General features: G+C 40.4%; 1 protein-coding gene across 1 annotated transcript; it reads right to left on the bottom strand.

Moving 5' to 3' along the window:
• Positions 1-48,247: 48,247 nt before the first annotated feature.
• Cd86 (CD86 molecule) lies at positions 48,248-70,306 on the bottom strand. Its single transcript, XM_048345828.1, has 5 exons — positions 70,108-70,306; positions 60,819-60,877; positions 50,938-51,276; positions 48,604-48,909; positions 48,248-48,309 (listed from the first exon to the last, which is right to left on the bottom strand). Exons 1-5 carry the CDS (start codon positions 70,161-70,163, stop codon positions 48,248-48,250), a joined length of 822 nt encoding a protein of 273 aa, XP_048201785.1. The 5' UTR covers positions 70,164-70,306.
• Between the last annotated feature and the right edge of the window lie 1,783 nt (positions 70,307-72,089).

Raw genomic sequence — 72,089 nt, 5'->3', positions numbered from 1 at the left:
GTCAAGTGAAAGTTGACTGGTAATTGCATGAGGCAATTTTCATTTTGAAGAGTTCCCAGAAAGTTCACTTAGTCTCCTCAACACTGCACAGGCTTTGGGCACGGGCGTGGCAGACCCGGATCCTCCTGGGGAAGAGCTTTGATGCTGTGGTCCAGAACATCAGCAGGAGGAGCTCAACTGCCTCTCCCCCCCCCCCCCCCCCCCCCCCCGCTGTCCCAACTACCTCCTCTTCCTACACACCCTGTCCCACAGAGCGTCTCTGATGCACAGGGTCAAGTCCACGTTTGATACGTAGCTGAAACTTAAGGCTTGAAATACTCTAAAAGCTTATGTCGAGTTACAGAACACTGAGAAAGGCTGACAGTTCTTTAAACCATCAACTTTTACGGCGATGAAGAAAACAATGCTTTTTGTCCTAAGGACTGAGTAACTAATGTGCAGTAGGGGAAAAGAATTACAATCATTCAAGGCCTAACCCTTTCTTTCCACATGAGAAACAAAGAAACAAAAAAAAAAAATTCAGGAGACATGTCTGGTAGGAAATATGGGAGAAGGGAGTCCAATTCCTCTGTTTTCCTCTTTGGTAGTGATTCTGCTTGTGTGTGTGAAAGACCTGTTGACAGAAGAATGGCTAAAAATAGTTTCTTCTCTGCTATATCAGATCACCTTTGCTCCCATCATCTCTGCTAAGCCATCACTGAGTGGGGAGGAAGACAGGTCCACCTGGTTCCCAGGGGGAAAATCAATTATAGATGAGATACAAATAAAAGCAAATTAATTCAGGTTACTTAACCTAAGAAATCTTTCTTCTTCCTGATTTTTCAATGCAAGGGAAGATTTAGCTCAGTCAAAGCACACAGGCCACTTAAACACTTAACCATAGAGCAGACCTTGTATAAAAGCACTTTCCTGTATGCCTTACTGGAGGTACACTACCCTATTTTTACACCCAAGGTTCCAGAGATGTAAAGTCCACTGTGTGTGTGTGTGTCTGTACATGCGTGCGTGCTCACACACGTGTGCAAACATGCCAGTACTGGGGCTTGAACACAGGGTCTGAGGGTTGTCCCTTAGCTTTTTCACTCAAGAATATCACTACTACTTGAACCACAGATCCACTTCTGGCTTTTTGCTAGTATAATTGGAGATGAGTCTCATTGACTTTCCTGCCTTGGCTAGCTTCGAACCACAACCCTCAGGTCTCAGCCTCCTGAGTAGCCAGGACTATAGGCATGAGCCAGGAGACCTGATTGTGAGGTCAATTTTTAAGGAAACTAGATTATAAATGGTAGAAACTGACCTTAGGTTTCCTGATTCTGCATTTGGCCATCATGCATTTGGCCCTGTCTGACTACAGTGTCTGCTCATTTCTGTGGCTTCAAGTAGTAACACAGTTGTTGCAGCAACTGATTCCAATATCATGCACTTGGTCAGCACTTTGCAGTACCCACCTTTGGTGAAAACAGTCAGAAAGCTTCCACCAGCCTTTCAACAAACACTGTCATATATCCCACATCTGGATGGGCTATTCCTTATGAATGGATGAATGGTTTCCAAGATGGTATTGCACTCTACAGTGGGGATCACCTGACTCCTCTTATTCCCACTGACTTCAATAAGTTCATTTGAGCATGTCAGTCATGCTTGTTGGATTATGGGAGGACATATGAGAAAGAAAAGTAAGAAAAAAGTTAATGAGATTGATCTCAGTGAGTGGCAACAGGTATGAGTGAGAGGTATATTGCCACCTCGTGGCAAAGATGTATGAGAGAAACATAGTATTGATTCATCCTGAACTAAAATCTCAGAGAGAGAGAGAGAGAGAGAGAGAGAGAGAGAGAGAGAGAGAGAGAGAGAGAGAGAGAGAGAGAGAGAGAGAGAGAGAGAAAGAGAGAGAGAGAGATTATAGAAATTGTTAAAGGGTCTTCTGAATCAGAAGGGTAGCAGGTATGGCATTTGAACTCAGGTTCTCATGCTCTCATTTGGCTTCCTTGCTCACCTCTGATGCTCTACCACTTAAGCCATACCTCCAGTCCAGTATTTGGCTGTTTAATTGGAAATGGAATCTCATAGACTTTTCTGCTCAGGTTGGCTTTGAACCGTAGTCTCCCAGGTCTCAGCTTTCTGAGAAGCTGATTTCCAGTCCTAAGGATACCTGTTTTCTTTTTTATTTATCCTAAGACCACTTAAAAAGTTGACTCTGTCAACTTTTCCCGCCTCATCTTCCAGTGAGCTTCTCTTTGCTGCTCATGCTTCAGCTCTCTGAACTACTAGAAAGTCCTAGAATGTTACATATTTCATACCTCTGAGAGTTTTGTTGTAGTTGTTTGTTTGCACCCAAGTGTTTCTTTCCTCTAATGCCTCCTCCTCTTTGTCTATCTAGTAGAATATCTCATCCACCTGACCTCCTCCTTTGCTTGATGGAATTGCCACCCTCCTCCCTTGTATGCCCCAACGATGCTACATCACAGCCAACACAATACTTACTATCTATGCATGGATCAGTATTGGACACACATACACACATACACACACACACACACACACACACTTTTTTTAGTCTGTTATGAGCTCCTTAAATGCTGGGTCTTTGTCTTCCTAATCCAGTTAATTCATATTATCTAGCATAGATCCAGACATATAGAAGGCTTACTGCAAATATTGTTGAAGGGATGAAAACATGGGTTTTTTAAACATTGCTTAAAATAGACAAGTGTCTTGTTTGCTTCTGTAACTTGGATAGTAACAGAGAGATTAGCAATTTGAGGTCTAAAAATATCACTTACCTGTGATTTCCAAATGGACAGTAGGAATTTAATGTCAGCAGTCTAGCACTGCCATTTGCAATGTGTAAGATGGAATTAACCATGGGAGCACTTCCTTCTCCCATTTGCTAGAGGCTAATCTACCAAGCATTAAGATAATTACAAAGATTATATTAAATAATGGAGAGGTATGCCTCGGTTACCACAAAGCACCCAACCAGTGCTATTCCCGAGCCAAAGTCTCTTTTCCTATCATTTAGTCTTTTCTGGAACACTGTGCAATCCACGACCTTGTCATGAGGCACACTGGTTAAGGCATTCCATTCACTATCCTAAGTGATTTCTAATTACTTTCATATAGTCTCAATGCAATTTTGTAATCCATATCTTTGAGAAAGAACAGTTATGCAAAGCTTTGAAGATTCACATGCAGACTTAGAATATCTAAGTTTTTTGTTTTGCTTTGTTTTACATTTTCTATCCTAAAAAAAAGCCTACAGATATAGCTCAGAGAAAGAATGTGTGCTTTGCATGTGTACATGGGAAGTTTTGGGTTTGATTCCTAACACAGCAAACAAAAACAAACCCACTTTTTCATATTCTTCCAATTGAAGCAGTGCATAAGTGCATCTGTCACTTTACCACCTGGGGAGTTACTCAGAGATACCATTGAACTGTCACTGAGTAAGACAAATTTGGTATCAGGGTTATCTACCTATTCACCTTATCAGTGAGAATAGGAATGATTCACATTTGATTTGCAACACATGCATTTTATTGTACATAACACCATAAACCAATAATAATGAAATTAATATAAACATTTCATTTAGGAACAAAACTATAGAAATGGAAAACCATGACCAACTCAAGACAACACAGTCTATTAAAAAAAATCAAATAAACCAGGCTTCTCTAACTGGACCTGATAACCAATACAGGACTCTAGACATTCACATGCAGTCACACTAAAAGGAGGACACCCTTAGAGGAGGAACCAAAGATGTAACTCCTCTGAACGTTTAAAATACTATTTATCTAAATGAATTCCAGGAAATGGAAATGTAGGTTTTTGGTGGTAGTGATGATGTTTGTTTTTGCTTGGGGGCTTTTTTTTTCCTTTTTTAGGGGGTAAAGAGGGGGGCACAGAAAGGGAGGGAAAATGAGTAAGCAAATGTAATCATGTTATTCAGTATACACTAGTTGGAAAATGAACTAGGTAACTTGTGAGCAGGGACTGAAGGGGGAAAGTAAGGGAAAGTGAAGGAAGGCATGACATTGTCCAAAAAAGAAATGTCCTCATTACCTGGCTTATGATAGGCTAACCCCTTTGTACAACACCTTAATAGTAACAATAAAATTATATAAAAAATTTTAAAGGCCTCTCACCTCTGTTATTCCTTCCTCTGGGTAGTCCCCTCCTATGTTTGACATAAAGTCATGTCCCTGGATCCCTGGAGCCCTTTTAAAAGGCATCCTTTACCTGTGTAGTTTAAAACACCCACCCAGGGGCTGGGAATATGGCCTAGTGGTAGAGTGCTTGCCTCACATACATGAAGCCCTGGGTTCAATTCCTCAGCACCACATGTATACAAAAAGCCAGAAGTGGTGTTATGGCTCAAGTGGCAGAATGATGGCCTTGAGCAAAAAGAAGCCAGGACAGTGCCCAGGCCCTGAGTCCAAGCAACAGGACTGGCAGAAAAAAAAAAAATCACCCACCCTCCTTTGGTAGTCCAGAGGGAAAATCCTAGGTATGCCATTCTGAGGGCCCTGCAGTGGAGAAGGAAGGGCAAGGGAAAGATGAAATGTAACAGGTTGCTGACACGAGGAATAGGACCAGAGCAGCATTAAATTCTGGAGACATATAGTACTTACGGAGAGGCCCTTCATTAACTTCCCTCTGTGCCCGACTCCACCAAACTACACTTGGGAAGTCCAGGTTGAGGGGAAGGTGGCTACAGAATTTGTCAGATTCTTTCCTAGCCTGCTTTTCTTCACACGGCTGTGGTGAGAGTAAAGGCAAGCAAATGAGCCAACTTCTCCTGAGTGGGCCTCTATCTCTCCCCCCTACCTCCATCCCGTGGGTGAAAGACTCCAGGAGACAGCAGGTGTTCTGAGGAGAGCACTGGAAGTGAAGATATGTGGGTAGTAAAGGTAACATCGTTTTCCTCTGGTACTTTCATTAGGTAGGAAGTGGATAAGCAGAAGAACAATTAGAATAGAAGAGCATATGAATTAGAAAGAAAAATATACATACATGCTACCCACAGGCATTGTCTCTAAGTGGTAAGCACGTGCGTTACTTGATATTTGAAAGCCTTGGGCACATATGATCAGTTGAAAACTACAATGTTCCAATAATAAGTCTCTGTCAATCTGGAGCTCCTTTCCCCCCTTCCTCCAAGCAGTAGGAAAACTGGTGACCAGGTTGGGGAACTTGACACCCTAATTTAGTGCCACTGAGGCACGGTCCTCAAAGCAGCTGGTGGCTTGGACCAGCAGGACTCTTGAGAGAGGACCTCAGAGCCCCGGAAAATGTGTGTGTGTGTGTGTGTGTGTGTGTGTGTGCGTGTGTGTGTGCTTGTGTGCGCGCACGCGTGTGCGCGCACAAAAGGCAGGGCCACCATCCACGCATGCACACGCACGCACATCCACTGACAGACCTGTCCTCTGGTTAACACGCGGAGACATTCTCTCTGAACACGTCAGAAAAACGAGGCACAAGATCCAACCTACAGCCTTGCCACAGGCGGGCAACCCCGCTGTTCCTCATGGGGATCCTGAGCAGTCTGTGGTCAGGAGCTGGAGACCCCTTCATTCTGCAATATGGCTGGGGTTCCCCCGACCCCCGACCCCCGTCCTACTCTTGGCGCTGGCAGGCGGCCCGGGGCGCGCGCCCCTCGTTTGAGCCCGCCCTCCTCGGTCTCTGTCTCTCCGTCCTACCTGGCGCCACTTGATCCCGTGTACCCGGGCGACTCAGGGTCTCCTCGACGGCGGGTTCGGTGCTGAGGACAGGCAGGCGCACCGACCCTGCTCCCGACGCCAAGGTCACGGTCCTGGAGAAGCGCCCAGCTCCCTGGAGCGCGCGCGCAGCGTCCGCCTCGGCCCCCCACCCCGTGTCCCCCGAGTCCGGCTGCAGCCCGGACAGACCCTCGGCCCCAGAGCTCCGCCCCGCTCCCCCTCCCGCACCCCGCCCGCGGGCCCCAGGGGTCCCCAGTTAGGCTCCGGTCCTCCCCTCAGGCCGGGCGGTCCGGATTCCCGGGCTGTACCCACTGACGGATGGAGCTGAGCGGACACTTCCCGAGCCGCCGTCGGGTCTGGTCCCTCCCTCCACCCCCACCCCGACGGGGGATCGCGGCCGTGCTCCAGGTCTCTGCAGGGCCAGGGGTTTCCACCCCACACCTACACCCGAGATCCTTCCCTGGAGTGCAGAAGACCCCTTGTCTCCTCCGCCTTGGGGTTTCAGGAAGTTGGAGGAAGTTTAGGGCTCCACTAATGTCCCTGTCTGAGGTGAGATACTCCCCACCCCCCTCACCCCCCATAAAGGCCAGACAGTTACAGTGTAATAAAGATAAAGCTCGTGCCCGGACGCTTACCCATTCTGCAGGACTGAGGTCAAGCGGTGCTTGAGCGGGATGCTCACAAATGGCTCCTTCCTCCCACTCCCCAGGTGTGCAAGGCCCCGCGCTCCTCGCTGGCGGGCGCGCCTCTCCTTCCCGCCGTTCCACAGCGCGCTCTGCTCGCAGAAGACCAGCGCCCAGCCGCGCAACCCTTACCCTCGTCCCTGGCACAACGCCCACCGCGCATCACGACACTCGAATGTTTTCTGAATAAGTGGAAAATTAATGTCTTGGGTAGGAAAGCCAGTGTTTGCTTGGGAAATCAATGTCTTTGTGAGGAAAACCAGTGTTTGCCTCTTTCTTCTCAAAGCCTATTTAGACCTTTGTAGCCAATCTACTAGTCCCTATAAAGATTATACCCCCCTACACACACACACACACACACACACACACACACTCCCTTTCAGACAGGAATTCCACACTTGGAGAAATTTCAAGGACAAACTAAAATCGAGATGCCCATTGAGGGATCATATATGGCACAAAAAAAAAAAAAGCAATACTATTAAAAACAACAAAAAGCCAGCAATGTTAAAATTTCACCAGTTGAACCTAATTAAATAAATGAGAATAAGAATTGAGTGACTTAGTAGAATTTGACATTTCCATTGTAGGACCTGCATACATAAGTGCCTAAAGTTATTTTAGCACAAGGGGATAGTATTTATTCATACAGAAAGCAGAAGAAAACATGAAGTAACATGATAAAGCATTTACAAAATATTAAACCAAAAAAAGCAGAAAAATGTTTTGCTCCCCCTGCTTAATGATTTCAAATTGAAATGTGGCTTTTTCCCCCTCTGCTAATGTGCATATAAACACAAATCTTAAGGGGGTGCTTGTCTTAATTGGATGAGGTAGTCAAGAAAAGTTCCTGATTCATAGTGGCTACTCAGCAAAAAGCTTTCAATCCTTCTCTCCCTTACATGGTAGCCAGCCATAAATCCTCATCCAGAATAATGTAAACAACCTCATCCTGGCCCTGTTCTAACCATTAGGCTTTCTCCCCCTCGAATGCAGGGTAAGGAGTGGAACAAGTGCTCAAGCCACAGGGTCAAGTGAAATGGAGAACTGAGCTATTAAGAAAAGGGCAAATCCTTTCATAGCATCCAAACCGCCAGCAATACAAGCTTATAGTGAGAGATTTGGCCCATTAAGAACAATTATCAAAATACCTTAGAAATTTTATTTGGCTACAAGCACAACCTTGTTGGTGCCAAAAAGCTGCATCAATTCAAGCCCAAGCTGAATATTTCCTAACTTTGAAGCTGAACTTATGCTTACTAACATTCTGTGCACACCCAGGTGTAATGTTCAGTACTGGGTCCTCTCGTCAAGGAAGTGTCACTTTGACCAGGTGTCAGTGGCTCACATTGTAATCCTAGCTGTTCAGGAGGTTGAGATCTGAGGATTGAGGTTTGAAGCCTCAAAACCTACATCAATTAGAAATTGGGCAAGAAAGTCCATAGGACCCCTATCTATAATTAAGCAACAAAAAGATGGATGTTGAGCTGTGGCTCAAGTGGTAGATCACTAGCCTTGAGCAGGAGAGTTCAGGGATGGCACCATGTTTATATTGTCTTTAAGTACTTGTCCAAACCATTTTCAATTCAGCATATCAATTTATGAGTACCACCTCTTTCATGATTCTCTCCTAACTCTTCACATCCCACCCATCCCTTAAATATTCTTAGTTCCATTTTCAACTATGGACATTAAATCTCATGCTTGCATTAAAGATGAAGAAACTGAGGCACACAGAGCTCACTATATCTAGGATGGGGCAGCCAGGGAGTTGCTTGAATCTAGTCAGCTTGAACACAGAGCAGGTGTACAGGCACAAAGCCATTGTGCTCCAGTGTGCACATTTTCCACAAGGCATGGTTCAAGTAGTGCCCAAATAATAATAACACAAAATAACACTGAATTGCAAGGTGAACAAAGTTATGTCTTTTTCAATTCTCTTGTTCTTGTAGATCATATCAAGGAAAAAGAATCTTTTGGTGTGGGATTTGTCTTCACACCTTTCTAACCTGTGCTAATCTCCTATTTTAACAGAGAGCTTGCTTGTTCCTCAGAGACTTTGCCTGGCAACAGATCCCTAAGTAGAATTTAATACCATCTCTTTTGTCTCTGATTATTCTTTATGCTGCTAATTTCTAATTGATGTAAGTTTTCCATTTCAAAGTGATGGAGCTTCCGTGTGAGGTAAGTAGGAAAAAGGGAGCCATTTAAAGGAACCAGTTACATATGAAATTTGGAAAACCTGGGCCCACATTTCATTAAGAACAGTGTATGGAAGCCAGGCACTGGTAGGTCATGCCTAGAATCATAGTTACTCAAGAGGCTGGGATCTGAGGATTGTGGTTCAAAGTCAGCCCAGGCAAAAAAACATGTGGGATTCTTATCTCCAATTAATCACAGAAAAAAGCCAAAAGTGGGGCTGTGGCTCAAGAAGTATAGTACTACTCTTGAGCAAAAGGAGTCCAGGGACACTGCCAAGACCCAGAGTTCAAGCTTCAATACTGATGCACACACTCTACCTCTAGTCTAACAGTAGCTGTATTCACTGGGACAAGTTGGAAGGAATGCCAGAGGGCATATACTCTCCCAATCTTTGCTGCTCTCCTTCCTCTGCTTCCCTTCTTATGTTTTCTCTCATTCTTCTCCTTCTTCAGTTTGGAGAAGAAGGAGAAGTTCCTACTGAAGAGGAGATGGAGCAGAGCCAAAGCCTTCAACTGGTTTTATGGTAACAACAAAGAGAGATAAGAGGTAATTCAAAAGTTTCTTGCAGATAGTCTCCGTGCACCGAGACATTTCCTAAAGTCTAAGAAGAAATCATTTGGTTTTTTCCAAATGCATTCCACTTTTTATTAACTTTTTCTTTCAATCTGTTGTTCTTAGGGCTGGGAATATGGCCTAGTGGCAAGAGTGCTTGCCTCGTATACATAAAGCCCTGGGTTCGATTCCCAGCACCACATATATAGAAAACGGCCAGAAGTGGTGCTGTGGCTCAAGTGGCAGAGTGCTAGCCTTGAGCAAAAAGAAGCCAGGGACAGTGCTCAGGCCCTGAGTTCAAGGCCCAGGACTGGCCAAAACAAAACAAAATGAACTGTTGTTCTTATATTTTGTTGCTCATAATAAATTTCTATAAGAGGTAAAAAAAAGTTTCTAAAGGAAAATAAACAAAGGAAACTTGATCAAGCAACAGAAATTAGAAAAACAAAATACTCCAGAAGGAAAGATAATAAAATGGAACTAGGAAACCTGTTGGGGACACTATTTCTTAGAGTGAAGGGTATGGGGAATGTGATGGAGGAGGTGAAATTGATTGGAATACAATGTGAATGTGTGGAGATATAATGATGAACTCTCAAACCCCTTCCTGTATAACTGATATAAACCAACGCCACAAAAAATAACATAATAAATGAAGAACATTTAAGAATATGGCCAGATGCAATCCAACATACTACTAATAATAAATTATTTAAAGGCAGAAAATTCTCAAATTTAAAGAAACCCAGTTGTTTCCAAAGACACACCAGTTAATTTAATTACATTAAAATCTGACACAGCCAAAATAGAATGATTCAAGATTTAAAATTAAAGCATTTAATAATTACTTATAAAAGAAGATACATTAAAAACACACCGAGATGAATTCAACATGAAAAGCATTAACTGGAAAAAAAAACATATTTTTAGAAAAAGATACATCAAGGTAACAAACAGTACAAGAAATGTATCCAATGCTTAATGTATGAAACTGTAACCTCTCTGTACATCACTTTGACAATAAAAAAAGATGTGATAGCTTTTGACTAGATGCATGCATTAAGCTAACTTTTGAAGAAGATCATATGGCCATTTTACAAGCTGAAAACATTAAAAATAACTTTAAATCATTTATGTAAGTGAACCTTATTTCAAGACTTCATGCTGCTGGGCACAAATGTAATCGCATGCCATTCAGATTCATCTCATTCAATGCAGATTGACTACACTCAGTTTGTACCTGATAAACTCTTGGAGCTGTTTGTCTTGCAAGGTGCATTATTTTCTGTCCAGGTGACCCCTTTGGGGGGAGTGAGGGTGTTCCTGACAGATCTCTGACCAGTGGTCAACATCCTTTTTGTCTTCCTTCAATGTCTTTCCAGACTCAAGTCTCTTGCTTACTTCTATATTGGTCCTTCTTGGGAAAATTAGGGAAACTCTACAATACTGTATGGAATATAGTATTCTATTGCTCCTTTTTCTGTTGCATATGTGTTGGAGAATGCAGAGTATTTTCCAGTTTCTCAAGCTTCATCTAGGGATCAAACAAGCAATCTTTGATCTTTCAACCCCACCTAGAATTTTCAGCATGTCCCCCAATCATTGTCAGTCATCTCAAGAGTAGGCACGATATGAGGGACCTAGTTGATTTCTCAAGGCAACCTGTCTCTAACTCTCTATTTCTTCCCAGCCTCCTGATCCTAGCTCAGAAATTGTTTATTTAGTCAGAAGTAGTAAAGGATTATCAGAAATTCATGCAAATCTATTGTATGACTTTGGAACTCTAACATATAATCTATTAAATCTTTGAAACTCGGGTATATGCAACTCGAAGCTTTCAATTTGAGATTTGGCTTTCTCTTCTTCTGTAGCTGCCTTCCCTTTTGAGGCAATGAATTGTGGGGCACCCGGCCCCAGATGCCTTGCAGCTTTAAGAGGCGGCTTTAACTGGCCCCACCTCCCAGCCTCAGGACCACATGCAGCCAAGATGGCCGCTGGGGGAAACAGCAGGCGGTCCTGTGGGCTGTGATGTATGTAGGCCGTCCCTTAGGGAGGTCCCTTGGCTCTCCATCCCTGACAGTCATCCCAGGCAGCCAATCATAGCACCTAGCTAGGTGCGCTACACCCCTCCCCTTCCTGCCGCCATCTGGCCTTTATAAATGTGATTCCTCCCTGAATAAACGGGGACTGCATGAGACATCCCCCGGATCGTCTGAGTGTCCTTCACTAAAGTAAGGAGGGCTGGGAGCGGGCGGTTTGCCACTCTACCTCATCTTGGTTCGCCCTGTGGGGTATGCTCCCCGCCTCTCCCCCTGGCTAGGAGAGCGCTGGGGGCGAATAGTCCAAATTCTAACATTGATGGAGGAAGAAACACTGGGAAAAGAGATGTTATCGAGTTCAAGGCACATAGGTAAATTAAAAAAAAGTGCCTTGGATTGCACAAAAATATATTGAAAAGTACAGCAATAATAGCCAAATTGACATTCACAGAAGGAATTATGACTTTTAAAAGAAAATCTTAAAGATAGTAAAAAATAGGGGCTGGGAATATGGCCTAGTGGCAAGAGTGCTTGCCTCCTACCCATGAAGCTCTGGGTTCGATTCCCCAGCACCATATATATGGAAAACGGCCAGAAGGGGCGCTGTGGCTCAGGTGACAGAGTGCTAGCCTTGAGCGGGAAGAAGCCAGGGACTGTGCTCAGGCCCTGAGTCCAAGGCCCAGGAATGGCCAGGGGGGGAAAAAAAAGATAGTAAAAAATAAATTCAGACATGGATTATATGAGCCATATAATTAAGACTAGTTAAACATACACAGGCACACACATTAAACTTTGTATTGGACATAGCATGCTCATTTTTTTTTTATCACTTCCAGGATATATTTTTGAAAAATGAATCCTGTATTTGACCACAGGAAGATCTCAACAAATTCTCCAAAATAAATTCCATAAAATCGACATTTCCTAGCTATAATAAAGGAACTAATTTTAAATATATATACCTACATATACACCTAAGTATATATGTACTTAAAAATTATATATAACATATATTATATGTGATATATACTATATAATTATATATATACTTAAGTATTTATAATATATATACACATGCATACATACTTTAAAATCTTTACATTTGCCCATTAGCCAAAAACCATTCCAAAAAATTCTTAGGATAAAGAAAAAATCAAATTGACAACATAGACTATTTAGGGAAAAAAGTATGTATTGAGATCAAATTTAGCAACAGCATTATTCAGAGGAAAATATATAGCCCTACATGTATTCCTTGGGAGAATAAATACTAACCACAAAGTAATGTATGAAGAAGGCTTATGCATTGCTGTGACAAGGTATTCAAGGAAGCAACTTAAAGAAGATGAGCTTAATTTTGGTCATAACAGGAAGGGCAAGGCAGGTCAGAAGAGTTCACATTTGGTGGTTAGAGAAAGGCATTTCAGGAAGATGCCAAGGAAAGATGCAGCCCCCAAGGACATGCCCTCTAGTGACTTAATTCCTTCAACTAGGCCCTCCATTGTACCTTTCATTACCTTCAAAGAATACCATTATATTACAAATCCATCAAGGGATTAACCCATTCAAGAGGTCAGAACTGTTATGATCTAATCATCTTTGGAAGTACCATTGCAGTTGTACCGAGAAGTGTGCCTTGGGAATCCCCTCAGCATTTCTTAACTCAGTCCAATTGACAACAAAGTGTAACCATCTCTGTAAGAAAATATTACATCAGTAAAAAAGACAATAAGTAATCCTAAAGTATAGCAGACAGAAATTAATAAACACAAAAGACAAACATCAGTGAAATACAAACATACCAAAAAATTCAGTGCTTCAATGAAATTAAGTAACTTCTTTTTCCTAAGAAAATCAGTAAAATAGGTATATTTTTGCTAGGTCAAATACCAAAATTATTTTCTGGCTAATCTGAGCAACTGAATTGTAATCCCAGAAAAGTTGCTCACTTAATGAAAGCGGGGAATGGGGGAGGCAGGAGGGAGGGAAGGAGGGAGGGAGGGAGGGAGGGAGGGAGAGAGAGAGAGAGAGAGAGAGAGAGAGAGAGAGAGAGAGAGAGAGAGAGAGAGAGAGATTGGAAAGGGCCAGCCCAAGATATACCCTTTGAAGACAGATCTTTCTTTCAGTGACCTATTTCCTCTAAACAGGCTCAACTTTCTAACAGACCATTTATGAAGTTAGTACCTTCACCCCAAAAGTGCCACCAGTTTGGGACCAAGTCTTTATTAGCACATGAGCTTTTTGTGGAGATACTTTATATCCAAACTACAAACTAGCAGACCAAATCTAGCAGCATATAACAAAAATTATATACCTATGATCAAGTAGGATTTATTCCAAGGTTAGTGTAGCATCTGGAAAAAAATAAAATACTATACTATAATATAATATAATAACATAATAAAGGTACATGGGTGTCCCAACAGAATCAAAAGCATTGTTGGTAGAATCCAATAGCTTTTTATGATTAAGAAAAAAACAACTCTTAATAAACTAGAAACTAGAGGAGAATTTACTCAACCTGTTTGAAGGCATCTTTGAAAATCCCACAGCTTTTACTGGGCTCTTTTTTCTTTTTTTCTGGATCTTGAACAACAACTCCTCCTCCTCCTCCTCCTCCTCCTCCTCCTCCTCCTCCTCCTCCTCCTCCTCCTCCTCCTCCTCCTCCTCCTCCTCCTCCTCCTCCTCCTCCCCCTCCTCCCCCTCCTCCCCCTCCTCCTCCTCCTCCTCCTCCTCCTCCTCCTCCTCCTCCTCCTCCCCCTCCCCCTTCCTTTTTCTCCTTCACTTTGAATTAGCATGCATTACTTATATAGGGGGAAAGCTTTCATTGTGACATTTCTACTCAGGTACACGTCTTTCAATCAATCTCATCCCATGTCCCTCTCCCTTTCCTCTCTCCTAGAGCAATTTCAGCAGGTTTCATTGTTCCATTTTCATATATGCAATGTACTTTGACCATGTTCGTCCATTTGTACCCTCCTGTTAGTCCAATCCCTTTTAGCTAGTGTTTCCTTTCTTTTCCACCATGAACTTTTTGCACTCCTAACTCCATTTCCAATTCTAGTTACTGGAAAATTCAACCTCTGTGTTGTGTTTCATGGAGTCTAAGATATTGTTATTATATGTTTCTGAGAGGGGAAAATGATACTAATGAAACTGCTCTTTCAGAGATGTTAAAATGTGGAGAATTATGCATCGCAAAATAGATAAAAATATAGTAAATACTTTTAAATTTCATTCCATTTCTAGTCTGAGCCACCCAGAAAGACCTCTGGTGGCTTAATTTACTAAAAACAAGCAGTGTTGGTCCCAAGTGAACTGAGATTTGGTCAGAAATCTCAAATGGGCCACTCCTTGGATTAGGCCTACATAGTATCTGCCTCTTTCAGCCTTGCTGAACAAGGGGTCAATAAGTTGGTCACCTCTTCTGGCAAACTTTGGCCCCATAGATGTGATTAGAAGAGCCTTACTTTGGACAAGGGAAAGAAGCAACAGAAAGAACCTGTATGTGGGCACACACTGGAACAGCCCCCCTTCAGAAGCATGGACTGGGGCCTCCACAAGAGCCTACCTTGATGCAAAGGAGCACTTTCAGGGAGACAGTCCCTCTGTATACCATTTTCTTCACTGAGGAAAGATCCGAGCAAAGCCTTTCTGTAGTATGAGTGACAGTGAAGTGCTCTTACCTGATCTTTCACTGGAAGCTGCGGCTCCAATACCCTGTGAAAAATGGGAGTGGATTTTTTTTAAGTGAAGTAGAATAAGTACAGGTTACTTATAACTAACACAACAAAATGGAAAATCTGCTGCTACTTGGAGTTCCTTTCTGTGTAAAGGCATCAAGGCTAACTACTGTACCCATCTCTGCCCACCTGGCCTTTCTCAGCCCTCTGGTTAGAGGATAGATAGTTCCTGTCCCTATGGCCTGTATCTTTTTGTGTTTGTTGACATTATAGGTTTTCTTTCAACTGTTTACTGGCTTCTACTATTTCTTTCAGCATCTTCAGTTGGCTCTTCTTTCTCCATGGTGTGTCTCATTTCACATAAGCACCATCTTTCTCTATTCCCCATGACTTCAGTAGTTGTGTGTATAGTCATGTCCTGTACAATGGTTTTCAGTCAAGGATGGATCACATGTACAACAGTGGTCCCATACGATTAACATGGAGCTGAGAAACTCCTATGGCTTAGGATTTTTACTGTCTCTTCCCTATCTTAGATACATTTGGCTACACACATAGTTTACCATTATGTTGTAATGGCCTAAGATATTCAGCATAGTAGCACCTGCAAAGAGTTTGTAAGCTCAGAGCTAGAGGCTACAAATAGCCTAGATGTACAGTAGGCTATATCACATAGGTTTGTGTAAACACTGTATACTCCGTGATATTTGTATAATGACAGAAATCACCATTAACATATTAGTGAGAACATAGTCCTGCCTTTAAGCAATGCATGACTGTACTAGACTCTTACTCTTACTCTTACAGAGCATTATGGTATAACAGAAAGACGGATAAGGGAGTAGAGGTGGAAAATAGCCCTGAAAACAGCATCAGAATGAATGCACATGACTATTGCTCAAACTGGTCATTCTCTTCCCTCAAAGGGTTTCTGAGGCCAGCTGTCAAATAGTACTATGCTTTTCTCTCCTTCCCAGTCAGGAAAAAAAATCATATACATCTCTGAATTCAGGAAATACAGAGTAGATGGTATCATTCCCACACAATGTGGTTGGCTAGAGCTCTGTTCTCTACAGAACCTGGGCCAAGCTTGGGCAAGAAGAATTCACACTACCTGTTATGCTATGCCCAGGAGGGCTTGGAGGTAGCCATCTTAGTCAGGTAAGAACTAACACTCTGTGATTAAATGGAGCTACACACAGAAACTATTTCCACAGACAAGACAGGAAATCAAATTCTCTAACCTCAGCCTCCTGCTGTCCAGGACCACATTAGTTAGATGTGACAAAACAAAATTGTCCCTTCCTGTAACATGGTGCTGCCCTTATACCCATGTGGTGGAAGAAAAATGAGTCATGTGACCCTATGCCCTGGTCAGCCATGTCCACAGGCTTTAGCCAGTAAGTAGTCAAGGACAGAGCAGGAATTGACCCTGAGCTGTCCACCACAGTTTGCTGCTTGAGAGGAAATCAGCCTGTGTCTTCAGGATACCTAAAGGGGCAATCTTATTAAGCTCCTGTTAATAAGCACAACTTCCTTATTTATCAACATAATGCAATCTGGTATTAGAGGAAGCCTTTAGCTTTTAGGGCACAAACTACCCTTAAAAAAATCTTATGTTATAATTGTGAACCTAGGATCGACTATTTTATTGTCACAATACTGACCTTAATTGTTAAGAAGAAAGCTCATCTGCGGATGTTTATTTGCCTCAGTCCTTGATTTTTTTTTTTTTTTTTTTGGCCAGTCCTGGGCCTTGGACTCAAGGCCTGAGCACTGTCCCTGGCTTCTTTCCGCTCAAGGCTAGCACTCTGCTACCTGAGCCACAGCGCCGCTCCTGGCCGTTTTCCATATATGTGGTGCTGGGGAATCAAACCGAGAGCTTCATGTGTAGGAGGCAAGCGCTCTTGCCACTAGGCCATATTCCCAGCCCTCAGTCCTTGATTTTTAAAGTGCTTGCTGGCTGATTACTAAGTATGCTATAATTATAAATACCAAATTGCCTTTCCAAACTGAGACTCAGATACTTTTGAGAAGTTCTCCCCTTACTTTTCTTTATGATAGAAAGCACGAAGAATTTTTAAGTTAAAAAATATTTTCTAGAAAGAATTTTACCCCTTTTAGGTAGCGAGATCAATTGGATGCCCTTCTCCTTTCCTGAGAATCCACTGTTAGCAAATGGGGGGTCACAGATGGCTTTGTGACTGAAGGAAGCTCAGCGCAATCCCTTTCTGCTGCAGGTTCTACAGCAGAACTCACCAGCAGAATGGAAGCTACCGCTGAATACTTAGGGAAATAGCTAGAGGTGGTGACCCATGTTAGCATCTGCTAGTTTACAATTGGGCATTTTACCACTGAGGATGGAGGTGGTGAAGCAGATGACAAAATAGAAGAATAATAGAGTTGGCCCAAGGTTTTGAGGTTGCGGGAGAGAGCTCTAGTGAGGAAAGACAGCTCCAGACCTGAATGTAGGGCCTGCCACAGGTCATTATCCTGCTAGGAAAAGCCAGAGCCAAACTACTTTATGTGTTTGAGTACACAGTTTACTTGGTGAAGCCAACTAAATCATAATAGTTATAATATCATCTAATATACTTATTTTTAAGTAATCAATTAACATTCATTTATTTTAGTTATTTTTAATTCATTTATTATGTATTTAAATAACCAATATCCATATTTCTCTTTATCCAGGAAGGAAGGACAACAAATAGAGCTGGGAAAATGGAGGAAGACCTTTTCTCTTCTATGCTTAGAGGCCTCCACTAAACTCAGCTTTCTTGGAATATCTGTCAGTCTAGGGCTGCTATTTGTTGAACACATCTGGAGTCTCTAGGAAGCTGCTGAGACCCCAAAGTTCTCTTCCAGGTCGCATCCCTACTGTATGAGGGACCCCATTCTCCTGATAATTAAAGCACAGCTAAAAAAATTTATCAAACACTTGCTTTGTTGCTAAGTAATAAATTGGGTGCTGAAAATAATAAATCATAAAATGAGCTTATGTATCTTATAGTAAGCATTCATATAGACTCGGAGAGTTCTATTATTTTTTTCATTTTTTTTCTTTTTTCTTTTTGCCAGTCCTAGGGCTTGAACTCTGAGCCTGAGCACTGTCCCTGGCATCTTTTTGCTCAAGACTAGTACTCTACCACTTGAACCACAGCATCACTTTTGGCTTTTTCTGTATATGTGGTGCTGAGGAATCGAACCCAGGGCTTCATGTATACAAAGCAAGCACTCTACCACTAGGCCATATTCCCAGCCCCCCAAGAGTTCTATTATCATTTGAGGAAACTGAGGCAGAGTGAGCCAGGTGAAACAACTTGCCTGCACCACATAGCTGGTGGAAGCAGAGATCTAACTGTAGATGAGAGGCTTCCAACTTGAAGAAGACAGTGGAGGGATTCTCTTGCCTTTTTAGGATTTTTTCTTAGGTGTGAAAGTCTGGGGTTTATTTCTCAGACAAGAGTGATAAGAGTGAAGGAGATATACAGATTCACTGACTCAATATTCTATTATTTCAAAGTCTAGATATTTGGGATTGGTTTTGTGACAATGTCTCTATTACTGAGAGCATTTTCCCAGGTATAAGAGGAGTTCACATGTCACTGTTCCAAACAGTACTCAGAATATATTCAGAGTATACTTTTTTATTGCCAAGATGATGAACAGAGGGGTTACAGATACATACTTAAGGTAGTGAATACATATACATTTCTTGTCATCCTTGTTACCCCTTCCTCATTTTCTCCCACCTTCCCATCCCCCACCCACTCAAAATATACTTTTATTTACTTTACTATCTCTTTGTGCATCTAAGCACAGAGTATTTTATCTGGATCAGGCTCATCTGACAAGTCCAAAGTTATTTTTCCACCCCTACGTGCTTCAAATCCCTTACGCTAGGAGTTTTATTTTTCAGTCACTTGCTTGTTGGCTCAGTTTTCTGAGAACTTTGTTTCTCAGAGCTGACTAAGCTTACCATGAAGCAAAGAGAGAGAGAGAGAGAGACAGAGAGACAGAAACAGACAGAGAGAGAGAGAGACAGGCAGACAGAGAGAGAGAGAGAGAAAAGGACCAGGATATTTTATTAAGCACCTTATATTTTTAATGGAAGCATAAAGTAATTGAACATATTTTATCTCTTCTATTGGGACAACAATAATCTAAAAAATTGGAATATTGATGTAGCCAAATGAACAATGTAAATAGAAACTAATATGATAATAGTTCACAGGTCTCAACTATTCATTTCTACTCACATATACTGGGTGTAGGTTTTGGCTTCTATTAGAAACATCCCAACATTATTCAGATTTAAATAAAGACATTCAATATCATGGACTGACTGGCTTTTTCTCTTTATTTAAGATAATGTTTTACTTGTACATATAGGTAATCTCTTTCTTTAAAAACAAACTTCAAGAAAAAAGAGAGCTAATCACTGGAAAAGAATGATAAGTATAACAGTTTAGATAATGGCCTCTGAAAAATACATGCAAAATCCATTCCATAGAATGTGTACTATGATCTTATTTAGGAAAGAGGTGTTGTATATGTAATTATGAATCAAAAACAAGATGATTTTATCTCCAAAATAAAGAGTTGCATAACTTAGAAAATCCGATTGGTATAATTTGCCAAATCAACAGAATGATGTGGAAAAAGATCGTATTTTTCCAAAAGATACCAAAAACTAGAATTTATTACATTAATTTACACTTATAATAATAATATTAGGGCTGGGAATATGGCTTAGTGGTTGAGTGCTTGCTTAGTGTGCATGAATCCCTGGGTTTGAGTCCACATAAACAGAAGAAGCCAAAAGTGACACTGTGGCTCAAGTGGTAGAGTTCTAGCTTTGAGCAAAGTGAAGCCACAGTGCTCTGGCTCTGAGTTCAAGCCCCAGGCCTGTCAAAAAACAAACAAACAAATAATAATAATATTAAAAGGTTGATAGTATTTACAAAAAACCACCACAAACATCATACATAATGATAATGCATCAGAAGTATTTCCTCTGAGATCACTCTGAGATCTGTCACTTCTAATCAGCATGTTATTATAAGTCATAACAAATATAGGAAGACAAGGAAAAATAATTGGCACAAGGATTGTAAAGGGAAAAATAAAACTATCACTATTCTTAGGTATCACAACTATGTAGGTGTAAAGTATGAATGACACTATGGATAAATCATCAGTTTAACAAAAAAAGGAATTTTACTGGATTTAAAAAAATGCATAAAATAAATTTGTAGTTTCAGATAAAAGCAACACTTCATTGGACATGAAATATAAGTAAACAAAATACATTAAGTACCAAGGATTAAATTTATCAAGAGATGAGTAGATGAGCAAGACCATCACATCTTAAGAGGTCACTTCTTGCCAGACACCAATGGCTCTTGCCTGCAAACCTAGCTACTCAGGAGGCTGAGAGATCTGAGGATTGCAGTTTGAAGCTAGCTTGAGCAGGAAAGTCTGTGAGACTATTATCTCTAATTAACCACCCAAAAGCTGAAAGTGGAGCTGTGGAACAAGTGGAAAAGTATAGCCTTGTGTAAAACAAAACAAAACAAAACTCTTCAATTTTCCATTAAATTTGATCTGGTCTGTTGAGATTGGTATCTTGGTCTGCTTTCATTCACCTCAGCTTTTGAATCTGTCCTTTCACCTAATATTTGGTGCCCAAACCCAAAGCTAAGTCACGAGAGTATTAGAGTAATAATAAAAAAAAAAAGAGCAGAAAATGACCTCAACAGACCAGATCAACTTTAATGGAAAGTTGAAGAGGGACGCCACAGTGACCTGAGGAGGGTTGGAGATATGAGGCAAAGGTGGAAGAACTGAAGTAGGGGTAATGAGTGGAGGTAATGGGTGGGGGGCAGGGTTCCAGGTAGCTGGAAGGTTCAAATTGTTAAGAATTTACTGGGGCTGGGGATATAGCCTAGTGGCAAGAGCGCTTGCCTCGTATACATGAAGCCCTGGGTTCGATTCCCCAGCACCACATATACAGAAAATGGCCAGAAGTGGCGCTGTGGCTCAAGTGGCAGAGTGCTAGCCTTGAGCAAAAAAAACAAGTCAGGGACAGTGCTCAGGCCCTGAGTCCAAGGCCCAGGACTGGCAAAAAAAAAAAAAAAAAGAATTTATAGTACAGGTCTGGCTCACAGATCACCATGGCATCCCTCTGTAACTTTCCATTAAAGTTGATCTTATCTGTTGAGGTTTTCTGCTCTTTCTTTACTCTAATACCTTCATGACTCAGTTTCCTAACACAGTATCAATATCTAGCAGTATTACCATCCACCTGATAATGCCACCATTAGCATCTGCTTTTTAGGGCCTTTCCTAGTATCTATTCTGTTAGGGAGGCTTCCCTAGAAACAGAGCTTAGGGAAGGATTCTTATTCAAGTGATGTATGTGGAATGACTGCAGGGAAAAGGAGTAAGAAAGGCAGTCATAGGGCAGGGATTAAAAAGCAAAACCCAAACCCCACAAACCAAGAATGTGATCCTAACTAGAGACTAGCATTAGGGCTTGATTATGTGGGAAGCCGTAGCACTCAAATTTACCATAGGGTTAGCCCTGCCTTCAGGCAAAGGGGTGACTTTCTGTATACCGACATTAGTTAATTATTGGTTAAGTGAGATCTGCCACAAGAAGTGGGATGGGAGGCTGGAGTACAGCTACTTAGCCAGATCAGGACTAGGGAGAGGTGAGCAGGCTAACATTTGAGGAGATGACAAAACACCTTATTTAGCAAGGTGAATACTATTTTATGCAATACTTTAAAAATTGACTCAATGCAAAAAAGCCATGGTGAACAAAATCAAATTTAAAATAAAGATAGACTTAGAGGAAAAGATTCCTATCTGGCCAAGACCAAGTCCCAGAAAGCAGGCATCTGAGGGTGATCCGTCAACATTCATTGTTTTGGGGGGATGAACCCACTGGCCTTGGAAAGGGGGACTCAACATGACTTTCCTCCATTCCATGTATTTAAGTTAGCTTGACCCATTTCCTAGGATTTGGGGTAGAGAAGAAGGAAAAGATTACTATTTAATAAAATTTTAAAAATCTCTGGTTATGGTGATTACTTTTAGGATGAACTCGTGTGGGGAACGCTACAGGGGAGCTAGCCTATTGGTGTAGAGCCATGTATGCCCGGAACTCTGATGCAAACAACAGTAGTCACTACGTGCTTTTGGGAAAACCCACTAGGGCATGAGTTGGCTCCGTCCAGGCCTGCACCTCCTGGAAAGTCCCTACTCAAAAGAGTCCCTAAGCACAAGTGTCTGTTGCCTATTGGCTGTTGATTACAGCATATACTGGGTGATTCGCCTATCTAGGCTTTGAAACTGCGCAATAAACTAGATCTGCACCTTGACTCTGGTCTCTGGAGTCTGTCTTGCCTGGGCCCCCTCGTCTTTGTGGACTCGTCTCCACTTGCCCCCCAAGCCGCTGGCCGACGGTGACTGCAGCAACTGCAACAAACTCCCAAGCAAGTCCAACCAGCAGATCCTGTTAAGGGTATTTGTGCTAGAGTTACAGAAAGGATGCTCGCAGTGATAGAAGCTGGAGCTGTCTGCGGTGATTTTTTCCTAGAACATGGGGGAACTCGACTAACAATAAGAGAGAAGAAAAACAACATGGAAATCTGAGCTAGGAACAAAGCTGGAGAGTAAATGACAGTGACCTGAATATATCCTGTCTTTGGATGTACCTGGCCATGAGTTATATATCATTTAGGACTCTTTTTTGTTGTGTGGAACAAGAGCCTGAGGAATCAAAGCAAGTGAGAAGAGGGAAGGAAAGAGTAAGAAAAAAATGTATTGGCTCATGTAACTGAAGAACTTAGGAGTGGGTTTGTTTCAGTTGTGACAGAAAACAATCTGAATGATATCCCCATAAGCTATATGAGGGGTCGCTTTTCTTTTTTTTCTTTTCTTTTTTTTTCTTTATTGTCAAAGTGTGATACAGAGGGGTTACAGATTCATATGAAAGGCAGTGAGTACTTTTCTTGTTCTACTTGTTACCTCCTCCCTCATTCCCCCCTCCTTCCTCCCCCTTCCCCTCTCCCCCCAAGAATTGTGCAGTTGGTTTACACCAAATGGTTTCCAAGTGTTGCTTTTTGAATGATTTGTCTTTTTGTTCTTCGTCTCTCAATTTTGGTATTCCCTCTCCCTTCCCCAGCTTTATTACCCATATAAACAGTATCCAGGGTGCTCGGATGAGATACAGTAGTAGTGAGGGTACAACCACAGGAAGGGACTACAAGAGAAACAAAACTAGACAAACCACTCAGTCAAACAGACAGACAAGGAAAAAGAGAAAAAAAGTACTGTGAGTTCACATGGCATGTTGAGAATAATTACAACAGTGGTATAACTCTTGTTTCTGTAACATGGACTTCATTTCACTTGGCATCTTCTTATGTGGTCATATGGGTGTAGCTATTGGGGTATTTTGGTCTTCTACCATGACTATTCATGTACTAGCTATTCCCTATGAGGAACACCATAGGGTTTATGTTTCTTTGGGTCTGGGTCACTTCACTTAGTATGATGTTTTCCAAGTGCTTCCATTTCCTTATGAATGGAGCAGTGTCATTCCTTCTGATGGAGGCATAGAATTCCATTGTGTATATGTACCACATTTTCCTGATCTACAGGGCAAAGGGTATAACTTCCAAGATAAATAGAAAGCCCACAGATTGGGAAAAAATCGTCACCAGCCATCCAATGGACAAAGGCCTGACATCTAAAATATACACAGAACTCAAAAAGTTAAATTCCTCCAAAACAATCAAAGAACCAACAGCCCTCTCAACAAATGGGCTAAAGACCTAAAAAGAATCTTCTCTGAAGAGGAAATGAGAATGGCCAAGAGTCACATGAAAAAGTGCTCTACATCACTGGCCATAAAAGAAATACAAATCAAAACAACATTGAGATTCCACCTCACCCCACTAAGACTTTCTATTATCAGGAAATCTAATAATAACAAATGCTGGAGAGGATGTGGCCAAAAGGGAACTCTTCTACATTGTTGATGGGAATGCAAACTTGTTCAACCCCTCTGGAAAGCAGTGTGGAGGTTCCTAAGAAGGTTAAACAAAGAGCTCCCATACTACCCAGCAGCCCCACTTTGGGGCATCTACCCAAAAGACTACAAGCAAGACCACACTAAAACCACCAGCACAACTATGTTCATCCTAGCACAACTTGTCATCCCTGAAACATGGAACCAATCAAGATGCCCCTCAGTAGATGAGTGGATCAGGAAAATGTGGTACATGTACACAGGGGTCACTTTTCTTAGGTCTAGATCCATCTTCAGGTTAAGCAAGACATAGACAATAAGCCAAGTTACAGATACTCTTGTTTGCTCAAAATCTACTTACCTCTTTGGAACAGTGTTGTGATTCTTCCATCACACATTTTGCTTGACTTCTCCCTTCTTTTAAGATCAACTGTTTCCTGGTGCCTCTCCTCCCTTCACCGCTTTTCCTGAAAACAGTTATCAGCTTATGATCATTTACAACTGAGCCTTAAACAATTTGGGCTCAAATTGTTCTTCCTTGTTCTGTTGGAATATAACAAAACACTTTCTCATTGTTCTGATGCTCTTATTATTGTTCTTCTCTAAATTTATATATGTCTGTGTATGTGTGCATGTAAACATATATACTTGTGCATATATATGTAAGTAAATATATATGTGCATATATGTGTGTACATGTATATACACACACCAAGTACAGAGAATATATGTGTATGGACATATACACATACACATAAAGTACAGAGAATATATGTATACACACATACATACAGATGCATAAAGTACAGAGAATATATATGTACACACATATACACACACAGTGTAGGGAATAGAACCTAGGGTTTCACATGTGCCAGGCAAGGACCATATCAGTGATTCACCCCACCAGCCTTTCTTATCTAAATTCTAAAGACGTCTGATTTCACCTACTTCCTTTTTGTTTTCCCTTCCCTTTCTTAAAACAATTTTCTAGCCAGGAGTGGGTGTCTCATGCCTGTTATCCTAGCTACTCAAGAGGTTAATACCTGAGGATGCAATTCAAAGGCAGCCTGGGAAGGAAGTCCATGAGATCTTATCTTCAATTAATTATCAAAAAAAAAAGCTAGGAGTGAAGCTGTAGCTCAAGTGATAGAGCACTAACACTGAGCACAAAAAGCTCAAGGATAGCAGCTAGTCTCTGAGTTCAAAGCTCTAGGACTTTCACCAAAACAACAACAATAACAACATTTTTTTTCCTGAACTCTGCAAAATGATTTTCTTTCTTCTTTCTTTCCAAGATAATGTCTGTGAAGCTGTTATTGAGCACACAGGCCTTGGTACATTATGTGTATAATAAATTCCAATCATGATAATAATGTTGATGGTGGTAGCTATTGTAACAATGATATTGTGTCACTTACTTAGGTTTGGGAAGATGTGATAGTTGTTTTCAATGCTGAAGATGAAGAATGACCTTATATCTTAACATATATTTTCTGTTGCAAATAAATAATTCCTAGTAATTTGTGGTTAGCATATTTTCAGAGAGAAGGAAAATACCCAAAATACTCACTTAGGTCTTGCTACAGTGTGTGTGTGTGTGTGTGTGTGTGTGTGTGTGTGTGTGTGTGTGTGTGTATTATACTTTTTCAGGTAAGACTCTTTAAACTCTTAGGACATTCACACATGTTAATGTCTATGGCTGGTTTGGACACAGAATCTAATGTATATCTTACAGAAGCAAGAAGAATGAAGGAAAGGGTGAGAAGGTTGAAAGGGATGACATTGATCAAGATGTATTGTATACATAAACTTCTTTGCCAAATGGTAACTCCTTTTGTACAACTACTTAAAGATAATTTTTAGAGATTTATTTTTTAACATAAAAGGATACATCCCTTCATTTTCTTTGCTTTATAATGTGATAACTTCTGAGTATAATCCTAAGATTGAGTCTGAGAATTCAAGATATATATTGAAAACTAGAGGAAATATTAGTAAACCAGAAAGAAAGAAAGAGATAGAGAGGAGGGAGGGAGGAAGGAGGGAAGGAAGAGAGAGAGAAAGAAGGAAAGAGAGTAAAAGATAAAAGGAAGAAAGAAGAGAGGAAGGAAGGAAGGAAGGGAGGGAGGGAGGGAGGGAGGGAAGGAGGGAAAGGAAAAAAGAAAGAAGGAAGGAAGGAAGGAGTAAATGTACTAGAACTGGTTGTTCAGGCTGGCCTTTTTTTTTTTTTTTTTAATGAAGTGAACTTGATGCTTCCCCCTCATGTGGACACAGCCCGGCTGTTCCTGCAGAGGTTAGGAGGCCTAAAGCCTTCAGGCAAATACTTAATGTGTGCAGTTAAAAAGTGGCAGGTAGACTGGTGGAAACAGCACATAACTAGTTTGTGTTACCAGTCAGCACAGTAACAATATCCTGGCATGTGTATGTGCTATGACTTGCAAAATATGAATTTAGGAAAGTTTTAATTATCTTGCAGCCAATGATCCAGAAGCTGTCATCCCTTGCATCCTGCTCTGTACTCCACAGTTGTTAGTCTTCTGTGCCTGACGTTAGCCCCTGCCTTAGCCCTATGCTGGGTCTATGCCAAAAGCTCTTTTCATTTTGGAGTCTAATAAAATACTATGCTTTAGAGCTAAGGAAATGGAAAAACCTCTCATGCTCCTGGATTGGGAGAATTAACATTGTGAAAATGGCAATACTCCCAAAGGCTATCTACAAATTCAATGCAATACCATCAATATCCTAACACCATTCTTTAATGAAATAGAGGAAGCAATCAAAAAATTCATATGGAACAATAAAAGACCTCCAATAGCAAAAACAATCCTTAGCAGGAAGAAAAGTGCTGGAGGAATATCAATATAAAACTTCAAACTCTATTACAAAGCTAGAGTGATTAAAAAAAAAAACCAACAAAACAAAACAGCTTGGTATTGGCACAAGAACGGGTCTGAGGACCAACTGAAGATCCAGAAATGAATCCACAGATCTGTGGCCACTTAACCTTTGATAAGGGAGTTTTAAAAAATCTGATGGAAAAAAGACATCCTCTTCAAATTATGCTGGCAAACTTGGTTAAACACTTGTAACAAACTAAAGCTAGATCCTTATATATCACCCTGTATCAGAATCAATTTCAAGTGGATCAAAGACCTCAAAGTAAAAGCAAATACCCTGAAAACATTGAAGGAAGGAATAGGAAAAACACCTGGGCTCTTTGGCACAGGTAGAAACTTTCTTAATAAAGGCCCAGAAACACAACAAATCAAAGAAAATTTGGACAAATGGGATTGCATCAAACTGCAGAGCTTCTGCACAGCAAAGGACAGAGCTGGCAAGATAAACAGAAAGCAAAGCAACTAGTTACGGGTTAACTAAGGGGGACAATTCGGGGTTGTTAGAAGTTAACTAGGAGGAACAATCAGGGGTAAAGGGTAGGGATTTCCATGAGCCTAACAATCCATGACATAGCTGCAGTTCTCAAAATGACCTATGCCCTGTCTGCAGTTCTTAGAATAGAGTGAAATATCCCCAGTACCTACTAAGGCCATTAAGATGGTGCTGGGGACAAGATGGATTAAGTGCAAAAATCTCTTGTGGTCTCCATGTCTCCTTAAACAGCTCCTCCAAAGTTCCCATTCCCTTCTGCTTTGATTAGAGAGGCTCCCTGGACTTTCTTCTAGTAGGAGAAGTGTAGGGTCCAGGGTCCATCTGGAAATGTCAGGAAGGTTCTGTTAGAACCAACTGTAGAACTTGCTGGAGCTAATCAGTGAGATTCCTAATTGGTTTCCAATCTACAATGCACCCAGTCCAATCCAGCCCCTGTATAGGCTGTGCTCAAGGCACTGCTATTCTAAAATCTTCACTGGAAGTCCTCAGCACCTTGAGAGACTCCTGTTTTTCTCTCAGGATGGAGTTAAGTATGGATACTGGACCTAAGCAATGCCATCTTGTCCCCAGCACCATCTTAATGGCCTTAGTAGGTACTGGGGATATTTCACTCTATTCTAAGAACTGCAGACAGGGCATAGGTCATTTTGAGAACTGCAGCTATGTCATGGATTGTTAGGCTCATGGAAATCCCTACCCTTTACCCCTGATTGTTCCTCCTAGTTAACTTCTAACAACCCCGAATTGTCCCCCTTAGTTAACCCGTAACTAGTTGCTTTGCTTTTGTAAACACGCCTTACTACTCTTCATGCCATGCCTACATTTGACTTGGTTTGGTTTTTGCCTCTATAAAGCTTTATGTTAGCAACATTCAGGGCTGCAAGTGTTTTGGAGACATGAGTCAGCTTTCAGTCCCTGAATTTCTAATGAAGAATCACAATCCAACCTCTCGAAATGTGGCTTCTCTCTATCTCACTGATTGAACTCCCACATAACAGGAGCTTCCTGGCACCTTGACAAAAAAGTTGATTTTGTTGGCTATCTGGAAATTTTTTTGACAAAGGGAAGATACAGGAGATCCTAGGAAAAGAGTTTGGGCCTCAATAAGAAAGAAACTTCCCATATGAATAAGATGGGTACATGAATCATCTTGATCATCATCATGCTGAGAGAGGAACTTTACATGAGGCAGATGTAGGAGGAATTGTGAGAGCATTTCTGGCTTTCAGCAGGGTGTCAGGAGACTTCTGGGCTAATAAATAAGGTAGGAAAGAATCCACACCTACACGAATTACTCTGCCCTGGCTTTCTGTTCCTATTCTCCCACTACCAATGTTCATTTACCCCACCCTGCTGTAGCAGCCACTAGCGGCCTAACAGTTTGTCAGCTAGATCTCTCCCCTCTTTTCCCCTTCCCTCCTTTGCTTTCCTTTTTCAGACTGTATACTCCTCACACTTTTTAGATTGTTTTTTTTTATTTCATCAGGTAAGCATGTATTATTATTTGTGTTTCACAAATAATGAAATCAAAGAGTCAGAGAGATTAAGTAATTTGCCCAAGGTCACATATATCATCATCAGGTTTATCTGAGAGAAGATCATGCCCTTGCTGTATTGCAATCTGTTGATGCCCATTTTCAGTTCTTACAGCTAACAGGAGGAGTAGACTGTCATAGTGGGGAATAAAGTGTCTGGAACTAAATATTGGGGACCCCAGTTCCCATCGTGGCTGAATCTGGCAAATTGCCTGACTTGTTCTCTTCTTGGCCTTCGCCTGCCACCTAAAACAGGTGGACTCTTCTTTATGCTATCTACATTTCCTCCATTTCTGATAGGCTCTTAGACTAACTTAGTGATGTCTTATTCTATACTCTGTATATTTAAGAAACCCATGAGTTTGCTGTGTTTGATCTCAGCAATGCACATACAATCAGATCATGGGAATAGAAACCACCACCACACACAACAAGTGGTCTTAGGCTGGCAGTCCCACCAGGGTGGAGAACTACTTTCCACAAAATGTTCATGCATATTTTTTAAAGGCATGTTTTAGCAATACAAGTGTAACGATTACCGAGCATGTAATTTTTGCTTTAAAAATACACATTGTTTTTGTGTGTGTTAGAGTAGGGATCACAGGGCAGGGTAGCTAAATGAAGAAGGAGAAGGTATTTTATTTGCTCTGGAAGCATTCACATACACTAATGATGGTTTAGTACACACTAATTTTGGTTCCTCAAAACTTCAGATTCTGATTTAGACTCTGGAAATACTGAGATGTTTGTCCCATTCTTTCTATTCAATAATGAAAGTTATTTATTACTGAAATTTAAAGCATAGATTAAGAGAAAATAATTTGAGACACAGGAAATCTCATATACTCCTTCAGAGTATGAGAGACCTATGGTCTCTGATCTCTTATGACCCATGCCTTTTTATTTGTGATGTTCACTAATGCACTAGTTGTAGAAAAATATTTTCTTAAAATGTGTAATGAATATAGAGCGATAACTGCCTACATATGAAGAAAGTTGGTTACATGCTGACAAACTTAAAGTAGAGCAATGCTCAGAAATTGTGATGTAAAGAGTATCTTTTTCTTTTTCTTTCACCAAACTTTACATATCCTTGGGCATGCTCATCACTGAATACTTGCTTTCCATTCGCTGTCTCTCATGACTCTACTTCCTAAACCCTGTCACATTCAACCTCTTCTCTTGGGAGGACCAAGGACTATTTGACTCCTTCTAAGTTCTGAAAGTATCTGATGTCATAAAATAAGAAGTATGTGTGTGTGTGTGTGTGTGTGTGTGTGTGTGTGTGTGTGTTTTCCTGGGATTTAAACTCAGGTCCTGGGTGCTATTCCTGAGCTTTTTAGCTCAAGGCTAGTGCTCTGCTACTTTTGAACCACAGCTTTACTTTCAGCTTTTTTGGTGCTTAATTGGAGATAAGAGTCTTGAGGACTTTCCTGCCCAGGCTGGCTTTGAAAAATGCAATCCTCAGATCTCAGCCTCCTGAGTAGCTAGGCATCCAGCTAAGTAAGAGGCTTAGTTTTAGCTGCTAAGGATGTTTTCTGGAACAGATGAGTATTTATGCAGCATAATTTTATTTACCATGTGAGGGCTACATATTCCTGTTAGCCAGGAAGAGCTTGATCTAGCATGAATACTCTTAGACATTGGGCTTTAGGGACTAAAATATGTGGCAGAATGACTTTCCTGATGGTCAGAGACAAGTTCTAGGAAGAAGTGATCCTAAGTCATACTTAGAGTGAGAGTACCCAGAAGGTACACACAGGTCTAAGTGGTACAGCAAGCACAGGTACCAAGGACAGACTGTTACTTGGGTGCCCAGAAGAAAGGAAGTTGGAATGTACAGCATGAGGTGGCCCAGATCAAGAGGGTTAGGATTCATTCTGTACACAACATAAAAATATTTTCCTATGGAATGTAAATGGTAGTGTGGTATGTGGCTGCTATATGTAGTTGCATTTAAGCTATGCTTTAAAAACAAGCAAGATCAAAATAAACAGAAAGGAGAAGAAATAGTTCAGAGATACAGTATAGCATAAGTGGAAATAGCTAGGTAATATATGCTCCATTTGGGGGATGAGTATAGTTAAATCTGGTAGTGTCATGATTTTCTTATGGAATGAAAAGAGAAAATAAGGTTAGTAAGGCATTAAGTTTGGAGTCATACTGTTGATGCCTTTGGGTTTTAGACTGAAGGCAGGCAATAGTAAGGTCCTTGAAGATTCAAGTAATGGATTTCCTAGTAAGATGGCAGGTTAAATATCGAAAGTTTCATTATCATCTGAAATTCCACTAAAACAAAAGAAAAATCGTTTCAATTTCAATGGTGAGATACCAATAGATCGGTATCCAAAAAGCACATGTATAACGGACTTATGCCAGGAAAGTCAAATCTTATCTATCAGTGGAAATACTTAGAAGCCTCCCAGCTTATACTGCAAGATCCACAAATACTTCAGGAGCTTGTGAGACTGGTAACTGGAGTAAAGGTTGAGAGAACAAACATTAGGTTAAAAAAAAAAAGAAGAAGAAGAAGAAGGATTAGGTAAAAAAAAAATGTTTGAACAGCCATTAGGGCAAAAGTCCCATTTCACTCTACCACTGAGAATTTTCTTCTCTCACCAGTGCAAATCTAGAGTCCTGTTCTCTGGAGAGGATAAAACAGAGAGTTTGAAAGTGGAGGGTTACATATTTGATGATGGTGAAAACAAGTGAATGAAGTATACCATGCCACTACCCACCCCCATGCTCTTCTGTTTTTACATGGCTTCCAAAATCCTGAAAGGCAGGCTAATAACTTTCAATCAAGACAGTGAAAACCTCAAGAGGAAAGAGCTAAAGATGATGGTTCCCAACAAAGCTCTACCCCCAGAGACCTGCAGAGCAAAGCTGAAAACTCACAAGTATGCCCATAAACTCAAATTCCCTGCAGAAGTTTTAAATTCTTCTCTTAATAGTAAACAGATAACCAAGGTTATATCAGATACCTAAGGAATCCCCTTCACCATATATATATATATATATATATATATATATATATATATATATATATATATATGGAAGAAAATGCACAGATCATCCTAGCAACTCAGAAAGCTGAGATTTGAGTGGGGCGAGATTCAAAGCCATCCTAAATGGAAAAGTTCATGATGCTCTGAACTTCAATTAACCAGCTCAAAGCCAGAAGTAGAAGAGTGGAGCAAGTGGTAGATTACCAACTTTAAGCAAGGGCTTCGAGTTCAAGCCCCAGTCAGTATAATAAATAAATGAACAAATAAATAAATGTAAAATCCTATTATTAATATCTTAGAATAGTTTCAAATTAAAAACACACTCCTTACAAAAGGGAAGCATTTGGATAATAACAAAGAACCCTAGAAATAAAACAGGACAGAATAAGCAAACAGTTTATAAGAGAAACTTGGAAGATAAAGTTGAGGAAATCTTTAAGAAATGGAACAAAAAGAAAATTGAAGCAATTCAGGAAAATTTCAGAGAAGAAAGCACATGAGTTTTCAGACAGAAAGGCCATTTACATGTTAATTAACAGTGGATGTAGACATTTTAGAAACATCTTTCAGAGCATTGGAGAGAAGATCATAAAAAAAATCACCAGAATATTTGTGGATTTATCAACAACAACACTTGAAGTTTTAGACAATGAAAATGATTTCTAACCTAAAATTCTATACCAAGCCCAAAGTAGGAAATTAGGGTAAACATAATTTCAGATACATAACATCCCATCAATTTTTCTTTTGACCTGGACTAAGAAAGCTATCAGAGGACTGGGCAGGATCTCCTTCTGGAGTGAAAAAGTACATAAGACATAATAAAGTACATAAAAACATAATAAAAGCCATGTAACATACTTTTAAGATCTCCAATGATGCTATCACATGGGTAAGACTAGAAAAAGATCAAATGTATATTTTTAATATGAAGAGTTGTCCCAAAGACTGATGTCTTAATCATCCTAGTAAGTAGCTTCTGACTTCCTTTGAGTGTGGTACAGCATAGAACAAAATCTTCCTGAATAAGGGGGACACAACAACACCAAAAGCAATATCACACATGTACACATACACATATACACATCCACAAACACAAGCATAATGCATCTATGGAAAGATACATAATATCAGCGTAGTGTGGCTAGGGAAAATAAATGAGAGGGAAACTTTCTACTATTTACCTCCTTGTTTCTTTTGGGTGTTTTGTGTAGAATGCAAGGTAGGAGGCAGGAGACTGGCATCAGTTAGGTAATGATGACTCTGTTCTTGGAATGAGTAAATTGGAGCCTGGCTGGACCCAAAGTGTCTAGGATCAGAGCTGGCGGAATAGGAACGTAGTCTGGTGATGACCAGGAAGGTGGGGGTTGGAGTGGGTGCCCAGGGAAAGATCAGAGGGCAATTGTCAGAGATGACTCCTTGCTTTCAAGCCTGAGTTAACAAATCTGAAAACACAGAGTGGGAGAAATTGGCTTCAGTCTGGCAGAGGAAGGAAGGTGGGTTGTAAAAGAATGACAACAGGGTGGGCAGAGGGGGGGAGTTGTTGGAGGCAGCAAGTAAGTGTCATTTTCCTTCCAACCAAAGTCTTGTTTTTACTGGTCTTATCATGTGCTTATTATCCATTGCTTTGACCTTACCAAGTAATGGAATAGCTTGCAGACAATTCACTGACAATAACTCTGGACTCACCAATTGGAGGCTGAGGTAATGTAGTGCAGGATGAAACTAAGATCTTGTCTCTCCTATACCTAGAAAGGATGGGAAATGAAGTGGGGTGTGTGTAGGGAGGGTGGGTGCTTCACAAAACTGCTTACAATCCTACTACTTAAAACAACATTGGGGGGGCTGGGGATATGGCCTAGTGGCAAGAGTGCTTGCCTCGTATACATGAGGCCCTGGGTTCAATTCCCCAGCACCACATATACAGAAAATGGCCAGAAGTGGCGCTGTGGCTCAAGTGGCAGAGCGCTAGCCTTGAGCAAGAAGAAGCCAGGGACAGTGCTCGGGCTCTGAGTCCAAGCCCCAGAACTGGCCAAAAAAAAAAAAACATTGGGTAAAAATACATTGACACCTCTGTGCTTAGGCTTCTACTGATTAAATTACCTACCCCTCAAGGCCACTGTGTGAACTGAAGAAGGTAATGAGTTCAAAAGTTTAGAAGAGCCCCTGGCAACTGGTAAAGATGAGGTAATTGCATTTAGTAGTATTATACCAGATGATTGTTTGTTATGATGCCTTTTTAAGTTTTCTTTCCCCTAGACTTAGAAAACAGGAGGCTTAGAAAATTTAATGCACAAAACAGGGTTATTTTTACCACAAGGTATGTTAGTATTTTATTTGATCTTTAGTCAAATATTTCAAGGCCTTGTCTTCAGTACCTGGGATCTATTGATGATGAAGCTGGACTCAGTCCTGTCCTCACAGTCTAGTTTTGCTCTGCTTTTGTGTGTGTGTGTGTGTGTGTGTGTGTGTGTGTGTGTGTGTGTGTGTGTGTGTGTTTCCCTTCAGGATCTTTCTGGCTCTTCTCATAATGCTGTATGTATATATGCATGTGTGAATTCATTTTAACAAGGAATTTTCAGAAAATATTTCACATTAAGTTTTTGTTTAATGTATCTACAAGAAAATAATTTCAAAGTCACACAGTATGTAAGGCTATAAACAAAAATACAGGCTTCATTATTCTGAGTTCCCTAGTTGTCCCCTAGTTGTTCCTATTGACCTTTTTATGTCTCCCTACTAAGATAAACATATAGGCACATAGTCCCCACATTTTGAATCTTCTTTTGCTTTTTATTTATCTTTTAAGTTATATTTTATTATTATTGTTGTTGTTATTATTATTATTTTGCCAGTCCTGGGCCTTGGACTCAGGGCCTGAGCACTGTCCCTGGCTTCTTTTTGCTCAAGGCTAGCATTCTGCCACTTGGGCCACAGCGCCACTTCTGGCTGTTTTCTGTGTATATGGTGCTGGAGAATTGAACCCAGGGTTGCCACTAGGCCATATCCCCAGCCCCTATTTTATTATCTTTTTTATTATACTTAATAATATTATACTTAAGTAGCTGGACAAAGGGTTACCATTCAACAAGTCAGTTTATAAGTACAATGGATCTTGATTGGTATCACCCTTTTCTTCATTCTCTCCCATTTCTCCCAACCACAGCCTTCCTTCAATGTTCCTAGCTTTATAGGGTATGCATTGAATATTATTCTCCTCCCCTCCGTTCCTTTTTTCATTTATCTACCCTACTCCCTTCCTCTTTTTCCTCCTCTACTTCTCAAATATCAGCTTCCTGGTATTCATTTTGTTGGACTTTAAATTAGTTTTTCTAAGGAATTACAGTATTTGAATTCTCCCCTGAATACACAATTTTTTCAGTTAATATATTTATGTACACCTGCAAACAATCCTGTATGTATTTATTTAGATATTTATAAATTAGATCTACTTCCACATAAGAGAGAACAAACATGTATTCTTTGTCTTTATGGGCATTACTTACTTCATTTAACATATTTTTAGGTCCATCCATTTTTTTTTTTTGCAAACAATGTAATATCACTCTCCCTAACAGATGAATGAAATTCTATGGCATATATAAACCACATTTTCTTGATCCATTAGTTCATTAGCTGTGTTCATAGCTTGGGCAAGGTAAATAGAGCAGCAATAAACAAGGTTGTACAAATGGCTTTACTGTACCCAATGTGTAAATTTTTTTTGATAAATGCCCAGAGTGATATTGCTGGATCACAAGATTCTTCTATGTTTCATTTTTTAAAGGAATCTCCAAACTATAAACCTCCATTTCTTGGAGAATGGAGAAGAGATTTTGAGAGTCAGAAAGTCATGGACATGTCAAGGGCCAGGTATATCAGACTATCAGAATTGGGTAGGACTGTTGAAATAGAAGCAGAAAATATAAACTTAAATAAGTATAATAAAGCTTTATTGAGAACTCTTTTGTACAAAAACATGGTAGAACTTCAGATGTAACTCAACGATAAAGCACTTGCCTAGCATACATAAAACCTGGATTCAATCCCTAGCACCACAAGAGAACAAAGCGTGTTAGTACCAGCCAGATGTTAATAGTCTAATGCAGGCAGGGGCAGACTGCACAGATGGTAATATTATTTTTTTAAAATAAGCCTTATCATCACAGAAATTTACAACCTTCTAGGGAGCTTTATGTAAAATATACCATATATATATATATTTTTTTATTACTCAGGCCTCCCAAAGTTCTCTTTAGGTTTGAACTGAGGCTGATATATCCCTTAATGATGCTGCCAGGTTTCCTAACTCATCTCTACCAAGTTTTTTCTCTCTTGTACCAGATTCCCTGTAATTACTTTGAACATCAACATGCCTCAGTTTGTGAAAAACACCCGGGGCCATACCATATCTCCTAAAACATCTGCAGCCCTCGGATGATGTACATCTTGCTCTTCCTAATTCCCCTCTTCCTTCTACTTTGAACTGAATAAATCCTAAGCCTTTGCCTCCAGTGGCCAAGATGATGCCATCTCATCTCACCCACTCTGGTTTTAGCCAGATGAACTGTCACAGTAACTTGGGTACTGCCCAAATACCTCACCAACCAGCAGAAACGTGTTGTCTAAGTCCATTTGAGTAGACTATCTGGCTTCTCTTGAGATTTATTAAAGGACTGTGCAAACAAATCAGTCCATACATACCTCTGTTGCCCAAGCCCTTTTATTTCTTTTTCTCTTTTGAATATGGTGATCTCTGCTTTGGTTCTTGAACAGCTATCTCAGACCATCTCTTGCGTTACTTTTTGTCTCCAGGAGAGAACTAGGGTTCAGGAAAAATAATACTTTTTGCCTTCTTCAGTGGTCTCTACCAGGCTCTCTCTCTCTCTTACCAGTCTCCCCTTGTCTCTTGGAATAGAGTTTCCCCTGCTCTCTGTTTTCCTGCATTCTAGTGAAATCACGATATTTTGACCCTGACAGAGAGAAAAATGTTCCTTACGAGATTTGCCTTTCCTTTAGAACATGGTATTTACACCCATTAGAGTATATGTTTCTTTATAGTTAAAAATAAGCATGTGAACACTATAAGGTCATAAAATATATCACTCCCACGATGCAAGAGGTAGTTGTTCAGTCTTACGTATATAAAATAAAGTGAGTCAGTACCTTCAAATTCAGGGATAAGAAAAGCAAATATTCCCAGAACTAAGAGTCCCATTGAAAAATACATTTTGTCAAATAAAGAAAAAATATGATTGGAAGGGATTGGTTCTAAATGTTATTCTTGGGCAAGTAACCCTTCCAATGGGCTTGGCCCACTCTGAATTAAAAGAAGCACTTGGAGAATTAACATCTGCTCTTGACATTGGGAACAGAGCCGGCATAATGGGGTGAGGAGCTACTTCACCTAGACGAAATCCCAGAGCCCCACTGTTACTAATGGTTATATTCTCATGCCTTCTGGAAGAAAAATTTTTTTAGCAAACATGTTATCCAAAAACTTGCAAATGAAAACTTATAAAAATGGACATTGATATAAAGTTTGTTATTAAACTACAAATGCGTAGCACTTTGGTCATCTGAAGGTGTCTCTGCGCTATGAATAACACATGGGATTTCTTCATCCTTGATTTCCTGCATATGGTTTTTTTCTCTGAAAAAAAAAGTAAGAAAAAGGTTGAGTGAAAGTTCATGGTAGAGCTGCTTTCTTTTTCTCGATTATTTTCTTCTTATTATTGTCTTTAAGTAGCTGTACCAAAGGTTGTCATTTAACAAAGCAGTTTATGAACATAATATATCTTGATCAGTGTCTCTCCTCTCAACATTCTCATCCATCCCTCCCCTACCTACCTCTTTCATCATTCTTAATTTTTTTTTTTTTTTTGGCCAGTCCTAGGCCGTGAACTCAAGGCCTGAGCACTGTCCCTGGCTCTGTTTGCTCAAGGCTAGCACTCTGCCACTTGAGCCACAGCCCCACTTTTGGCCATTTTCTGTATATATGGTGCTGAGGAATCGAACCCAGAGCCTCATGTATATGAGGCAAGCACTCTTGCCACTAGGCCATATCCCCAGCCCCATTCTTCTTAATTTTATAGGATAAATATTGGGGGTTTTTTTTCTTGCTACATTCAGCCCTTCTTCTCCTCTTCATTGTCTATTTCTTCTCCTTGACTCTATTCCACTCCTTTCAAGTACCTGATTCCTGGTGTTTTATTTTGCTGACCTTTAATTTTTGTCTTTCTAAGGTATTACAGTATTTGAGATCTCTCTTGAATCTACCATATTTCACTATATACATTTGTATACACATGATTACTATCCAATGTATTTACTTACAAGTTTAAAAGCTAAATCTAGCTTTTATATATAAGGGTAAACATGTATCTTTTGTCTTTCTGGGCCTGACTTATTTCACTTAACATAATTTTCCCAGGTCTTTCCATTTCTTTACAAATGGTACAATATCATTTTTTTCTAATAGGTGAGTAAAATTCCACTGTGTATATATAACACATTTTCTTTCTTTTTTTGGCCAGTCCTGGGCCTGAGCACTGTCCCTGGCTTCTTCCCGCTCAAGGCTAGCACTCTGCCACTTGAGCCACAGCGCCGCTTCTGGCCGTTTTCTGTATATGTGGTGCTGGGGAATCGAACCTAGGGCCTCGTGTATCCGAGGCAGGCACTCTTGCCACTAGGCTATATCCCCAGCCACATAACACATTTTCTTGACCCATTCATTCCTTGAGGGGCATCTGGGGGGATTCTATGCCTTGACTATGATAAACATGGTTGTGCTGGTGGCTTTACTGTAGCCTGGTTTGTAATCTTTTGGGTAAATGCCCAGGAGTGGAATTGCTGGATCATAGAGTCTTTCTGTGTTTAATTTTTTTTTAAGGAGAAGCTAGAAATAATGGAACATTCCTCAAAATAGTAATGGTTGTATATGACAAACCTACAGCCAACATTATACTTAATGGTGAAAAACTAAAACTATTCCTTCTAAAATCAAGTATGAAACAAAGATGTTCTCTCTCTCCGTGCCTCTTCAATATTGTACTGGAAGTCCTCGCTAGAGTAATATGGCAAGAAAAAAAAATTAAAGGGCATCCATATGGAAAAGGAAGAAGCAAAACTATCTCTCTTTGGAAATGACATGATCCTGTACTTAAAGGACCCTACTGACTCCTCCAAGCTACTAGAGCTGATTCAAACCTTTGGTAGAGTAGCAGAGTATAAAATCAACTGATAGCCTGGCTCATGCCTGTAATCCTAGCTCCTCAGGAAGCTAAGATCGGAGGATCATGGTTCAAAGCCAGCCCAGGCAGAAAACGCCAGGAGACTCTTATCTCCAATAAACTACTCAAACAAAGTCAGAAGTGGAGCTGTGGCTCAAGTGGTAGAGCACTTGCCCTGAGCAAGAGCTCAGGGAGTGCCCAGGCCCAGAGTTCAAACCCCAGGACCAGCAAAAAAAAAAACAAAAACAAAAACAAAATTAATCAATCCACAAAAGTCAGTAGCTTTTCTGTACAACAAGATTGAGAGTGAAATCAGGAAAACAACTCCATTTGCAATAACCTCAAAAAAAATTAAAACTTAGGAATTAACTTAGCCATAGATGTGAAGGACCTCTATAGTGAAAACTTAAAAAATGTAAAGAAGGAAACTGAAGAAGACTTAAAGAAATTGAATGATCTTCTATGCCACTGGATGAACTAACACTGTGAAAATGGCAATATTGCCCAAAGCAATCTACAAACTCAAAGCAATACCCACCAAAATCCCAACATCATTCTTCAATGGGACTGAGAAAGCAATACAAAAATTCATATGGAACAACAAAAGAATCTGAATAGCAAAAATAGTGCTTTTTCTCAGTTTTGATAATAAGGTGGATATAGGTGACTAATTTAACATCAGTGAAAAGAAGCTAATTATTAAAGAACGGTAGAGAAAGCAGAAGAAAACTGGTCCACACTGTTATCCAAGATTCCTTCACCCATCTTGATTTTTACCTGTGCCTGTCATTTCCCTCTGGGAATTCCTTGTCTCCTTCCTGCTGCCTTCCTTGTGTCAGCTCTTCCAAACCATTTCCAAACCAAGTCTGGCAGAGCTGGCAGGACCCCTACAAGCCTGGGTCTCAGGATCACTGGGACAGTCTTACTGCTGGTATTACAGTGGCTGCTGTAACCTTGCCTTCTCTAGCTAAATACTGATACTCTGGCATCTCTGTATCCTGAGGTCATCACTCTGTATCTGCAACCAGAGCTTTTGACTGAAGGTTGCTTTGATTCCCATGACCATGCAGTCAGAGCCAGGATATTCTTGAGCACCCCGAAGGGATGGTGGTCCAGACAATTTGACTGCATCATCCAGTGAAAGGATTGATCACTAGGAACTCTCACATATTCTTTCATGCACACATTCATCCCTTTCATCAACTATTTACTGAGATCTACTGTAGGTGAGGCACTGTACCAGGTACTGACAGCTTAATGGTGATCTTAACTGATATGGTCTCAACTCTCCCTGGAGTTTAAGATAATGTCACAAATACATAAGCATAATCTGCACTTGTGAAGAGAAAGTCAGGAGATCTACATGAGGCAGCACGGCAGAATAACCTTCTAAGCAGAAGGCACAGTAGATGCAAAGGCATTGAGGCTGAAGGGAAACACATTCATTCCACACATGTAGGCTGACCATTGTTTCAGGCACTATGCCAGGTGTTCAGGTTACCAGGGTGAACAGGTACAGGCTATGCTCACCTGTTACAACCTCATGGATCTATTTTTATTGACCATGACTTGAATTGCTATGTCCTCAGGGCATTGTGCACTAGATGCCTTGTCAGCTATTTATAGAAAGGTCAGATTTTCCAGATTCTAGCTTCAACTTCCTCTCCCTCCCTCCTTCCCTCCCACCCTTCCTCCCTTCTTCGTAGCTTATTTTTATTGATGTTTCAGTATACCTCAGGTCCAAGACTATACAAATTACAGACACTCTGGGATCAAACCTGCTTCAGCAATATTGCAGTCATGATTCTTACCTTTCCTCATTTTCTTCACTGTCTTCACCCTTTGGTTTGATGGTTTCTTAAAGAGACCAAAAAGAACCTTTAAAAATTGTATTCCTTATCAATATGAAAAGAAAAAGCATTTGAAGGGTCCTAGATTTCAAAGTGCTAGGATTCAGAGAGAAACTACTATGATCTTACATTTGCAAGAGATGGTTACTTCACTGATGCAATTTCAAGGAGACTAGAAAGAAATTTCTTCCATCCCCAAAGAAAAAGCCTTCCTTGCTCACTGAGTCTTAAGTCCTAATACTAGAAATAGCTTTAAAAAAAATCTTATAGCTTTATCCTTGATTAAATAAAAATAACACTGGAAAGGGGTAACATATTTAACTTTAACAATCATTTAGTGATCAGAAACACTTTTGATGCTTTTTCTGAAAGCATGATTTAAGAGCTAGAAGAAAAATCTTGAAGATGCTCATACCTAAGTGAATTGGCCACAAGTTGCTACCAAATACTTCACCTTGTTGCATGGACAATCTCCAACCACATGGTTCTCCCAAAGCCTAGGTTGCTAGCTGTGTGGATTTTTTGTTGATGCAATTCCTCTAAGTTGACTTGGCTGTTGTGTTAGTACTAGTGTCTCACTCAAGAGTTGCCTGTTAAGGATTGTTAACTTGTGTGTCCCTGGAGAAATTTATGAATTGTAGGAAAGTACTCCATCTTGGGTATTTTGTTATTAAAACATGAAAGGAACTGAGACAGTTGAGTTATTTCTTATTGGACTGAGCTTCCAGACACTTTACAAATCCAGCTATGTTCTAATACTATCAAAGTTCCTCTTAAAAATAATGGTGCTGGGCTGGGGATATGGCCTAATGGCAAGAGTGCTTGCCTCGTATACATGAAGCCCTGGGTTCAATTCCCCTGCACCGCACAGTGCCAGAAGTGGCACTGTGGCTCAAGTGGCAGAGTGCTAGCCTTGAGCAAAAAGAAGCCAGGGACAGTGCTCAGGCCCTGAGTCCAAGGCCCAGGACTGGAAAAATAAATAAATAAATAAATAAATAAATAAATAAATAAATAAATAAATAAATAAAAATAATAATAATAATAATAATAATGGTGCTAACAATGTTCATTGCAGCACAGTTTGTCATTGCCAAAATATGGAATCAACCCAGATGCCTCTCAGTAGAGGAATAGAACAGGAAAATGTGGTACATATACACAATGGAATTTTATGCCTCTATCAGAAAGAATGACATTGCCCCATTTGTAAGGAAATGAAAGGACTTGAAAAAATTATACTAAGTGAAGTGAACCAGACCCAAAGAAACATGGACTCTATGGTTTCCCTCATAGGGAATAATTAGTACAGGTTTAGGCAAGTCACAGCAGAGGATCACAAGAGCCCAATAGCAATGCCCTTATGAACACATAAGATGATGCTAAGTGAAATGAACTCCATGTTATGGAAACGAGTGTTATATCACTGTTGTAATTACTTTCAACATGCCATGTGAAATGGTAGCTTTTTTGTTTTTGTTTTTGATGACCCTCTTGTGTCCCCTGCCTGTGGTTATCCCTGTGCTATCACTGTATCTCATCTGAGTACCCTGGATACTGTATATACTGGTATTAGAACTAGGGAAGGGAAAGAGAATATCAAAATCGAGAGACAAAGGATAAAAAGACAAACGACTCCAAAAGCAATACTTACAAAACCATTTGGTGTAAACTAACTGAACAACTCATGGGAGGAGAAGGAAAGAGAGAGGCGGGAGGGGAGGAAATGAGGGAGGAGGTAACAAATTGTACAAGAAATGTACCCACTGCCTATTGGAAGAGTTCAGTTCCTTGTGATTGTAAAACTGAATTCTGAGAAATGAGTGAAATATTTTGTTGTCTGGAGACCAACACAGAATAATTAAATTATCCTTTCATATCCATGGAAAAATTAGCACCATTAGATTCTTAGCTGGCTGGATGTCAACTGAGGGCCATTTGCAGCCTCTAGAATGATCCATATGGCTTGAATTACAGCCTTTCTGAAAACCAGCAATGATGGATCCACCCTTGTCAAGCATCAGATTGATTGTTCCCTTTTCTTCCAGCTAAGTTCTCTAACCCAACTGAGTAAAGTCCTGTGGCTCAGGTGACTTAGTTTGTTCTTATCTGAATAATTCAGGCAAAAGTCAGTAAATCATAATTCATCTCAAAGGCAGTATCTTAATCATCTATCAAGTCTCTTTTTCTATGTAAGTTAATATACTGTAGATTCCAAGATACAGAAGCAGAGAAATTGAAGGAGGCAATAGTCTTCTTACCAATTAGCCAATGGAAAACATCCCTAAGGCAAGGGTAGTTACTGCAGATATTACAGAACCCAACTTACAAACTATCTATGGTCTGGTTATATGTGGTACATCTCCTTCTTTCCATGGGCATCAAGAAAGGAGTGAGTCAAATATGCACTAGTGTCTTGTCTTCTACCTTCACAACTTACAGCTCAATGTGGCCATCTTCTATGTACACCCATAACTTCTTCAATATTCTTCCAACACATCCTTTTAAATTCTTTTATCTATTCTCCAAATTTTTTTCCGGTTGTCTCATGGGGATTGATTGGTGGGGAGAATTAATGGAAGGGGGAAGGGGAAAGAAGGTGTTGAAGAAGAAGAATATAATCAAAGCACATTTTATATAGATAGATGAAGACAGCATGAAGAAATTTCATAAACAAAAGAAAAAAATTCCATAAAAACGATTGGAAAAGGCTGGGGATATAGCCTAGCGGCAAGAGTGCCTGCCTCGGATACACGAGGCCCTAGGTTCGATTCCCCAGCACCACATATACAGAAAACGGCCAGAAGCGGTGCTGTGGCTCAAGTGGCAGAGTGCTAGCCTTGAGCGGGAAGAAGCCAGGGACAGTGCTCAGGCCCTGAGCCCAAGGCCCAGGACTGGCAAAAAAAAAAAAAAAAAAAAAAAAAAACGATTGGAAAAGCCATGAGAAAAGAAGGATGAAGTTAGGAAAGTATAAAGAAAAGAGTAAATGTGATCAAAGTTCATCACACTCATCTATAGAAATATCACAATGAAACCCTTTGCATAATTAATTTATGCTAATACAAAGAAATAGTCTTACTCTTTTTCACCCAACATCGCTTCATTATTTCAATTTATTTATTTTTTTTTTTTTTTGCCAGTCCTGGGCCTTGGACTCAGGGCCTGAGCACTGTCCCTGGCTTCTTTTTGCTCAAGGCTAGCACTCTGTCACTTGAGCCACAACACCACTTCTGGCAATTTTCTATATATGTGGTGCTGAGGAATCGAACCCAGGGATTCACGTATACGAGGCAAGCACTCTTGCCACTAGGCCATATTCCCAGCTCTCATTATTTCAATTTTAAGCTGACTTTTACAATGTGAAAACAATCTTAGGGAATAGTTTATTCTCAAATTGAAAGTTGCCACTGAATAATTGTCTAAATCTAAATGACAATAAAATTGAAAAAGAAATTCCAAACTTTCATCTTGAAAAGTCAAAATCTGGGCAAGAATGCTATGTTTGTACATCTCACTAGTCCTCTTTAGAAAAATAGAAACCTCTCAGTAAAATTCCATATTTTGACAGCTTGCCTGTTTCTGACACATGTGTCATTGAAATATTATGATTCTCCAATTCCCCATCTTTAAAGACAACAGAATGCATTAAGTGACTGGTAAAGTCATATCCTTACTTTCTACAGGTCTTAAAGTCAGTTCACTGAAATCATACATAAGACACTTGTTGGAAACACTAATGCTTTCTATCACTGGTAAAGTTATCTTAATTATTGGCACCAACCAAACTAACTACATTGGAGGCAATTACTGAGATAAAATTCAATTGTATCTTAGCACCTCACCCAAGCCAGCCCAAAGTACAATGGGATTACTTTTACAGTCAGGAACCATTTTGCTGTCATTACACTTTAAAGACAGAAGGCCACGGAGAGGCTGTTCAATGAAGGATCATTTACAATAACAAAACCACTGGCAATCTTATTATCTAACTGATGGAATTGGTTAAGCAAATTTGTGTGCATCTACAAAAATATAACATCACATAGGCCTTTAAAATAATATTGTAGAATGATATTTATGACATTGAAAACTGCCTTGTTACATTAAGCATAACATTTAGAAAATAGCTTATGTATTACACAACTTACAAAACATAGCACTTCAGATCTTGTTCCAGTTATAGGCAATGCAGTAATAGACTGATATATTGACAAATCATAAAGTTGTCCACAAAATCATGTTTTTCTTACCAGTGAAATGAAGGATGATTTTTAGTTTTGGTGTATTTAGTTTTTTATAAATTTAGTTTATATAAATTTAGTTTTATATTAAATATATACCTTATATATGGTAATCACCCAAAACTAATATTATTGCTTATAAGTGGGTGAAAAACTATTTGTCTAACTTATTTCACAGGAAAGCTAAGCCTTTAGAAATGAGAAGGCAAGTCTTGCTCATGTAGCAGATGAGCCTGCTTGAATATCACTGGGTCCATAATCTCCAACATTTAGAAGTGTTCTCACCATTTTACTTTCTTGATTTGTCACACTAACCTCACAAAGTGAGGCAAGTTAAAGACAAGAATAATCAGCTTTGGTAGCAAACGAGTTATACATTCACAGAACATAGGTTAAAAATGCTGCTTTTCTTAGGAATCCAGGGCATTATTATTAATATAACCAGTACAGCCTCCAAACTGGAGAAAAACTTTCCCTTCAACAACTTGCTGACTTTCTGCCAGTCTAGGCCCAGCCAATGAGCAACAGAAGGCAGCTGGTCAGGAAGGAGCTGAAAAGCAATGTAATCAGCAGGGAGGACAAAGATTCACTTAGCACCTTTTTTGGTGGTGGCAAGCCAGTGCTGTTTCTTGTTCATGCATCGTTTTGGACAAACCACTATCCCAAGGATGAAGATGGCACAGACAACTGATATGGCAATCCAGAGTACTGGGTGTGTTTCCAGAAAGGGCTCCATAGGATCTAGAATTGACCACAAAAGTTCCATCAGCTAGAAACTCACTTATTAAATGTTTACATTTGCTGCTATTTTCTTTACTTGTAATCGACAGGACTCTTGAGCCAGGGAAGCTTGAAATTAACAATATAAAGACAGTCTCACTTCAGAGTCCTTATATAATGAAGGACCATAGTCTAGAATTGAGCTGATTCCTCTGACCAAATTCCTGCACTGACCTCCCTTCCCTTTTCCTGAGGTGGGGATGATACAAACAAAGATCTGGAAGGAGAGAGCTAATCAGACCCAGGATGATAGAATTTGGGTGAAATATTTGGACAAATCCTCTGAAAGAAAAGTTGTTGGGACAATGCCCTGTTTCCCAAGCGTTATTGGTAGTCAGTCCTCAGGCTCTATCATTTCCTCCATCCATCCCTATGGCAGTTTCTAGACAACTGTCAGGTGGACAAATGGAACAACCCTTTGCCATTCTCATTTTGTGTTTCTTGGGTCATTCTTTTTTTCACAGAGATCACAGTAGGATTCCTCAACTGGGCTTTCACCTACTTGAAAACAGTGCATATTTCTTTATCCCCTTGAAGAATCAGGGTCAAAATCAGCTCCCTGAGATCAGGACTTAATTTCCTGGCACAAAAACTCCTACACATCTGGGCAGTTGAAAATCAGGCTTTGTGGTGGAAAACTGTGTACCTTCACATTATAGACCTTTTGGAGAACAATTCTTGTAGATACCCCCAAGTAACTGGAAAAATGGGATCAGCTAATCTGACATTAGCTTAGCTAATTTGCAGACATATGCCTTATTCCTGGGACAGTAAGGAATGGAGTTGTTGGCAGTATAGGCCATATTTGATACCTTTAGAGTATATCCTACTTGGTATCACTTGAGAGTATTTGATATTCTCAGTAAGGAGGGGTTACACTTCTAATATAGACTTAGGCTTTTTGTATGTGTGCCAGTCTGGGGATTTGAAGCCATGGCCTGAGTGCTGCCCCTGTGCTTCTTTATGCTCAAGGCTAGTGCTCTACCACTGGGGCCACAACTTCACTTCCAGCTTTTTTTAAAAAAGTAGTTTATTGTAGTTGATAGTCTCACAGACTTTCCTCCCTGGGCTGGCTTTGAACTGTGATCCTCAGATCTCAGCCTCCTGAGTAGCCAAGATTATAGAATTCATGAGCCACTGACATTCAGATAAAACTTCTACTTTTTGACACCCAAGGTTCCTTGTCTTAACATCAAGCCTGATCAAGCCACAGAATGGAGGCACAGAGAGGCAAGGCCTATCTTTCTGAGGCAGCTAGAGCTGAATCATTTCTGAAGATGGTAGTCCCTACAGAGGTGTGGGCAGACAAATGAGCCATGAGGTGTGTATATTGGAGGCAGGTTTCTGCTTATTTGTAGACTGCGGGAGTCAAGGAGGGAGCCCAGCTCAAATCATGTATGGTGAACCAGGCAGCTACATGAGGTCTTGGGCTTCAGCACCTTTATGGGTTAGACAAGCTCCTATTAGACTAACAGACACTTCAGTAGAAGCAACCAAGACAGGTAAGTGGCCTCATTCTTTACAAGATACTCAAAGACTGAAGTGTCTAAATAGAATTCCTTCTAATCAGCACCAGGAGAAGGAATGAGCCATGTTATAAATCTGGCTCATGGACACTAGCTCTAGGGCTGTTCCTGAGATTATCTCAATGGGCAACTTAATGTCTGAATGAGACACTAGGAGCAAAGAGGTAGCAAATCCAGAGAGTTGAGCAAGGGGTTGGATTAGATATATTCCATGACAGTTGGTAAACCAAGGACCCAGAGCAGAAGAAGGGACCTCAGTGAGCAAAAGGTAGATAGACGAGAGATCAGGAACAGAACAAGCAGCAATGGGAATTGTGTGGGTATAGAACTTCGCAACTACTGTTCCTCAAAAGTAGAGTTTCTAATAGAACAGTGCCCTTGGGAGCAAAGAAGGGACTTTAAAAACCCAGCTCCTATCAGTGGGCACTGCTTGGTTTCAATCTTTCTTTCATGGGATTGACTCCTATTACACATGTACAGCATGCCACCATCCCTTTTGCCCTGAGTCTTTGTTTGACACACCTCTTGCTCTCCTATTAGATGAGGATGATCCATTGTGGTCTTTCACCTGCTGAACACAGATTCTGTCTGAATTTTCCATGCAGGAAGTCACTGTAAATTCTAGCACCTGTAATGTAGAATCCCCTCCTCTCTCCTGACCACACTCAGTAAAGCAAATAATCCCCTTTATGTTACTGCATGATCCCACTGAATTTAGGAAGCCTTCCCTGACTCCCAAAGATCTTCTCTGCCTCTAAATGTCCATAAAAGAGATTATAAGTTTGTTTTCAGTGTAGTCACATGTGTTCATGGAATCTAATTTTAGATTGAAATTTAATCTTTTGAAAATTCAGTTTTTCCATGTGGGCACATTGTGGGGTTCTAGTTCTATCAGAAGATCCAGAACAGAGAGGATATCATGTGCTTGCTACTTTTTTACCCATTTAACCAACTATTTCTAAATTGCTTCTGTACTCCTAATGAATGCTGGATATAGGTGCACATATAGGCAAGGTGTGTGTGTGTGTGTGTGTGTGTGTGTGTGTGTGTGTGTGTGTGCATTTGTGTCTAATGCATGGAGAAATAAGTAATTCTGGGAAGCAGCCTTACCTATTATATATAAAGGTAATGAGGAAAGGTTCCTTGACTCTGTTTGCAGGATACAAGAGATGGTCACGTTGACTGCACCATCAGGAAAGGGGACAGACAAGCTGAGGGAAAGGTTGTACAGTTCTGTGACATTATCTTGAGATACCAGCATGTTACCAACATGGCTGCTAGTTGAATTCTCAGTTACTAGCTGGAAAAACATCTTCAGAGGTTTTGGATAGCCTTGATTAGATGAGCAGGTCACATTTATGGGAGAGTATCTCGTTATATTTGAATTCTGCTTTATTTCAGGTTTGCTGAAGTTAGCTGGAAGCAAAGTAAAGATTAAAAAAAATCACTCTAAATTTAGCCATAAGAGTACAGAGAATCAACTAAATAATCTTACCTGAGGCATACTTAGGGACTCCAGGATTTCTAGCGTGCAAACTTTAGTCTGTAGCAAGCCTACATAATAAGCCTACATTTACTTTTCCTTCCTTCCTTTCTTCTTCCCTCCCTCCCTCCCTCCTGCTCTTTCACTCACTCTCTTTCTTTTTCTTCTTTTTTTTTTTTTGTGCTGCTACTGGGCCTTAAACTCAGGGTCTGGGCTCTGTCCCTTAGCTTCTTTTTGTTCAATGCTAGTGTTCTACCATTTGAGCCTCAGTTCTACATCTCTTCCTTCCCTCCCTCCCTCCCTCCCTCCCTCCCTCCCTCCCTCCCTCCCTCCCTCCCTCCCTCCCTCCCTCTCTCTCTTTCTCTCTTTCTTTCTTTCTCTCTTTCTTTTCTTTCTTTCTTTCTTTCTTTCTTTCTTTCTTTCTTTCTTTCTTTCTTTCTTTCTTTCTTTCTTTCTTTCTTTCTTTCTTTCTTTCTTTCCTGGATAATTGGAGATAAGAGTCTCATGAACTTTTCCTGCCTGAACTGGCTTCAAACTGTGATCCTCATATCTCAGCCTTCTGAGTAGTTAATATTATAGACATGAACTATTGGCTCCTAGCCTATATGTACTTTTATTTTTTTGAATAATTACTTATTTATTGTCAAAGTGATGTACAGAGGGGTTACCGTTTCATACGTTAGGCAGTGGGTACATTTCTTGTACAATTTGTTTTATATGTACTTTTAAGGAATAATTTTTCCTGCCTATGCAAATCAAATCAGTGCTTTCTGTTAGACAGTGGGTGGCTGAAATTAATTCAACAGAAAATTACAATAAAGCTACAATCCCAAGAAAAGAAGTCTTTCCAAGAGGGCCTTGTCTGACCATAGTACCATAGTTCCCCATGAAGTACATTCTTTATGTGGCATTGCTAAAAAGACAAAACTATAGCATGCAAGGCAATGATTATGGGTTCAGAGTTTGACTCCATAGGGGATATCATGAGGAAAGTTTTAGTGTGATTGCAATGTTCTATATCCTAGGCATAGAATGGAAAGCTGTGCTTAAATATGTCTGAACATAATTTATAAAATTAATAGAACTGTGCACTAAAACAAATGCTTCATAATTTAGTGTGTGTTAAATACATGTAGTGACATTTAGGTTTTCCAAGACCTGGTGGAACAGAGTAGCTGCTTTGTCAGTTTGGAGGTTCTATTTGCTGACTATTGAGCTCATGATTGGTACAACAAATGACTCATAAGTAGCCTTTAATAAGGTTAAAGGGAGAACCCAAATCAGTCAACTGTCATCCTTGCTAGGAGCTCCAGGCCAAGATTTAGTGGGTAAGAAACCCTGGACAAAAGGAGAAAAATGAATGAATGTAAAACATTTAAAACTGATAGAATCATTCAAACTTAGCAATATCCAAATTACCCAGTGTTTTCATTCAATCACATTACTTTTATTCTACTAGCTCTATTTTGTCCCCAAAGAAAATTCTCACTGAACTGGCACTGGTGGCTCACTGCAGTAATCCTAGCTACTCAGGAGGCTGAGATCTGAGAATCCTGGTCCGAAGTTAGCTCGGGCAAGTAAAGTCCATTTGAGTCTTATTGCCAACTAACCACCAGTAAAATGCAAGTAGTACTGTGACTCAAATTGGTAGAGTGCTAGCCATGAGCAAAAGAGCTCAGGGACAGGGCCCAGCCACTGAATTTAAGCCCTGACTAACAACCAAAAATGTTCATACTGATTGTGCATGCAAAGTCAACAGTAAAAGCACATGGTCTTTCAGTTCCCTCCTGCAGCCTCTGAACTCCTTCAAAAGGACTTCCCAGAAATGGCTGTCCTTTGTCTTCTCTCCATAATACCCCCTCTCCCAGACCTCTCACATCCCCTATCCCTCTGTATTTCTCTCCTTGTTCACAGTCTCGTCTGAGAAAGCCCAGAGTCTACATATATAATTGACCACATACCAATTACTGACAGCTCACAACTGTTCTTGTAGACATGAACCATTCCTCCGGGTGTCTTCCTCTGATGAACAAAACATTGGTACACACCCTTGTCCTTGATCTGAATTCCATGAAGTCGTAGGATCCATTTGTCCTGATCAAAGCTTGTCCGTCCGATATAGTTGGCATTTACATTTTCAGATTTGTCTTTCCCTGCATATTTCTCATACAGAACCAAATTTTCCTGGTCCTGCCAAAATACTACCAGATCATCTAGGCTTAGGTTTTTTGAATTTACAAACGGGCATGGCAGTTCTGCAGTCTCATTGAAATAAGCTTGAATCTTCAGGGAGGCAGCACCTAAAAAAAAAAAAAAAAAGAAAAAAGAAAGGTGGGGGGGAAGGAAGGAAGGGAGGAAGGGAGGAAGGAAAGTAGAGATGATGGATGGAGAAACAAGAGGAAAGAAGAAATCAGCTCTATTTATCTTGATACAATGCCCAGATCCTATCTTATCATTGGTGACACTGAAGAACTAGATATGAAGGTTTAGAATTATGCATCCATACTAGATATCTGTATATCGTGCCTTTTGTTCTTTCCCCACTGCTTACCAAACATGTGGCCTTGTGCAAATTTCAACCTTTATGAGCCTCAGTTTCTTCATGTGGTTCATGGTCTTTTTAGAACTATAGTTCTGCGAATTAAAATCTCAGGACATGGAACCCAGCTCAGTTAGATTACACATCCACCCCTCCATCACCTTCCTAAACCTTAATATTGCTTTTCATCATTATGATTGTTACAAGCTCCATCCCTGCTGTTCCGTCTCTCAAAGCCCTCCCTTCACCCACACCATCCCCTTATTCCTAGGTCTGCTTTGGGGAAAGTCAGATGATAATGGTGATAAGTTAGATGACTCTATTTCATTATGCATTATTAGTTAGTGTCACACAGTCATCTTTGGAATTTAAATAGTACTGTTTCTAGACACCCCCTCCACTAGTAGCACTGCCATGGCTGCTAGTCCTAGGGCAGCTAGCTCTCCCAAAAACAGAAAGCAGTTTGGAAATGACTCTGTTGTTAATGAAGGTCTCTTTTCTCAGTGACTTGGCTAAATTCTTTCAGGGACCAGACAGAGAACTGGGCAAATATGATGGTTGTCTGGGGATTGTGGTGGTCAGAGAGCATGTAAGGGACATGAATGATATGCTGGAAGTGAATTGTGGTGGAAAGGTGAGGACCAGCCAGGGGAAACCCCAGGCAAACAAAGTTGCTGCTTTCAGGATGCACCATTTCTGGAAACATTTTACAACCCTAAAGGAACCTGCTAGGAGGGCACAGAGAAAGGTTTTGGTCCTTGAGAGCATATTGCCATTTACAAGAGGATTTTGCCTCACCCAACTCTGATCCCACGGCTTTTGTAGACCTTTTCTTTTTTTCTTTTTTTTAAAATCTCTTTTTTTGGCTAGTCCTGGGGCTTGGACTCAGGGCCTGAGCACTGTCCCTGGCTTCTTTTTGCTCAAGGCTAGCACTCTGCCACTTGAGCCACAGCGCCACTTCTGGCCATTTTCTGTATATGTGGTGCTGGGGAATTGAACCCAGGGCCTCTTGTATACGAGGCAAGCACTCTTGCCACTAGGCCATATCCCCAGCCCTTGTAGACCTTTGCTGAATCACATAATTACTTGAGACTTAGCAAAGACATTAAATAGTGGTGATGAGAAGTGGAGGGTCAGGGATGAATGCTGTTCCTTCGTTAATACAAAATTAGATGGTGCTGTGGGAGAAAAAGTAGGTTTTGATAAAGTGTCATTATCCAGGACTTCAGCAAAAGGGTGTTACATTAAGGAGGAAAGATGGATAGGGTGGTTGGTGAGGGGAATGAGATGAGTTTAATTTGAAGTGTTTTTGGCAGGGAAAAGAAATTGGTATGATCAATGGGTTTCAATTCAAATAAGGAAGAGATAGACAAATAATAGTGACATGCACTTGGCTAAACAGCAGACAGACGCTTCTAGTGAGCATATGTAATTAAAAGGCTGGTGGTGGCTGAGCAATGCTCCTGACAGCAAAGGTTTGAATTGCTGCATATTGTATTACCCTGACTAGAACTCTGAAGCACTTGAAATATATGATGTATGTCCATGATGGAAAGAGGAGGGAAAAAAAATCTACAGGCATTCCCAGAAGAGTGAAAAGGGGACCTGAAGCCAATTGACTATATTTGTTCATTACCAAACAAGGCACACCTGTGCATTCTGTAACACAGTTGTTGAGCTCTTAACATAATGCAAGCCTGCCACCTACTGTAAACGCTCATGGGGCTGATTGGAGGGGAGGTGGATACATTCTGGTTTTTAATCTAATTTGCCCCGTGATGCCAGGGCAGATGACCTAATGGAAAGACCAAACACACAGCTTAAATTTCTGTCAATGATATGCTGGTCTTGAGAAGGACTCATTTCTTCTGTTTTCTTGACTTACAGAATTTTTTCTGCAGAGGCTGACAGTATCGTCTTCCATTTCCACTCAGTCTCTCCACTCACAGACAGATCCAACTTCTCCAACCCAGGAAACCTTCCTTCCTAAGATTACAGTTTTCTTTTTTATCCACCTAATTGTTCTGCTCATCCCCTACCAACTGAAAAGATGATCAGAGGACCAATGCCATTGATGTTATCTGAAGACTGGTCAGAAATGTAGAATTTCTGGCCCCATACAAGATTTGATTCAGAATCCATGTGGGTTTTGTTTTGTTGCTTACCAAGAGCTCCAGTTTGAGACACTACCATCAACTTTTCTCTGCTTCTATCTCCAAAATGGAAAAGATGACAAGATAAATTTATTTTTATCCATCCCTCTTCAAGTCCCTCCCCTCCCCCATGCATGGAAATCACTCTGAAGCCCATTCAGTGGAACTAAAAGTATGGCACCATTTGTATCCTGTAGATGCTCACCAAACTGGTGGCTTTTATGATATTACTCAGCGCTAGCATGGGGAAGCCTGCTAACCTCCTCTGGACCAAGTGGGGAAGTTTTGACTCGAGGTTTGTTTTCCCCAAGTGGCTTCCTATCTCCACCATTATGGCCCCCAGAGCTTAGGTCCTCTAGCAACTGGACTCTTTGGGAATCCATGGTTGGGAAGTATTGAGAATCCTAGTCTTCTACAGAACTTGAGTGAGGAAAAATGGTCTAGTTATAACTGACTGCTGTTATGCTGTCAGGATTGAGGCATTTAGGAATTCAGCAAGATGCTTTCCTAATCAGGATTTTGTGTCTAAGGACACACACACACACAAAACCAAGATTTTCATGTTCAAGGAACTCCTCAACAACTTCCTGTCTCAATACCACACAAAATTCATAGTGAGGATCTCTGGTCTCACCTACAATTCAGTCTTCTTGGGACATTATCCTAAATTCAGGTCAAAAATCTAAGAAGATCCCCCGCCCCCTCATGTTACAATGAACATTGGCACTCAGCAGGTTTCCTTCTTTTACTAAACTTCCTCCACAGCATTACAAGGCTCCCTGGAAGCCTCATTACATTGTAATAAAATCTTTTATTTCCTTAGTCTCTTCAATGATTATTTCTCCCAAAATTCTTAAGTAAAACCTGTCTCTGTTCCAAGAGGAACCACTTGATTTCCAGGCATTGCTCATTTTCCCCACTTCACAAGGAACTTTGAGGACTACTTTCTCTGTTGGAAGATGTTACTCTCTGTCATCATTCTTATCCACTAATTCACTGGCCACTACTACCTTGCTCAAGGAAGATTTGGGCAATAGATGCAAGGTCTTCTATTTCTAAACAATTATTACTATAAATCTGGTGATTCCATCACAGATGAGTCCACAACAGCCTTGTGTCAAGTTTCATTGACTTTGTCACACTTTCATCCATACACTATTTCAGCATCCCCCTGCCATAATATAATCCAGAACCTTATTACCAAGAAGAGCTAAGCCCATAAGATCTTGGCACCAGCACACCCCAGTTATATGAGGTAATCTAAAACGTTTTGCTGGGTATCTGAATTAATGAAAAAAAAAAGAGGATGAAAGATGGGCATTTGGACCCTACACTTTGCCTCTGTGCCCTTTGATCTGAGCCATTCCTTTCCTGTAGTGACCTTGCAATCTCTTGTAGGAAAAACAAGATTCACCAATAGGCATTTTGCAACAAAGGGCAAATTACCCGCCCCCCCCCCCCGAAAGAAGAAAACAACCAAAAGCTATAGACCACCTGCCAGGACTCCAGTCAAACACTGAGCTCATGGCTAACTAAAACAGACTTATGTCTGTTTTAACTATACATACCTTAATCCCTAATTCTCCCTATTTAACTCAAGGCCAATGTCCATATCTGCAAAAGTGGCTGAAGATAATGCCATCTTCCCATGGCTGCCATGTAACAAATCTCTTTTTTCTTCCTTTCCTCATGTCTTTTTATTTGGCATTAGGCATTGAATATCCAGACTTTATATGAAACTCCTTGACTTTGGATCAGGGGTCTAAAAATTGGATTTCACTTTCTGTCCACAAACTCCTTTTCCTCCAGGTTTTGCTCTTGCTTTCTGCCTCTACATCTGATCTTTGGCTTTATCCAATCTATACCGCCTCCCCACTGCCCACACTGTAGTGCTTCCCAAAAGAACCCTCTGAGATGATGGTGAACAATGTGGTAACCAGCAGCCATTGTGTTGTTCATATTAGCTAGTGAGACTGAGAAATGGGGGTGAGGGAGGAGATCTGGAGAGAGAAATGGGATTTTTAAAGTTAGTTAACTTTAATTAACTGAAGTTGAAATCATTACATATGGTGGTAACTATCATACTAGAGAGCACCACCATACTATATCTTTTGTTTTGTTTCCTTTTGTTTTCTCAAGGCTAGTACTCTACCACTTGAGCCACAACTCTACTTCAGTCTCTTTTGGTAGTTAATTGGAGATAAGAGTCTCATGGACTTTCCTGCCTAGGCTGGCTTTGAACCATGATTCTCAGATCTCAGCCTCTTGAGAAAGTAGGATTACTGACACCCAGCTATCTTTTAAACAATTCAATAAAAGTTCTCCATTTTCTCTGTAGAGAAACCAATTTTAGCTTATGTGTTTGATTTCCTTTTCACATTAAACTGAATGATGTAATGCTCCTAGAGGAAATGATTCCATCCCACAGATATGAAGATATCTTAACCCCCTTAACTTGGCCTCCCTGCCTCCTTCAGACACTTCCCCTCTGCTCCTTCTTTTATTTTCCCTTTCCCTTCTAATTAAACTAAAGTGAGCAGAAATTCTGCCTTTACTCCTGGCTGTCCACTCCTACCTCTCCACTGAAACTGCCCCATCAGGATTGCTAGTAACCTTCACCATTACCAAGTCCAGCACTCTTTCCTGAGTGTTGTCTCTGTCAAGTATAACACTGCTGGCATCTCTCCTTCTCCTGCATCCTGGTGCATTCAGTTACCAAGTAGAAGTTAATAATGGACAGGTGCTTATCTCTAGCCTATAGCTTCTACTAACAGTTTTCACTAAGGTTTGCAGATACCGATGTCCAACTGCTTGCTGGGGCTACATTTACACAGCTCCGTTAAACCTTCTTCCTCTATCTTAGTGAATAGTTCCCTCACCTGCTCTGTCTCATAATCACTTGGTTATCTGTAGGAAATACCCAAGAGAGAACCTTGCACAGGTATTACAAGGTTGATCAGGAATTACAATAACCAGAGCAGAATCCTCATGTTTGAAAAGATGGTGACTCAGTATGAAGCAAAGAAAAGGGCAATCAGATGGAAAGAGTTTTCTTTGATCCATATTTATCTATAAACCTTCGGAACATTATCTAGAGAGCTTTTCTAATCTTGAACTCAGAGCTCAGCCTGGTTACAAGTGTGAGCCACTGGTGCCTGCATCAATGTACAAACATTTATTGCTTAAACAGCACACTAAAAATAGGTTAAGTTGCTTAATAAATGATACACCCACACAGTGGAATGCCATGTGGCTACAGCATACCACCATAGTTAAGAGTATGAATTCTCAGGGAGAAGGAAATGGGAGAGGACAAAGGAGGAGGTGACACTGACCAAGAAGTATTGTACTCATGACCTGACTAACTGAAATTAAATCCCTTTGTACATGTGTTGTCTTAGGCAAATTATTTAATTCATCTATATCTTGCTTTCCTCTTGTCGAAAATAGTAACAGTAATAGTACCTACATCAGAGAGCTGTTTTATGGATTAAATGAGTTACTATTTTAGACATGGTTTGAATTAATTCTGATCCAAGTAAACATTCTTTAAGAGTTACTTTTTTTTTTTTTAGGTAGGATGTGGTGGCTCATGCCTGTAATCCCAGCTACAGGAGAGTTGGGGATCAGGAGGATTGTGGCTTGAGGTCAAATCAAGAAAAGATGGGAAGACACCGTCTCAACCAATAAGCCAGGCAGTGATGATGGCTTGAGCCGGTGATCTCAGCTACACTGGAAGCGGGCCATAGGTAGGCAAATCAGAGATCACATTCAGATGCAGAATCTAGCTGGAAAAAAATAACTAGAAAACAAAAAAAAGGATCTGGGGCTTGGCTCAAGTGGTAGATCTCCTACCTAGCAAGCATGAGACGTTGAGTTCAAAATTTCAGTACTGTCAAATTAAAAAGTTACTTATTTTAAGAGTTAACCTCATGGAAGTTGAGAGTAAAAATTATCTAGAGGCTGAGTAGAGAGAGGGAGGATGGGAAAAGGTTGCCCAGTGGATACTACATTACAATTAGATGAGGAGTAGTATGATTACAGATAACATATGGATAATGACAATGTGTTTTTTAAAGCTAGCAAAGAGGATAGTAAATTTCATTTCCAAAGAAATGCTAAATGTAGTCAGATGCTGGTGGCTCATGCCTGTAATGCTAACTACTCAAGATACTGAGATTTGAGGTTTGCAGTTCAAAGCCAGCCCAGGCAAGAAAGTCTGTGCGACTCTTATTTCCAATTAGCCACCAGGAAACTGGAAATGGAGCTGTGGCTCAAAGTGGTAGAGCACTAACTAGCCTTGAGGTAGTGCTTGAGCTCGGAGACAGTGCCCAGGCCCTGAGTTCAAATCCCATGACTGACAAGAATATTTTTTTCTTTTTTTTTTTGGCCAGTCCTGGGGCTTGGACTCAGGGCCTGAGCACTGTCCCTGGCTTCTTTTTGCTCAAGGCTAGCACTCTGCCACTTGAGCCACAGTGCCACTTCTGGCCATTTTCTGTATATGTGGTGCTGGGGAATCGAACCCAGGGCCTCATGTATTTGAGGCAGGCACTCTTGCCACTAGGCCATATCCCCAGCCCCCTGACAAGAATATTTTTAAAAGAAATGCTAAATGTTTAAGGTGATTTGGATATTACACAGTGTAGGATGCATTGTTATGTACAATATTACATATCAAGACTGTATAAAACATTGCTAATTTTTAGTTTTTTAAAGTAATTTTTAGCATTACTAATACTGATAAGGAACAATATTTGTAAACACAAAATTAATTTATCTTAATAGTTTATTTAAAATAAATATACTTAGGATTCCCTCAGAATATAAAAAAGAAACTTGTTAAATAGTACAAAAAAAAAAACAACCACAAAAAACCTGGAGACATACTTCAAATGGTAGAGTGCTAGCTATGAGCAAAAAGCTAAATGAAAGTGGTAGATCTTGAGTTTAAGCCCCAGCCCCGGTACTGGTAAATGTGCTAATACACACACACACACACACACACACACACACACACACACACACACACACACCAATGCCATCTGTTGTGTAATTACTTTTAGTAGGGTGAGAAAGCACCAGGAATTTCCTAGTCGGGTGTCACACACGTGCTGTTCTCATATCCCACTCTGAAATTGTTCTGCCCCAAATAGAACCACTTTTCTCACCACCATGAAACTTCATCAGTTGTCATTTAGGGGAGGGATTTTTCTTCTTAAGGTTTCCATATCAGTAGCTTTCTTTTCAGGAGTTAAGCCGTTTCTAAGCAATTTCAAAGCAAGGAAGGGAAAAATGACACCTGGCCTGCCAGCTCTTCTTGCTCACTTTCATTGTGCAGAGACAGAAAGTTTACAGGGCGAGGAAGTTATCTCAGGAAAACCCTTTCTGATCATTACTTTCCAGGGCATTTTCCTCCCTTTCCTCCCAGGTCAAAAGATCTGGGCTGGTCACAATGAGGGCTTTGAAGTTTTGAGGACACCTGATTTATCATCTAAAGATAAAGATGAAGACATGCCTTCAGAGACTTTGAGAAAACGGTGACATCATCCATCAAAGCTGTTTAGGGAAACCTTGCTACTTATTGGTGATTGACTGGTGACAAGAAATGTAGGTTGTGATCACAAGTCAGTAAACAGATGCTACAACTACACTGCTGGCATGAATCTGAACCCTGCCACTTAGTAGCTATGTTGTTCTTTTGTAAATTATTTAATCTCTCTGTGCTTTAGGGCTCTCAAAAGTGGAGAATAAAGAAGGGATCTAAAGCAGAATGTTATCATGATTCTTAAATGAGTTAATCCTTATAAAATGTTCAGAATGGTGCCTGGAACAAAGATACACATGTTTATCCAATACCTAAAATAGGAAGTAGGAAGCCACTGTGTTTACATTAAGAAATGGTCACTTAGCATATCTGTAAGACTCTATACTCATGGACTCAGAAAATCTGATGGTACTAAGCAGAAAACAGAAATCATAACAAGCCTGACCCAGCCAGCAGCATCTAGGAGAGAATCTCCCCCTAGTACCCAGGTTCTCATCACTCATGGAGTCAACAGTCAAATGCCTGTTACATGGTAATATGAAAAGATGGTTTAGTGGCAGGGCTAGAGACTTAAGGGTAGCCTGCCAGTACTGTACCCAAACTGTAAGCCCCATGACTGGGGTGACTTCTCTGCTGTGGGTGGAGAAAAATGAGCAGCAGGAAGAGGTGGGGCAGGAGAAATGAAAGTCCCTAAGTCACCCAATCTGAAGCTAAGTCCTCTGCCAGCCCCAGTTGACAGATGAGAAAACTGAAACCGAGAACAGAGAAGGTCTGAGTTTTGTGAAGTCTGGTGTTTCTAAAATTTGGAGCCTTGGGGAGAGTTCATAAAATGATTTTTACAATTCAAATTCAAAATGCCCAGGGCCACTGCAATGCCATCTGGTAAGAGACAAATAAGATAGGGAGAGAGGAGAGATGCAGTGGAAAGAGAAGGTGGTCTTAACCAAGTGTGGTTAAAATCGTCTCCTCAGTTATATCTTAAGGCATGTGAGTGAGCATACTACTGGTGCTGCTGATAGGGTCTTGGGGATTTGGGGAAGGGCTCAGGCCTAAGAAAGGAATCCCATGTTAGTTTCAGTAGCACCAGGAAGCTGTGACTACTGTGAATCTCCAGTGTAGTTGGTTGGGAAGACCATGGACAGGGAGAGGAAGGCAGGAAACAGAAATCAATGCTCTGCAACAAGAAGCCTTTGGAAACCCATCTGTTTCCTAAGAGCCCAAGAATACTGGGAATAGAGGCAAAGAAGCCCAGAGGGAGCATTGTGGAGAAGAGCCAAGTCATGGGGGCTCAGGCTATAGCCCCCTCCTCCCTCTGAATGCCCTGAACTAACCAGTGCACCCTATTCAGGGCATCCAGACCCCAGAGAGGGAGAAGAAAGAAGGATGCACACAGGAAGCTGGGCCTGCCTGGGGCCAGTCATCTGAGACACCCCCGGTATCAGTCATAACACTTCCTTCTTCAAGAAAGTCGTGGTACACAGTATTGAGCAGTTCAAGTCAGACATGAGCAAACCCTGCCAAGTTTCAGGTCTGTGTTTGCAGTGGTTAGATTCAGTTGGAGACAGTGAAGGGATTTAGGACTTCACTTAAGGAAATGGTTCTTACCACAGAACAGGAAGGCTGCTATTACAAGGAGAGCAAGTCTCAGTCCCATGGCTCTGAAGCTAAAAAATAGAAAGGATAAAACATGGTTAGAAAGTGAAACTGAAAGCCAATGTTCACAAAAACATAACCTAGAAATGAAGTTTGGGATTCCTTTGTTACCAGGTATAGCGGAGATAATTGTAGGTGTTTATCAAAGCCATTTCCTTTTCCTCATAGTTCCACTAGATAGACCATATTTCTGAGCCTCTTTTGTAGTTAGGAAGACATGTGACTGGATTCCAACCAATGAGATCATGAATAGGAAAGATGGACCTGACTTTCAGAAATGGCCACTAAAGTCTCCTCCCTCTTTTCTCTCCTCTCTTCCTTCTTAGAGGCAGTAAGTCAAAAGGAAAAGTCAAAGGGCCTAAAAGTGAACAAAAGAGCTTCACAATGGAGAGACCTAGTTGGCTAAATAATTTGGTTAAAAAAGCTCTCAGCCAAACACCACTGGCTCATGACTGTAATCCTATTTACTTAGGAAGCTAAGATCTGAGGATCGTGATTCAGCCAGCCTAGGCAGAAAAGTCCATTCGATTCTTATATTCATTTAACTAGAAAAAATCTGGAAGTGAAGGTGTGGCTCAAGTGATAAAGCACTGGCTTTAAGTAAAAAAGCCAAGAGAGAGCATGAGGCTTTGATTTCAAGCCCCAGTACTGGCACTCCTTGGGATGGATGGATGGATGGATAGAAAGCCAGGGACAAGGCCAATGCTAAATGCTTAACATAGGTATATCCCACCATGCACTGGGCAGGACACATGTTTGCTTTGTAACTTTTTCCTTCCAGTGTAAGAAGGAAAACCAGATCCGTCTACTGGTTCACAAGTACATAGATAAAAACAAATCAGTGCTTACATCAAGATATGCCACAATTATTTATCCAATGGCAGGAAATTCATACCTGGGGGCTGGCTTGTCAAGGCCATTCCTGATCCTTTGGGCTGGGCTAGATACCCTTTCTTTCTGCTTCTGTAGTACTTAGCACAAGGTTTCATATTTCTTCCCCTGTAGACTATGATCTTTCTATTCTAGTATATCATGCCTGTTCATACTACTAAATTTAAATGGCAATGGAGACAAAGAATAGAAACCAAGAATAGAAACCAGCTTCTACTCCTGGTTATCTTTCCCCCACAGATATAACTAGAATGAACATTGTTGTCTGCTTCTGGTTTCTTGCCTCCATTTGAAGTGGTAAAACAAAACAAAATAGAAATAGTTTTTCTTTTATGTTATGAAAATCTATGTTATGAACGCTACAAATTGTAGCATTCTATACATAGTTTTGCACACTTACCACCACCTTGGGATTGTCCAGTGGTATGTATAAAATATTCTCATGCTAGCAGTTGAATATTGCTCGACTGTACTGTTGAATGGCAATAATTGATTTTTCCAGACCCTATGGATGGATATTGAGGTTGTTTCCAACTTTTCATTTTAATGAGAAACATTGATTATGTGCCAAATTGCACCTGCAGGAGTTAGGCTATGTGTTCCTTCAAGTAGAACTGCTTGCCCAAAAGGTTAAAAGGTCATGTAATTTTAGTTCTCACAGATAGTATATGCTAATGCTCCCATTAGCAAAACAGTGAGAGAGCTTGTTTCCTTATACTTCTTGCCAACATAGTATGTGTTCTAATTTGTCACCTTTACCAGGTACAGAAGATTAAATGTCATCTCATCATAAATTTTAAAACTTATTTTTAGTAAGCTGGGCATGGCGGTGTGTACCATGTCAGAGACATGTCAGAGAATCACAAGTTCTAAACCAGGCTGAATAAAGTTAGCAAAACTTGATCATCTCAGAAACAGAGTAAACAAAAGTGTGGGTAGACCACTTGCTTAACAAGCACAAGGCTCTGATTTCAATCCCCAGTACAACAGGTATCTATCTATCTATGTTTGTAATAAAATAAACCTAACAGCTGAGTTCAATGATTCACATCTGTAATTCTAGCTATGCAGTTTGAAACCATCTCAGGTACAATGTTCATGAAATTCTATCACATCCAATAAAAAAGCTAGGTGTTATGGCAACTGCCTATTATCACAGCTATCTAGGAAGTATAAATATGAGGATTGTTGCCCAGGCAAAAAGCAAGACCTTATTTTAAAAAAAATAATGATCACTGGACACCGTTGAAAATGAACTATACAACTTGTGGGTGGGGATGGGAGCAAAAACTGGGAGAGAGCAACAGAAGGAGTAACATTCTCCAAAAAGAAATGTATGCTTTACCTGACCTACATACCAGTAACCTCTCTGTACATCACCTTTAAAATAATAGTAAAAACATTTTTTAAAATAATGAAAGCAAAAAGTATCCACATGGTTAAGTGGTAGAACACCTGCCAGGAAATCATGAGGCTCTGGGTTTAAAACCTTAGTATGCACCCCCCAAAAAGGGATAAATGACAAACTTTATTATCATAATTATTTTAAATGTTCAGTTAACTTTAATAATTTCAAATTCTTGTGCAACCATTTCCAGAAATTTTTTCATAATAATAAATGAAAGCTCTGTACCCATTAAACAATGAGATTCCATTCTCCCCTTCTCTCAGCCCCTGGAGGCTCCTCTTTCACCTTGGGTCTCCATGAATGTTACTTCCTTTAGCATAAATAGTATATTATGGTCCTCTTTGGTGAGTGTGTTATTGGCTTGTTTCACTGAGCATAGTATCTTCATGGTCTGTCTATATTGTAGCATATGTCAGAATTTCCATTCCTTTTCAAGACTGAATACTAGTCCATTGTTCATACATGGTACATCTTCTTTATCCATTCATCTGTCCATGGCCACTTGCATTGCTCCCAATTATGACTAGAGCTCTGAGAACATTGGAGAACACATTTATCTTCAGGCCCTTCCTTTCGCTTCTTTTAGGTGCCAACCCTAAAGTGGAAAGTCTGGATGACATGGAAATTCTCATTTTAAGTGTCTGGGGAACCTCGGTACTATTTTCCACATCAGCTACCCTATGTCACTTTCCCATTAAAGGCGCACAAAAGTTCAGATTTCTTCACATTCTTGCCAACATTTAGTTTACAAAAATTTTTCAATAGTAGACATCTTGATGGGTGTGATGGAATTTTCACTATCATTTAAAAATAGACTCCTCTTGTTATGAGTTTGAGCATCTTTTCAAATGTACAAAAAGATAACAAGGGGTGACTCTGTCCAAAAAGAAATGTGCTTTCTACCTGATTTATATAACTATAACCCCTCTGTACATCACCTTTATAATAAAAATTAAAATATTTTTAAATGATAGTATTTCCTGTTCTGTGTACTCTCTCTATATTTCTTTTGCCTACTTTAAGTAGGTGAAAGGTTGGGGTGGTGGTAAGTAGGGAGGCAAGGGAAATGTCATCAACAAAGGCACTGACATAGGTGGGCATGTGAGAGAAGGTATGAGAAGGCCAATGCGGCTAAAATGAACACAGGTGAAGGAGAGGCTAAGGAGGTTAGCAGGGGTCTCCTCATACTCGGCTTATAATTCAATCAGAGATTTGGGTCTTTATCCCCACACTAGAGTAAACAACTAAAGAAACTATAACAGAGGAGGGACATAGTCAGGCCTGCTTTTTGCAAAAATTGACGCAATTATCACATAGTAAATGAATATTAAAGAGCCAGAACACATGCAGGAGCCTAGTCATTTGCCCACTATAGTTAGGTGAAAAAAAACAGATGATTGTTGGTCTAGGATTGTAGCAGAAGAAATATTTAGAATTTTAATCAACAGGTTGTAGTAACATTCATAAGGACAAAGGGTTGCTTGGCTTATGCATTCAACAATTGAATGTCAAGAATCATTCTTAACAGACTGATGCCAGCATGTGTTTTAATTTTTCACTTTTACATACTTAGTAAGACTATGAATGAAAGCAACAGAAATCATACTTTTATTCTCAAATATGCAGATGAGCCTGAGCTAAGTAATATTCATAAAGCCTAAATAATGAGACAAATATGAAACACAATGAGCCTCATGAAGGCAAAAGTGAAGAACTACACCTAAGTTTTCAAAGAACAGCCCAGAGCCTCATACATGTTAGGCAAGTGTTACATCGAGCCACATTCCTCAAACGAATTAATTGAGTCTTAATATGGAATTTACTTAGTGTGTTCTGTGCTAATCAGACCACATCACTTGTGGTACTACAGTCATTGAGAGTGGCTGTACTTGAGTGACAGTGACAAAATTAGAGTTTACTGAGTGAAAGGGGTAGCATAGTTCACTAGGTAATATTAAAATGATGTCAAATGAGGAACAATTCAAAGGGCTGGGGGTAATGAACCTGAGGAAGAGAAAAGCATAAATATGTGATGGTCATCTGAAATGTTGTGGAGCAATCGGTTCCATTCACTAGCAGGTGCAGAAAACCAGATTTGAACCCTAGAAAATGAAGAATTTTGAAAAGCCATCACCAAAGACTGGGATTTCTTGTAAGATAATGAGCTACCCATCACCTGGAAATGCTCAAGCAAAAAATGGGGTAAAAATATAGAAGAGACATTATTCGGGAGTACTCTGAATTAGTTGTATGATTGCGCTCCAACACTTTCAAATTCAACCTTAAGGTTCTCATGGGAAAAAAAGAAAAGAAAAGAAAAGAAGACCTCGGATACCCCATCCTTCTACCTTTCCTGTGATTTTAACATAGTCAGCAGTGTGCCACGCTCAGAAAAGTCTGCTGAAATGACTTCAGAAGATATGGAAAAGAGCAAGTATCTTTGAACCCAGAAAAGTGGCCAGAAGGTGGTGACATTTGAACAAGGCCAGAAATGTAACCCAGTGGCAGGAAAAAAGTGACAGAGGTCTGTGGCAGAAGTCAATTTCTGTCAGAACGGATGACGCTCCTATTGATGCTAACTAACTCCATTCATTTTGATACTTCTGTATAGGACAGCATCCACCTGGGCTACTGCATGGCTAAAAAGGTTGGCTGAGGTTTGGTCTCCTCTTTTTCCATTAGTAATTGTTAATTTCCTAGAACTCAATGTGGTGGCCTCCTGCTTCTGTCCTTGAAAGGTTTTGTAAACTTCCATCACCTCTTCCCAAGACAATCATTTAATAATACTAATTGAATTGAACTGGATAAATATTAGTATTTTAGCCACACTATTTTTCCTTTCTTTATTTCTTGCTACTAGTCCATTGCCTGAAGTGACCTGGAAATCACTTTTAGCTGAGGCTGCCTCAGAGTCATGAGTCTTCTGCTTCAGCCTCCTGAATGCTAATAGCCATGTTTTTGATATATATGTATACATACACACATGCACATGTGTAAAGAATATGAAGTATAACCTATGTTTAATGGGTCTTTTTTGGTGGCACTAAGGGTTAAACTCTGAGTCTCAAACTTGCTACACAGACATCCTACCCCTTAAGCTGTCTCCCTCCCTTTTTGCTTTAGTTATTTTGTGGATGGTGTTTATGGAGCCTGGTCTAAACCTTCATCCTGCTGGTTTATGCTTCTCACATAGCTTGAATGACAGACATATGCCACCATACCCAGATATTGGTTGCAATTGGGTCTTATAAACAGTTTGCAACATAGCTTTTTTTTCTATTAGAAAAGTTTACCAAAATGTTGCTTTATTTGTAGACAAAAAGTACTGTGCATGTTTCTTACACAACATAGCTTTAAACCTTAAAAGATCCAGGAAAGACAGGTGCTGGTGGATCACACCTGTAATCCTACCTACTTAGGAGGCTGAGATCTAAGGATCGTGGTTCAAAGCCAGCCTAGGCAGCAAAGTCTATGAGACTCTTATCTCCAATGAACCACCAGAAAACTGGAAGTAGCACTGTGGCTCGAAGTCATAGAGTGCTAGCCCTGAGTGAAAAAGCTCAGGGACAGTGCCCAGTCCCTAAATTCAAGCCCTACAACTGACCAATAAAAAAGATCCAGATCTGTGCTTCCTAAGAAGGTAGCATTACAGGCATGAGCATCAGTGTTTATTGGTACAATATTCTTTGGTAATTTTTTTCATTAAATTGTTTTCTTGCAGTTCTGGGAGTGGAAACCAGAGCGTTTTGCAGGCTAGGCAGTGCTCTACCATTAAACTATATACATAGCCCCATTTTTAATTCATACATAATAATTGTATGGACTTATGGGATACAGTGTGATATTTTAACACATTGATACAATTTTCAGTGGTCAGTTTAGGATAGAGGGACACTTATCACTCCAAATTCCTATCATTTCATTGTCTTGGGAAAATTCCTCTCTTCTACTTGGGTGAGTTTCTGAAAAGCAATCAAATGCAATTTTTTTAGGACATATGGAAATGGAGGAATGACTAGGGTCTTTTATCAGTCACCAAGAAATGTTGACTGGCCTGAAGGAAAGATTTTCTATTGGCAAGCAATAGAAAATTAATTTTTGTAACTAGAGCAGAAGATCAGGGCCTGTACAGTCCAATAAGGAGTTTATACTTGACTGGACAGGAAAGTAAAAGCTTGGGAATAGTAGCTTAAGAGTAGAAAAATTGTGTAATGAAAATTTAAAGAAAATAGCCTATTCATGGTCTGAAGTGAGGGCTGATATCAGAATGTCCAGGAAAGGCCAGTTTTGTGGGCTCATGAGCCTGAGTAGAGAGAGAACCAGCGTGAAAGTAGTGAATAGGTCAAAGAAGAGATGAGTGTGAGTGATGTTCATATCAAGAACACAAATGTATTTTGCTGTTGGTAGACACAGGAAATGAATGGTTGTGCCTATGTACTGCCAATCCTGTACTCTACACCCCTCTAAACTCCCTCATTACCCATGTCTCCATCTAGTGAAGGCTGGAATATCTGCCTTACCCGATGTCTAATCGCCTCTTGGATCAAAACCTTCTCTAGCTCCCATTTGTGGACAGCTTTTTTTTTTATTTTACCAAATTCTGGGTTTCCTTTATTAGCTTCTGTGGCCTTCACTCATTTTGGGAGCACAGAATTTCCATGCAGATATGAGAGCAGGATCAGAAAGGGGACAAAGAGACAATGTCTGAGCGGATTTGTGCTAGCCACAGGATGCTGTTACTGATCTTCTAATATGGTAGTAGCTAAAGTGATTTAAATTAAGAGTGCTTTCCCCTCACTGGTCCAGAGAAGAGGTATAGCATGTACCATTGAGCTTTTTTTTCTGCCCCCCCCCCAACAATTGTGTATGCAAGATAGATGACCGATTCTCTTAGCTGTGTCTAGTTTCAGACCTGTTTTTTCAAACTACTGATGGCTTTCCAAACTATTTTTATTTCTTCTTCTTTTTTTGTCTAAAAGTCAGTATGGTGCAAAGCTTTAGAGGTGCACATTCATGCAAGGACTTTGCGTGTCAGAAACAAGGTCCGCAGAACTCCCTAAAATGCCCATCCTGGCCCCCTGAGGGAGTTTCTTGTTTTCTCAGAACTAGAAACATGGTCAGAGAGAGATGAGCCTAGGGTACAATTTTAAGAAAGACCTTAAATTTTAAGGACAGACTGTTTTAAGAGTACAATTGGAGAGACAGCCCCAACTCCCATTCCGGGCATCAGAATACACTCCAGTGGTATGGAAGTTTTTGGAATTCCCACATTACTCATTCCTTAGGTTAAGACATTTTTGAAAGCCCCGACATTAAAATGTAAATTATAGCTAGAAGGGAGAAATGGTTTCTTTCTTGTTTGCTTTCAGCCATTGGGAGTGAAGTGATCTACACAGGATATAGTACTTAGGAAGGAATCGCAGGCATGAATGGACGAAGACATAAGCAGCATTTTTCCCATTTTTGAGGTGTCAGAATCTTCACGAGGGAAAGCAGTGTTGAAAACACGTTTCAACATGCCATCTGTCTCCCATTGAGTACACTGAAACCTGACTGTAGTCAGTGTACCATTCAAAAGTAACTGTGGGCTCTAGAAAACTGCTAGGAGCCTCCCCTCCCTCCTTCCTCTGTCTTGTTTCAGTCATGTCTTTGCCTTCCTGATATCTTCACAGCTTCAGTCCTTCAGACATTCCCACACTGAACTATCACTTTTTTTCATATTTGAAACACACTACTTAAAATTTGATTTTTTTTTTTTGCTGCTTAAGAATCTTACATGGCTTCCATTTTTACCTTTCATGTTTCCTTCCTTCTCACTGTAGCTCAGTTTTGTAAAGCCAGCCCTCATCTCCACCCAGAAAAGAATATCTGATATTCAGGGGTCATAGAGTAACCAAAATAACAAGTACAAAGACATAGTAATCAGTCAACAATCACACAGAATCAGTTCTTCTCCTTCAGAGCACTATTCCTAATAATGTGATTATTTTATTAATATTATTTCTTACTGAACTAGAACCTCCAGGAGTAGAGCTTCCCTGTATTTCTCCTAAGCTCTCTATTAAAAACCTAGTGGTTGGAAGAGCACAGTAAACATAAATACACTAATGAAGAGAGATTTTTAATAGCTTTCATTATAGCTCACTTGCATAATATGAATGATATATGCAGCAGCATACAGCAGCCACAGTATAGAATTGTGCATCTGAACACAGCACACACTCATTGACATTCAAAGTCCTAGTCTTCAAACAGGTTAGATGGAAGATGAACCAGCTATCTCCTTAGTTATTATAATTTGAGAAGAGTGGGAAGTTCCCTAGGCCAAAACTTACTTTCACCCATCTCTCCAGAACCTTATATTACTATTAATGGAGTTGATATTTTAAGCCAATTTGCACTTGCAAATTGGCACACAGTATGCAAAACATGCAAACTGCTGCCTGGGCTCCTTTTGACCTATGGATATTTCTTTCCAAATGAACTATTAGTCTTGAATATTGAAATCCAGCAGTTGAATGGAAAAAAATAATACGCAGCAGTTTCTGGATCAGATCAGAGAAGGAAATGCCAAGCATGAAAGCAGAAGCCATTGCAGAGAGGCTGTGGATGTCGCTTCCTTCCTCTAGCTCTCCTCCTCCTCCTCTAGAAGCTTGGACAGCTTCTAGAGCAGAGCTTCTTGGAGCCTCCCCTCCCCCTGCCAGCACCCTAAGGCCAAAAGTCTTCCATTCTCTACCTGTCTTGTCTCAATAAAGGTAGAGGTACCTGGGTGGAAGATGTTCCTTTAATGTCTCACCTCCAATGTGGCTGGTCTGAGAATCAAGCCTGATGGTCAAACTTTTAAGCACATACTCTGTCCCCTCCTTCACTATTCCTTTGCCAGCCATCAGCTGCACATCTGCACACCGCCTCTGCCCCTCTACTCCAGTTGTAGCATCTTACCTCATACCTTTCCAGGTTAGGAGTTTCTTAAGACCATACCTGTCATCAGTGTCCATCCACCACAGCTCCCAGAGACCAGACACATAAGCACAGTGGCATTCCCGAAGAACACAGGAGTGAGACGATAATAAAGTAACAAGAGCCTTTGTTAGCCCTGGAGCTTCCTTACATGGTGAGAAATCATCTCAGAACTGGGGCTAGGTCTCAAATTCAGAAAGGGGAACTGACTAGAGAGAAGCGACACGGCAGAAAGCAGCAGTGTTTGTGTTTGGTTCCACATAACTTTTGCTGGCAGGTGGGCATTTCCACTGATGAGAATGACTACATGTGTGACTTTGGACAGTGAGGGAGTGTAAAGCCCTCAGGAAACCCCCAAACACAACCCCTTCTATAACCATGACCTCCCTGACAGACTGAGAGAGCCTTAGGAGTACGATCCTTACAGCACACAAGCTAATAATTCAGCTTGTTTCCATCCGTGTTTGTTGAGCAGTCACACAGAGTAGGACTCCATGGAGATGCAGAATTCCCAGCCAGAAAGAACACAGATGGAATCATCCATGAAGTTCCTCTCCATGGACCTCATTAGAAGTCAATTCACATAAACCACCCTCTTTGTAAGGTTATCCTAATCTAATTTTAATTGTGTGGATCTAAATGTGTAAAATGCTCCAGCATTCCCGGAAGTGGATGGTACTTTTGACTTTAGGGACAAGTCACAGACAGAAGTGGAAGAGGTGTGTGAATGCCCAGAGGATTTCTTTGAACTCAGTGCTTTGGCAGAAATAGGCTTCACAAATGTCAGTATATTATCCTGCCCCAGGTACATCACTCCTTTTCTGACCAAATCAGATACTACAAGCTCTCTGATCAGTGATGGTGGCCAAAGTTATGTGCCTCTGAATGCAGGCCTTGTCTGCTTTCTTAGAGGTTGACTGGGACCCACAAGCTCATAGAAATTAAGTGACAAAATGAAAGCTGTTTGTTACTGACTGGGTTAAGAAAACTAAGCCAGCAAAGGCATATGATGCAGGGGAAGTAATGTGGTCCTGGAACTGGTGGTCCCTGGTCAAATCCTGGCTTGACTGCAGGACTCAGGGAAAGTTCCTGAGCTTCTCCAGATTGCAAAGTCTTCTCAGTGCTGTCATCTATGAAATGAAATTAGTAGTAACTTTTCTTGCTCAGTATCTGCAAGACAGATGAGATCTTGCAGGTAAATCACCTGAATCATCTGGCAGAGTATGCCTCATAACTATTTAGTTTTCATTATTACTTTCTTATCTCTCTTTTTTTCTTTTATCTTTCTTTTGTCTGTGTGTGCTTGGATTTATACCTGGGCATTGGCCCTTAGCTTTTTCATTCAAGGCTGACACTCTACCATTTGAGCCACATCTCCACTTCTGGCTTTTTACTGGTTAAGTGGAGATTTAAAAAAAAAAAATCACACAGACTTTTCTGACCAGGATGCCTTTTATACTGATGTCTTCTGATTTCAGCCTCCTCAGTACCTAGGATTTACAAGACACAGACCCCCTGAGCTTGGCAACTATTTTCTTCTGAATCTTTCCCAATTCAATTCTTACTTTGACCTTTCCACAAAGGTCTTCTCTCTGTCACCAAAGAGATGATGATGATAGCTCTTCCACCCAGGGCTCTGGAACCCACAAGCCCCTGCCTGAGTCCTGATTCACTGGGTTATCCCTTCCCTTTAACCACTCAATGTGCCTATCTCAGAAATTCCATCCTTTGTATGGATAGACCCCCCTGGGGTTTTCCTCTGGATTTTACAATAGCAATTTTCTTTTATTTGAAAGAGTCATGTGGTTTCCTTATTGTACTTCATGAAATTACTCATCTACTACAGCACAGGAGAATTCATTCATATTTCACTTAGTTTTCAAATGTCCTTCTTTTCCTCATGTTTAGCAATGAAAATACAAGGTAAGCTAAATTGAAATCAACAGAATCTTCTGTCAGTGCTG

The sequence above is a fragment of the Perognathus longimembris genome, chromosome 5 (assembly GCF_023159225.1).
Source record: "Perognathus longimembris pacificus isolate PPM17 chromosome 5, ASM2315922v1, whole genome shotgun sequence".
Classification (NCBI taxonomy): Eukaryota; Metazoa; Chordata; class Mammalia; order Rodentia; family Heteromyidae; genus Perognathus; species Perognathus longimembris.
The sequence above is the reverse complement of the archived record's forward strand: the minus strand, read 5'-3'. Positions and strand labels throughout refer to the sequence as shown.

What these genes read in the sequence shown, in the direction of transcription:
- Cd86 (XM_048345828.1), bottom strand. Translation starts at nt 70,163, where the DNA reads ATGGACACTGATGACAGGTATGGTCTTAAGAAACTCCTAACCTGGAAA. An exon ending in CTAACCTGGAAAGGTATGAG is followed by an intron (nt 60,878 to 70,107) that starts GTAAGATGCTAC and finishes TCTATTTTTTAG; the next exon opens with CTTCAGAGCCATGGGACTGA. An exon ending in ATTACCTTTATATATAATAG is followed by an intron (nt 48,310 to 48,603) that starts GTAAGGCTGCTT and finishes ATCTAAAATTAG; the next exon opens with ATTCCATGAACACATGTGAC.